This window comes from Terrapene carolina, unplaced genomic scaffold (genome assembly GCF_002925995.2).
Source record: "Terrapene carolina triunguis isolate 2854851 unplaced genomic scaffold, T_m_triunguis-2.0 Scaffold66, whole genome shotgun sequence".
NCBI lineage: Eukaryota > Metazoa > Chordata > Testudines > Emydidae > Terrapene > Terrapene triunguis.
Window position 1 is genome coordinate 97,686,721 of NW_020664417.1, and position 68,746 is coordinate 97,755,466.

Genomic DNA, 68,746 nt, shown 5'->3' on the forward strand with positions numbered 1-68,746 from the left:
TTTTTGGTGACTCGAAGAACTGGAAAAAAATAATGTGGGGTCAAACAAAACCGTTTGATTCAGTTTTGTCAAAATGAAACCAAACAAAATGTTTGGTTTCTATTTTGACAATTTTTAAAGGTTTTTGACTATGTTAATAAAACGGAAGGACATTTTGAAAGGAAAAGAATAGAAAAATCAAAATGTTCCATTTCAAAAGTGTCAGAATTTGTTTCAGAATTTTTTTAAATTTTTTTAAATTTTTTATTTTTACACAAACAAATTTGGCGAAACTGACATGAATTCGCAAAATATTTTGGTGTCACTGAACCTGCATGTTTTGCTGAAAAATTTTCCCTCCAGCAACAGTGGGAAGGCTTAAAGTGTACAGGAACAAGTTCTGGGAGTGCTTTCCCATCTATGGGATTAACCCACCTGTCCTGTAAGTCTAGGGTCAGGCCTTTCATACCCCCTTTCCCCCTACCAGCCTTAAGCAGTAACAGAAAACAAAAAAAATAGATTAAACCAAAATGTGATGGAGCAAGGGGTAATGCTGTTCTACAGATACCAAGCAGCTTAATGAAACTGAAGGCAACAAATAAACTTTTATGGGTTAATTTTCACACCAGGGTGCCAAAATACCCATTTCAGGCACTCAAGCGTTAATTGCATGGAGTACTGACTTGGCTCACCTCTGGCTCTGACATAGGGGATGTAAAAAATCATTATTCTAATATTACAGCGGGGAAATGGAGACATAATTATGCCCACAAACGCATATGGAGACACTGTCAGAGCCAGGAATAGATCTCAGCCCTGTACGGGAGCCACAACACCCAATAAGCTTAAATACCTCTATCAATTTCCCTTTGACTCTTCCTTCCCAGCTAAATTTCCCTGGTTTGACATCCTTAAAAAATATCCTGTGCCTGGAAATGGCTTTGCAATAGACTGTACATGGGTGATTCTAGCCCACCTTTGCTCTTCTGGTACCAGCGGGAACCTTCAGTGCTGTGGCTTGCAGCTCCAAACCATCAAATACAGAGTCACTCTACTTACAACACACAGGCTCTGAAGGAAGGTGAGGCAGAGTAAATATTTCCTTTGAACAGGAGTTTCTATATTTCCCTCACAGACTCCACTGGACCGCCATCTGCACAAATGAAGATGGACTGTGACCGTGGAAAGTCGTCCAAACCCCAGGGGGTCAAAGTGAGCAAATCAATTTCCACCATTTGCTCTTCCTCAAGTAATGCCAACTGCCATGAAAGCCACCCCATCCAAGGCCCTGCGAGGCGAGCTCAGGGTAGGAACCACAGTGAAAAACTGGCCCCGTCCCCAGATATCATGTCAGCTGCTGCTAGAGAGAGTCAAATGTCAGACTTCTATAATGGCAATGTGGCCATGGGGTGCCCCTCTGATGCCTCAGAGAAGCTCCACCAAAGGGCAGCCAAGGAGAGCCGGCGGAATGGGGAGACCACTCCGAAGGAAATCGTGGCAACAAAGAGCATAGCCAATGCCCCCAAGGATTCCCCCATCAAGCGTACTTTCCTGTTTGGGGCAAAAAGAATTGACAATGGCAGCAAGGTGACCCTGAAGAAATCTACCATCCATAAGCCGCCTGAGAAGGGTTGTTCTCCACTAGCTGTTTCCAGAGAAGGGATGGATGGCTTGAGAGGAGAGAGGCAGGCATGGTCCAGCGTGACCCAGAGAAAGAAAAGGCGAGACCTTTTCCCAGACTCAAAGGTTTTCAGCCACATAGACGCTCATGTTCTGCGTGTGAGCGAGCAGGTAGGTACTGTAGGCACAAGCTTCCTCCAAGGTCTACATAGATATTGTGAATGAGAAACCAGCCTTTTAATGCTTTGGCTAATAATGAGCCTGCTTTTTGCCTTATGAGTCGAGACAAAAATCACAGCGGGAGGCTGCTGTGGGCATGAACAAATGGCTTTCCTCTCCAGCAAAATTAAAACAAGGGCCAAGGTGTGTAGCCTTGGATCAGCCTAAGATGCAAACGTCCTGATTGCTAATAACAGGTTCTTTTACTGAGGTGGCTACATAAGAAATTGTATTGAGTCGGTGAAGTATGCACAAATGTATGAGCTTTGGTTAGTACAGACAAGCATAATTGAAATTGTAAGCAAAGATTACACAAAGAGTAGAATAAATATAACCCCCTGGATCATACATATATACAGATAAACATTCCCCCCACCCAAGTTGTTATACTTACAGCCATGTGCATACTTACAACTTTATGGTGGCCATTAGAGACAAAGATGAAAAAAATAGTAAATGGAGATCACCACCAGAGAGCTTGTTCGTATTCCGCCATTCGATTGTCCCTGGTGTCCCAAGTAGGGGTTGGTCTGACCATCTTTTTCATACACATTTTCCTTATATCCCTCCCACATCTGGGCTACTATTTGATTTAGGTCTCAGCCCTCTGTCCATGTTTAGTATTACGGGGGACCGTAATCAGGGGTACGGCTCATTTGTGTCACTTCATTTCCTACAGTTTGGATACGTGAATGTGGTTTCTCTGTGGTTACATGTACCAAAAAAAAAAAAAAAAAAAAAATCAATCCCCTAGAAGTGTTATTTCAAGCTTAAGCTGCCCTTTTGTGGTTTACTTGTTTCTCACAAGATGCATATTGCCAACTGTTATAACCCTAGGTCACGCACTTCGGGCTAACTAGCTAGGCCTCATGCTTTGCAAAGCCTTTAACAAATCTTTTTACATTTGCTTTCCATGTTAAAATGTGTTAAGATAGTAAAATTAGTAGAGCTGTAATTTAATATGCATTAACACAGGCTATAATTTAAGTTTGCACCCTAAAATCAGGTTGGGCTTACAGGTCAACAGGTGCCCAACCTGAGACGCCTCAGAGGGGCCTGAAAACACCGAGTACTCTAAAAACCAGGTCCCTTTTAAGGTGTCAGGTAAGGCACCCAAAACCAGCCACATCTAGAAATCTTGGTCCCAGTTGGCTTGAGCCAAGAAGAGTCTCCATGAGAGACTTGTAGTCAGGCTCATACTGTATTTAGCAGTTCATGACAATGACTTAAGTCTGGGCCAGAGCTTAAGGAGATCCTATGTGATAAAATGAGGCAGCAAAAAGTTGTGCTTAAGTAGTTTGGGCTAGAAGGCCAGTGTCTTTCTTGTTCAGAAAAGAGAGAGCGAGAGAGAGCACCAGAGACAACCACAGGGTCTGTCTGTGTCCGGCCAGGGCCGTCGCAAGGAAGTTTCGCGCCCTAGGCGAAATTTCCACCTCGCGCCCCCCCCCCCCCCCCCCCGCCCCCCCCCCCCCCCCCCCCCCCCCGTGGCAGCTTCCCCCATCGGGGAGCCATGCGGCAGCTCCCCACCTCAGCTCACCTCTGCTCCGCCTCCTCCCCGAGCACGCCGCCCCCGCTCTAATTCTCCTCCCCTCCCAGGCTTGCGGCGCCAAACAGCTGATTGGCGCTGCAAGCCTGGGAGGCAGGAGAAGTGGAGCGGCGACCGCGCGCTCGGGGAGGGGGCGTAGGAACACTTAAAAAAATTGGGGGCACCGCTTTTTGGCGCCCCCAAACCTTGGCGCCCTAGGCAACCGCCTAGTTTGCCTTAACGGTAGCACCGGCCCTGTGTCCAGCAGCTGCAATAAAGAATCCCTTTTTTATCCAATACACCTGAGTCCTGCTCATTCTCAACCATGAGGCATTCTACTGGGTCCTCTTTCCAGGCCAACCACTGAACAGACAATCAGAAGCCAATAAACGCTAAACTGGGTGTAAGATTCAAGCCAGCTCCCTGGCACATCTCACCACATGAGGTTTAGAGAGTGGTGCTCTATAAGGTCTAAAGTTTAACTGCAGTTGTGCAATGATACATGTTTGACTGCATAAGAGGTCCAGGGATTGGCACACAAACAAATTATAATGACGCACTATTACCTACACTAAACACCACCAGGTTAGCCTCAAGACCACCACAATGTGTCAAAGATCCAACAGTTTAATTGACGACCTTTTGTTACTTACGCACCAAAGGTTAAGTAGAGAGAAGGCAAAAGTTCAGTTATTTACTCGGTGCTGAAAGTAATTGCTTTCCCTGTTCTGTAGAAATCTGTCATTCATACCCAGCCCCAGGCTAACATCGCTTGGGATTTGGAGGCAATTAATTTTGTCTCCATGCAAGCTTGGCTTCAGGACCATGGAGATTACCTCATATGCTAAAACGGAGCTTGGGAGAGGTGGAGGCAACAGTAACAAAAACAATAAAGGCACCCCTGGGAATAGAGAGCTGTACAAACCACCCACCTGCTTATTTAAAACACTGAATGTACTGCAATCTGGTGCACTTTGTCATTTTCCCCTCTCCGGAATTATTATTGTGAATGCCGACAATATAATAATAATAATTAATGGAGATATCCCATCTCCTAGAACTGGAAGGGACCTTGAAAGGTCATCGAGTCCAGCCCTCTGCCTTCACTAGCAGGACCAAGTACTGATTTTGCCCCAGATCCCCAAGTGGCCCCCTCAAGGATTGAACTCACAACCCTGGATTTAGCAGGCCAATGCTCATACCACTGAGCTATCCCTCCCCTCAACAAGAAGGCAACCATCTACATTGCAGATGTGCATGGGTCCAGTACGTTCTGCCTGTGGGGATCACCACTGTTCAATGGCACAGGTCTTCCCTGGGGTCAGGAACTGCCTCCACCTCTCCCCACATGCCAGCCTCGCTGACAGCTCCCCAGAACGAGTTTCTCTCCGCAAGAGACCCAACAGGGAGCCCTTCAACTTTAGACTCAAAGCCAAATCAGGCCTTAAGCCAGCTGGGAGCAGTGCCGTTGACCTCAGTGGGGCTATTTACACACATAAGGGTTTCTCCTGTGACTAAAGCTTTGGGGGGGTTTGGGAGGAGGGAACCCAGTCACTCAATCCAGAGTGGTCAAGTGGAGCCACTGGCCCCGTTTACCTAGCACCTAGAAACCGTGGCCCAAATTCTCAGCTGGGCCCAGTATCCACAGGCATGATCAGGAGCAGGGACTGCCGAGGACCTGCTTGCAGATGCCCATTTCTGGGATCTGTTCCTAGCCAGGTCTGGCCCAAGTGTAGTTGAGAGCAACCTTGGGGCTGCTCCATGCCATGTGGTGACTCACTCATGCTGTGTGAATCCCCAGCTAGCAAGTTCTAGCCATATTTTGACCCTTTCACACCACGGGAGGATGCAAAGGGACCAGTACTTACAAGTGAGTCTGGCCCTACCGTGAGCACCATACAAAATGACAGATAGACATTAACGTATCTCGTGATACACATTCAACTTGCTCACATAAACTCCTGTCCTCACCAGATAAAATCAAAGCCGGCTTTGCTGTCAGTCCAGACCATCGTTCAGCTGATTACTGACAAGGCCCGAGGCAAGCTGGAGACCGTGCGAGCAATATGGATGTGGCTGTGTCACAATATCCGTGAGTACGTTTTTCATTCAGCTCGGCTCATAGTAGGGTGATTTGTCTAGATTGAGGAGGATGGTCATTAGGAACTAGCCTAGGCCTCGGGAGCCCCAGGCTTGATTCCCCTCCTTCACCAGAAAATTTGCTAGTGGTACCCGCAATTTACACCAGCTGAGGGTCTGTCCCCAAGGTTTTACCAATTCTTCTTTCATTTGGGGAGTGGCCAAAGCCTCTGGATAATGGTTGTGGTTTCATTTCCTCCTCTTAGGATATGATGTGGATGGCTTCTTAGGGTTCTCTCAGAAGATCCATACCCCAGAACAGGTCCTGCAGACTGGAAGAGGCGTGTGCTCCGGTTATGCCCATTTATGCCAAGAAATGTGCAGGTATAAATTAACCTAGGTATTACCTTCCCACCAACACTGTGAGAATGGCTGGCACTGCTGGACAAAACATGTTATGTGATTACTTCTGTGCTACGTTGTGTCCGTTCACAGGGTGCCCTGCTCTCTCCTGGAGACTTGACTTTTGTTCTTTCTTGTTTTTGTCACTCTTATTCCAAAATAAAAGCCATTCTGTCTGAACGAACCGTGACCTAGGCAAAGAACAAATAAAGAATTGGGAAGGTCATTGCTGATCTTCACAGCCAGCAAGCTCCACTAAGGGGCTATTAAAGCAATGGAGGTGCCCTGAGCTCAACAGCAAGAACATAACCATAAACATCCTGGAACGGAGATTACAGAAGTCTGAGCTATCACGTCATCTGAGTGGCCAGCAGTTAATTAAGCACCAACTCTGAGGGGTTTCCAGCCTAATGTGTGTTTTCCTACCATGAATGTTTCCATCCTTACAGGGAGGCAGGTTTGAGCTGCATTGAAGTGTCGGGCTATGGGAGAGGTACTGGATACCAACAAGGGCAAAACTGCCAACAAAAGAAATCCAACCACATGTGGAACGCAGTTCAGCTGGAAGGGCAGTGGTACCTGCTGGATGCATGCTGGGGTGCAGGCACTGTGGACACGGAGAAGAGATTGTTTATACCCAGGTGAGACACTGACCCCGTCACAACCTCTCGTTTCTCATTTCCAAACATAAAGAAATCCACTTATTTCTGATGTGACTAAATTAGCCGTTCTCGGCCTTTCCGTACCGTGACTCCATGTTACAACAGAAAAAAGGTCCAGGGTCCCCACCCTCCCCCTCTCATCTAGTCCTCAAGAAAGGGTTAGTAACTGCGAATCCCTGAAACCTGAACACAGACCTCACCCCCAGGGATCACCAGGCCCCCATGGTTGAGACCCCATGGCCTAGAACACTGGAGAGACACTTTTATTTAATACATGTAAATCAGTAACTCCAATACATCAGCCACCTTGGCTCATTCTATGGTGATCTGTGAGTTACAGCAGGAAATTGGGAATCAGTATTTCTGGTTGCTATCCCTGCCCATATAACTTCCCACACCATTCTGCAAAGAGAATCATGAGCTAGATCCCACAGCATTCAAAACAATGAATGTTTTGCAACTGATCTGAACGGAAGGAGAATCAAACCCTATATGGGGACAGTCAGGGATGGCATATAGAGGTGGATTCATTTTGGAATCCATCTCTAAGCGACTAAAGTAGATCAACCCAGTTTCCTCTGTCCACCCACAAATAGCTCTCCTAAAACAGATGTTGCATGCATGGATTCGCACCCCATGGTTGGAGTGCCTCATGGACCTAAATACTTAGAGATTTGATCCAAAGCCTATTGAAATCAAAGGGAGTTGCCACATTGACTTCAATGAGATTTGGATCAAGCCAGAGGTGGGAGCCTAAAAATAAATTATATAAATTATAAACACACACCTCTACCCTGATATAACGCGATCCGATATAACACGAATTCGGATATAACGCGGTAAAGCAGCACTCCAGGGGGCGGGGCTGCGCGCTCCGGCGGATCAAAGCAAGTTCAATATAACGCAGTTTCACCTATAACGCGGTAAGATTTTTTGGCTCCCGAGAACAGCATTCTATCAGGATAGAGGGGGGTGTGTGTGTGTGTGTGTGTGTGTGTGTGTGTATATATACACACACACACACACACACACACACACACACACACACACACACCACATTTTGTAACACAATTGGGCATCTGACAGGGGAAAATCTGAAGAGTTAGCACCAGAATGCATGTTTTTATTGAAAATGCAGTTTTAAAAGTCATGTATTTTGTAAATACAGATTTTTAAAGAATAGTCAAATACTACCTTTTCTCCCACCATTAGTTTTTGATTAAAAATGTGTCAGCATTTAAGTAATTAATCTCCAGTTCCACAGCCATTTTATTATTATGAGGCTCTAGACAGAATTGCTGGAGGTTTCTCAGCCCATTCTAAGTAAATAATGATTGAGTCAAAATTATTTATCAAATTTAAAAATATTCCATGAGATGTTAGAAACTTGACTTTTTTTTTTTTACTCTAATGCTGCATAATGAAGGCATTGTGCCATTACTAATTGGCAATTCTTTTACTTGGAACAACTTTTTTAAAGTATCAGCTTGTTTGGGTTGTTTTTGAAGAGTGGAGAGGGAAAGAGTGGAATAGACAGCCATTGTCTCAGGGAACAAGCAAATAACTGCTTCCTCTGGGTCCAGTCCAAAGCTCACTGAAAGTAGTAGGCATTGGTCCAGTTGGTTAAGTCCTGATGAACCTATCCTGTCTGGTGATGAGTGCCCTCAGCTCATGTCGAAGTCAATGGAAGTAGAGGGCCCTCAGCAAATCACAGGATCAGACCCTAACCTGAGCACTAAGCCCGCTCTGCTCTTTAATACTGATTCCCAATCTCCTGCTGTGACTCACAGGTCACAGTAGAATGAGTCAAGGTGGCTGATGTACAGGCGTTATTTGTTAATCTGGTTCTGCTTCTACAAAAGCATAACCCGATCCAATGGCCATCTAGCGTCAGCTTCCAAATTCAAACCAGAAATCAGGTGCACATTTTTAACAGCGAGAACGATCAACTGTTGGAGTGATTTATAACCAAGATGGGATGTCTTACTAAAATATCTGATCAAGCGTGGTTGAGTGACAACAATTCATCATCATCATCATCATGTTCCTATTATGCCTCTGGCGTTTAGGGCAGTGACAAGTTCCCTCCACTCCTGTCTGTTTCTGCCAAGTCTTTCCATGGTTCCCCAGCTGTGCCCCAGGTTTTTCAGCTCTGCTTCCACAGCTGTTCACCATGTTGTTTTCGGGCGGCCTCGTTTCCCTGGCCTTCAGGTGTCCATCTTGTTGCTACTTTGGTGATGGAATCAGTTTCTATCCGAAGCACATGACTGATCCATCTCCAAGGCCTCCTGGCAATTATGGTGCTCAGATCCCCTTGGCTGCACTGTGTCAATAGATCTTGGTTTGAGATTGTTCTGGGCCAAAAGATACGGAGAGTTTTTCTGAGGCAGGTTGTATGGAATGAAGACAATTTGGACATGTCATACTTTCTCATTCCCCAGCATTCTGCACTATAAAGTAACATTGAAAGTACGCAGCTCTGATAAATCTTGAGTTTGGTTTTGGTGTTATATTTTGATGATTTCCAGATTGTATTTAAGCTCTTGAAGGTGTTCCTGGCTTTACTGATTTTGTTCCGGATGTCCTGGCTTGTTCCACCATCCTGGCTGATGGTGCTGCCCAAGTATGTGAATGTTTCTACACTGGAGTACACCAGTACTCTATCTGTACTGGTGATGGTGAGGCAATATTAAAGATCGTGATATCTGTTTCATTGCGTTTGATTTTCAGTCCAATTTGCTCGCTGAATGCATTGAGTCGAGTTGTTTTTTCTTTTCAATTAAGCAGAAGGATTAAGATAGCCGCTTTAATACTTGAAGGGTGATAAAACCCTAAATGGAGAGGAATTGTTTAGGGTAGTTCAAGGAAATATGGGAAAAAACTTCCGGACAGTGAGATCTTATGGACTGTGGAAGAAAATATCACAGGAGCCCCCACAGTCCCTACCGTACTGTCCAAGGGAACTGAACAAGATGACTTCATGAGCCCATAGGTGACTCTCACATGGATGATTCCACGGTATTATACTAAGCCAAAGTAAAATAAAGATTTTATTAGGCCTGCAAAGATTTTTCCAGAGTTAACGTACCAGATGGGTGTGAAAGGCAATCTGTAGCTGAGGCCGAAGGTCACAAATTCTAGTGGGGCCTCTGGAGAGAGCTTCTGGAGGAACTGGGTTCAGAATGAGGAGGAGATGAAAGGCCAAAGCCCTGGATTCTGAATTTAAGCCCAGGAAGCAGCATGATCCTGCACACGTTCCAAATGACGTTACATGTCTGTGCGCTAAACCGGAGGCCGCATTCACCCCTTGTTTAAGCAGATCCAACTCTGCTGAAGTCCATGGTGCTGTATCCTCAGACTTCGGTGCTGAAGGAGGGGGCTGGGATACGAACGTGTGCAGTGTCCTCATGTTGTGGCCTGGTTTCCCCACTCTTGCAGGTATGACGACTTCTTCTTTCTACCCGACCCTGAGGATTTCATTGAGACCCACTGGCCTGATGAGCCGGAATGGCAGCTTGTGCAGCCGCGTGTCTCGCTGGAAGACTTTGAACAGAGAGTTTTTAAAACGTCGGAGTTTTTCAAACTGCAGCTCTCCCTTCTCTCTCCAAACCGCTCCCTTCTCAAAACAGGTAAATGCAAAGCAAGGACCTCCGTTTACAGCCACTGACTCCTGGATCCTGATTATAAGGCGATATCTTTTTGCAGATATGGGCCCCAATTCAGGAACGGGGCACAAGCATGTGCTTAACTTTAAGCACATGCATATGTCACATTGAAGCCAATGGGTCTTAAGCAAGCGCTTAAGTGCTTTCCCGAATCAGAGCCATTGTGTGGTACAGTGACTGGAGAACCAGGAGTGAAGATGCCTGAATTGTACTTAATCTGGGCATGTCACTTAATCCCTTCTGTGCCTTAGTTTCCCCATCTCTAAAGTAGGTACAATACTACTTCCCTATCTCACAGTACAAATAAGTTCTACTTAACTGTTTGTAGATAACTGTAAGATCCCTGAAACATCATTTCAGTGTTCACAAAGCACTCTGCTATAGGCAGCAGCATAACAAAAAAGTGGGACATGAGTTTTCTTTCTTCTAACATTGCTGGTGCAGCGAGATTACAATATAAAGCATGATTGAAACATTCCTGTCCTATTTCTTGAGGAAGAAGGGTTTTTCCCCAATCAGTGGTAGTTTTATAGCTTTCTGGGTCAGATACAATATGACCTTTACCTGCCTGAGAATCCTTTGTGTAGCTAGTTAGCTTTCCCAGTGTCCATCGTCCTTGGCAGTCAGTCAGGTTTTTCTGCCATTTATTTTATCAGCCGGGAAGGCTTCTAGGGAAAAGTAATCTTAGAAATTATTACAAGGCTTAAGAAACCGTTCTGAAGAATCAGTGGATTGCTAACAAAGCACAGCGTAAAGCTTTTGATCAAGAGGAGTCATTTACCCGGAAATCCAAGTCACGCCATATTTCAGGAGGTCTGGGCTTTGCTGAAAGTGTTGGGCATATACCTTGAATCAACGATGGAAGATATAGCCCTCCTCCCCCTGATCCCCACAGCGCTTTACAAGTAATGAAGCCTCACAACAGCCCCGTGGGGTAGACATGTGTTACTACCCCCCATAAGTGTTTGGCCAAGGCCAAACAGTGACAAAGATGGGACCGGAACCCAGAATTTGTGTGTTTCAGTCTCCTGCTCAAACCACCAGACAGGCTCCCTTCCCTACTTGAGTGATGTACTGTTCAAATACAAAATTAACCTATGCATAGATATGTATTATACATATGCATACAGAACCCAAGCATGAGTTATCCATTCTTTCCATTGTAAGTATTTAGATTATATAATTTCATAATCATGGACTAACTCGTCTGATTAACAGTTGGGTTCAATTCAATTCAATTCTGCCACCTCTGCTCATGTTAAGTAATTCATTACCATGCAACCAGGCCCAGCATGCATAGGAATAGGCATTCTGAGGCACTTTGAAGACGTCCTTGTGTTAATACAAATCGATGTGTACAGTGGACCGCCAAGTTAACGCTAGTTAAGGTTTATATAAAGTCAGGAAGAAAATCATGGTTACAAAACTCTCCCAGATATTTCACCATGCAGCGTATAATTTACAGAGCTAGTCAAAATTTCTCTACTGAAACATTTTCCTGCTGAAAAATGGAGTTTCACCGAAAACAAAGTTTTTCACAGGATAACATTGTTTTTGATTAAATTTTGTTAGTTTTCACTGGGGAAATGTCAAAATGTCAAAACAAAAATGAAAGGAAAAAGTTTTATTTTATATCAAATTGAAATTTTTGTTTGGTTTGGTTTTTGAAAAAAATATTTTCAAATTGGAAAATTGCAACCTTTTGATTTTTCCTTTCTCCCAACTTTACCACCACTGAATGCAACAGAATGAAGGAGGTTAAGTAAAAATCCCCAGGGGGAAAAAAAACCTATTTCCTTTTTTTGTGGTCCCCCGCCCTTTTCCCACTCTAACTTTTGAAAAGGTCTACATTGTTGAAAAAGTTAGAAAAATTAAATGCTAACTTTGCTAATCGGCAACTTTTCAAAAGTTGAGTGCGTTGTTAAAGGTTGCAGAGTGGCAGAGTTTCATTTTTCCCTTTTCTGCTTTGTAACTTCTCCAAAGTTAGATAAATTTGGAAAAATTAGAGTGGAAAATGAAAAAGTGTGTGTGGGGTGGAAACGGGATGGGAAGAGCTCCTAAATATCATTCTATTGGCTTCAGTGAGAGAAAAGAAAGAGAAAGGGGGAAACGCAAAAATGTCAAAATCCTTTTAGCATTCAAAAATTTGAGCTGAAATCAAAACTTCATTTTGAAGTAGAAATTTCATTTTTTTTTTTATTTCACATTTTCCCCATTAAACCTCAGAACATTTTAAACATTTTTTTTAATAAGGATACAAATGGGGTGAGTGACCAACTCTAGTAATTTAAGTACTAAAATTATGCTCAGCAACCAGCCCTGTATCATGAATACGCTTAAAAGCCAAATTGTGAGCTACACCTTAAATAGGTCTCCATTTTATGCATGTGCAAAGTTAAAAGTATAAAAAAATGGAGGCTAGTGTCTGAAAATTTATTCTTAAGAGTCTAAAATGTCAGTGCAAATGCGTGTGAGGCGTCTACTACAAAAGCTGCCCATTTCTCCCTATTAGTTTCAACACCAATGGCCAATATTGTCACATGTCACTATTAGTTTTTCTCCATATTTGGGTACTCAGCTTGAGATGCCTCAAAGGGACCTGACGCTCAGAAAATACTGAGCATCCACCCTTTACATATCATGCCCTTTTAATGCCTAGTGTTATTTTGCACCAGGAGTAACAGAACAGAATTTGGCCCTGTGAATTTAACCTTTTCCTGTACTAAGTCAGTTAAGTGGCAGATGCCTTAGATACAATAGCAGAGAAAGAGTTTTTTTAAACAACATTTTTAGAAATTAAAAACGTGCCTGCACTTTATGGGGAGTGTTTTCCTGAGCAATCCAACACACACCCTGAACATCTGTAGTGTTACCCTGGGTTTTGCTGAACCCAAATCTCTTGGTAACTTTACTCTTTGTGAGTAGGGTTGCCAGCTGTCTAATTGCACAAACCCAAATACCCTTGTCCCGGCCCCTGCCCCACCCCCCACTCACTCCAGCCCCCTTCCCTCCGTCGCTCGCTCTCCCCCCAACCTCACTCACTTTCACCGGGTTGGGGCAGAGGATTGGAGCCAAGGGGTTCGGAGTGTGGGAGAGGGCTCCAGGCTGAGCCTGGGACAGGGGGTTGGGGTGCAGGCTCCGGGAGGGAGTTTGGGTGTGGGAAGGTGCTCAGGGTTGGGGCAGGTGGCTCGGGGTGTGGGCTCTGGGAGGGAGTTCGAGTGTGGGAGTGGGTTCCCACCTGGAGCAGGGGGTTCGGGGTGTGAGCTCTGGGAGGGAGTTTGGGTGCGGGAGGGGGGTCAGGGCTGCAGCAGGGGGTTCAGGGTGTAGGCTCTGGCCAGGCAGTGCTTATCTCAGGTAGCTCTTGAAAGCAGCAGCATGTCTGGTATCGGCTCCTAGGCTCACGGGCGGTCAGGTGGCTCTTCGCATTGCCCCTGCCTGCAAGCACCACCCCCGCAGCTCCCATTGGCCACGGCTCCCCGTTCCCAGCCAATGAGAGCTGTGGAGTCAGCGCTCAGGGCGGGGGCAGCACACAGACCCCCCCCCGGCTGCGCCTCCTCCTAGGAGCTGCTGCTGGATGTGGCGCTGCTTCCAGGAGCGGCACGGAGCCAGGGCAGGTAGGGAGCCTGCCTTAGCCCCGCTATGCCACCGCACTTTTAGTGGCCTAAAATCTCCCGGATTGGCTTCAGTAGCCTCCAGGAGATCGAGCCCTATTCTGGGAGGCTCACGGCCAATCCGGGAGTGTTGGCAACCCTGTTTGTGAGGCGGAGGCAGGAAATCAATCAATCGGGACACGGCCCGTCTGGCCGATAGTTGATGCAAGCAGGCAAACAAACGTGCGTTCACTCTAAATAAAACAGAAGCTTTGTCTCCAGGACTTACACACGTCGCAACAGGTTAGTAGAGCACCCCACATTAACCCCAGATTAATATTTACCCGAGGACTTGAGGAGGTCTTGGGTGGATGTCTGTAGACTTCCAATGGCCAGCCTTCCGTCTGCAGGGGAACTTGAGAGGTGTCCAAGAAACGGTCAAGGTTTTCCAAGTGTTCGTGTATCCACCGACCTCAGATCTCTTCCTCCTTTAATACCCCAACTGTTAGTATTACATAGGTTAGTCATCAGAAAAACTGCTGAGCAGAAACTACGTTAAGTGTGGAGTTTTCCAGCCTGTCAGGCAGAGAATTTTCTATCAGTTAACCAGCTGTATTTCACATAGCAAGAGTTACTGTTGGCCGACTTTCCATCGTGCGCTACTGTATTCTTCAGCAAAAAGCTCGAGTCAGGAGGGTACAGGGTCATGTTTACACCTCACGGTCACTCACTTCCCTCTCTGTGTGTTAGTTATGCTAACGTTACACAAACGGCCTTTCTAACTGCTTTTAGCAATGAGTAGAACAACTGGTATTCCGGCTGCGGGCAGTGGTCCAGGCATGTTACTAGACTCTGGCCTATCAAAAGAATTCCCCCCTCCTATGGTAGGATTGGGAATTAAAATACATATATGCAGAAACTGCATTGGAGCTCATCTGTGGTTTCACCTGCCTTCTCCTATATAAAGGAATCTTCAGAACACCAATGGAATAAATTCAGTATTCCCCAGATATGTTTCAAATGTATCCTTTAATTATCTTTTAGAGTTTCCCTCCCAAAGCAGAATGTGTTGTTCTCTATATCTCACCATCTTTGGCTTGGTTGAATACAATGTGCTTTTCTTTCTGTCTGTTTAAAAATCCTAATATGATTCCGCCAACCAGGGCAGCAGCTTAGGAAACGGACGTTGGCCGAATTTAATAACAAGCAAAACTGCAGTTAATAAATTCTGTCATCAGTAAGGTCTCCGATGGAGACTTGCCAGAGGATTATTGTTTGTACTTACTGCATGAGCCAAGTCACAACTTTAACAAATCAAGGCAAAAAAACAAAAAACAAAACCCAGCCACTTCACACTTTTCACACGTATGTTGGGTATTTGACAATACCAAAACTCCGGATTTGCACTAAAAATGTCCATTCATTATTTTGATAACAAAAAGCTTCTTCTTATATGAAAAGCTTTTGAACCTAGGGCAGATCTCCTATACTATGATATATTTATATTGTTTGAATGCTTTGAACATCAACAATTTCTTACTTACGTTTCACTAACTTAAAAGATGTAGTAAATTCTGATGGGGGCAGCACAGCTGCCCTGAGGCAGCTGCATTTAACAGTGGGTTGAATAATCCAGGTGTATGCGGGACCGCATTCAGCAAAGCCCTTCAGCATCTGCTTAACTTTATTCACATGCTTAAATCCCTTTGAGGCCTATGGAACATACGCATGTGTTTCAGCACCTGGCTGAACCAAGGTCACAGGCTGTATAGCACTTTGATAGCCTTCAGGAGTTAAAGGGACTTTATAGCTTTGATTCTCTACAGCCTTTCATCGTCTCATATTTTACACCTATGCAGAGAGGGGGGCGCAAAATGCGATTAAACGAGGATGTTAATGTTTAACTGCACAGGGGTAAATAACTGCTGATGGAGTGAGGTGACTTGCGAGTTGCTGGAAGGACTCTGAGAAGTATGTTATGTCAGCAAATTCAAAAGAGTGCAGCTTGAATTAACTTATGGAACCCTCAAACTTCTAAACATCAGGGACATCCAGACCCCATCATCCCATACTTCCAAACCAAGAAAACGGATCCTCTTATCCTACAGCAATGGCCAAAATGTTAAAGGCCTTTATTGTTTTAGTTTTCACCAAAAAGGTTAGCAGTGATCAGACAACTTACATCAAATGTAAATGGGGTAAGCTCTGCGGCTGAAATAGGGAAAGAACATGTTGAGAATTACTTAGACAAGTTAGATATCTTCAAGTCAGCTGGACCTGACAAAATACATTTTAGAATACTTAAGGAATGCTCTGTAGAGATCTCTGAGCTATTACCTTTAAGAACTCACGGAGGATGGGAGAGATCCCAGAGGACTGGAAAAGGGCAAATAGAGTGCCAGCCTATAAAAAGAGGAATAAGGACAACCCAGGGAATTATAGAATCATAGACTTTAAGATCAGAAGGGACCATTATGATCATCTAGTCTGACCTCCTGCACAACGCATGCCACAGAATCTCACCCACCCACTCCTGTATCAAACCTGTGTCTGAGCCACTGAAGTCCTCAAATCATGGTTTAAAGACTTCAAGGTACAGAGAATCTTCCAGCAAGTGATCTGTGCCCCACGCTGCAGAGGAAGGTGAAAAACCTCCAGGGCCTCTGCCAATCTGCCCTGGAGGAAAATTCCTTCCCGACCTCAAATATGGCGATCAGCTAAACCATGAGCATGTGGGCAAGATTCACCAGCCAGCACCCAGGAAAGGGGGGAGGGATAGCTCAGTGGTTTGAGTGTTGGCCTGCTAAACCCAGGGTTGTGAGCTCAATCCTTGAGGGGGCCACTTAGGGATCTCGGGCAAAACCAGTACTTGGTCCTGCTAGTGAAGGCAGGGGGCTGGACTCTATGACCTTTCAAGGTCCCTTCCAGTTCTAGGAGATAGAATATCTCCATTAATTTAATTTAAAATTTAATTCTCTGTAGTAACTCAGATCCCACCCCATCTAACATCCCATCACAAGCCATTGGGCATATTTACCGCTAATAGTCAAAGACCAATCTTATTATACCATCCCCTCCATAAGCTTATCAAGCTTTGTCTTGAAGCTAGATATGTCTTTTGTCCACACTACACCCCTTGGAAGGCTGTTCCAGAACTTCACTCCTCTGATGGTTAGAAACCTTCATCTAATTTCAAGTCTAAACTTCTTGATGGCCAATTTATATCCATTTGTTCTTGTGTCCACATTGGTACTGAGCTTAAATAATCCCTCTCCTTCCCTGGTATTTATTCCTCTGATATATTTGTAGAGAGTAATCATATCTCCCCTCAGTCTTCTTTTGGTTAGGCTAAACAAGCCAAACTCTTTGAGTCTCCTTTCATAAGACAGGTTTTCCATTCCTCGGATCATCCTAGTAGCCCTTCTCTGTACCTGTTCCAGTTTGAATTCATCCTTCTCAAACATGGGAGACCAGAACTGCACACAGTATTCCAGATGAGGTCTCACCAGTGCCTTGTATAACGGTACTAACACCTCCTTAACTCTACTGGAAATACCTTGCCTGATGCATCCCAAGACCGCATTAGCTTTTTGCACGGCCATATCACATTGGCGGCTCATAGTCATCCTGTGCCTGGTCAGCTTAACATTGGTTCTCAGAAAGATAATGGAGCAAATAATAAGTTTGTAAGCACTAGAAGATACGGTGATAAGTAACAGTCAACATGGATTTGTCAAGAACAAATCATGTCAAACCAACCTAATATCCTTCTTTCACAGCGAAACAAACGTTGTGGTTGGGGGGTGGGGAGCAGTAGATGTGATATAACTCAACTTTATTAAGGCTTTTGATAGAGTCTCACATGAACTTCTCATAAGCAAACTAGGGAAATATAGCTTAGATGAACCTGCTATAGGGTGGGTGCATATCTGGTTGGAAAACCATTCCCAGAGAGTAATTATCAGTGGCTCACAAACAAGTTGGAAGGGCACTGAGTAGGGCCCTGCTGGAATCTGTCCTGGGTCTGGTTCTGTTCAATAAATGGTTTGGATAGTAGCATAGAGAGTACACGTATAAAGTTTGAGGATGATACCAAGCTAGGAGGGGTTGCAAGCAATTTGGAGGACAGGCTTAGAATTCACAATGATCTTAAACGGGCAAAATGGTCTGAAATAAATAGGATGAAATTCAATAAACACAAATGCAAAGTACTACACTTAGGAAGGAATAATCAACAGAACAAATACAGAATGGGAAATGACCGGCTAGAAAGGACTGCTGTTGTAGCCATGTTGGTCCTAAGATAGAGACAAGGTGGGTGAGGTAATGTCTTTTATTGGACCAACTTCTCTTGGTGAAAGGAGACAAGCTTTCAAGCTTACACAGAGCTCTTCTTCTGGTCTGGGAATTGTACTCAGAGTGTCACAGCTAAACAAAAGGTGGAACAGACTGTTTAGCATAAGTAGTTAACATGTATTCTAAGGGACCATTCAAGGCGATGTGGCCCATTAACAGCCCTGCAGTCATGGAGCAAAAAAAGGGGGGTTAATGGGTTACAGATTGTGATAATAAGCTATAAATCTAGTGTCTTTATTAAGCCCAGGATAATTTTAATGTCTAGCAAAGTTATGAATTTAAATTCCCAGGCTCATCCTTTGAAAGGACCGTGCAGGTTTCCTTTGAGAACGAGGACTGAGAGGTCAGATATGGAGTGATCACTTTGTGGCAAGTGTTTGCCCACAGGTGATGTGGGCTTTTTGTTTTTTTATCATTTTTCTATGAGAGTTCATTTGAGCGCATAGTGATTGACTGGTTTCACCCACACAGTTGTTATTGGGGCATTTACTGCATGGATAAGGTACACTGCTGTTGTGATAGGCATGTGTAGGATCCAGGGGTCTTGAACGGTGTCCTGGGTAGCTATAATTATATGTTTGTATTGCAATAGTGCCTTGGAGCCCCAGCATGGACCAGTAGTCCACGGCACTAGGTGCTGTACAAACACACACACTATCCATCCTCCTAAAGATCTCTCATTAATAATGTTTTCTTTTAAAAGATATTCTGCCTCTGCCTTAAAATACAAGATATGCACATGTATCTGTGTCAAAAGAAAGTTAAAAAGCCAAACAAGAAAGACTCAGAAAAGGAAAAGTAAGGGACGCAGAGGTGTAAATTGCCTCAGGCAATCTAATAAGTTTGCACAACTCCTCTGTGCTGTGTAGCTGAGCTCTAAGCTGTATAATCAGAACAAACCTTACCCAGGTCATTCGTCAGGTACGCTCTGTGAAACTCCTGCATTTCCCCTCCTGCTGGTTTAGAGCTGCCTCCCAGACAACAGCGCACTGAATTTTTCTATTTAAGGTGACACCCCCCCCCCCCAAAAAAGGGTGGGAACTTGTCTGATTACAGTCTGGCTGACTGCTGTGGGATTTTCTCCCAGCTGTGCTGCAATCCTCTGAGCTTCCCAGCTGCTATGATAGCAGCACGTCAGATCTGCACCTCCGATTCCTGCATCCAGTTGGAGAGCTACTGTAAAAGTAATGCTCTGGCTGGGACACGGGGTTTGTCACGTAAGTCTAAAGTTCAGGGAACGGCTCCCATTAACAATGGGCACTCTGGAAAGCGACCTAATAATAACGCTAAAAGCACTTTCCATGTGTAGACCTTGAAGTGCTTTACAAGGGCGAGGCGGTTTCTTCACTCCCATCTAACTGGTGTGGAAACAGGGGGCACTAAGAGGAGAAGTGACTCACCTGCTCAGTAAGGGCTGGGTGTAGAACCCAGATTTCCTGATGTTACTAAAGAGAGAGGCTTTGGGCTGAGAATTAAGTTTACTATGATGCTCACACTGAACTATGATCTTAAGTGTTTCACCCCTTCCCCTTCCTACAGAACACGGAGAAGCAACAGTCTCTCTGAGGAGCACATATCCAGCAGAATTTAGCTACCATCTCTCCAAGCTCTGTGGCGACGTTAGCAAAGAAGTGTTAGGCACGACTCACGGGATGCTGACGGTGTCTGAGAAGAGCATGACTCTCAAAGTTTTCCCCCCTATGGAGGGCTTGTTCGAGCTGATGGTCTTTGCGCGCCCGTCGGATGCTCAGAACCCTTATAGCTGGGTGTGTTCCTATCAGATCAAGTGCCTAGAGTCACATAAGAAAGAACTGCCTGAAAACCCCTTTCATTTCTGGGGCCTCCATCCGAAGGGGAAAGACTTTGGGATTGAGGAATGCAACTGCGGAGAGGACCTGATTGTTGTTGCAACAGGAACTTTGCTGTTGACGCTACAGACATCTAGACCCTTGCTGGCCACGTACCAGCTGGTGAATAAAGATCTAGACACCTCCCTGAGCACAAAGTGCCTGGCCTCTCAAGCAGAGGAGGACAAGCTGAGTTGTCACGTGCTGTGTCCTTTTCTTGGTTACTACAGGCTCTCGGTGTTTGTGAAAGATTTAGAAGGTGACCTCTTCAAAAACGCAGCCAACTTCCTCATTTGTTGCTCTGGTCCCATCAACCAGAACGAGCTCTTCCCCTCTGGCCTCAGCATGCACTGTGGGACAGGGATCAGCACCGGCTGTAGGGGCTTTTCTAACCCCAGCCACCCTGCCGCCATCATCAACACCAACCAGGGTAAGTGCAACATCACGTTCCACACCAGGGCGGACACCGAAGTGACCGCCATCCTGAGTAAGGACAAAGTCACCAACACCAAGTACCCCATGGAGAGATACATCCTGCTCACCCATCTGGGAAACAAGGTCAGCATCTGTATCCTGCTTCCTGAATCGGGCCTCTACAAAGTGGGGCTCTTCAGCAGGAACCAGGACCACAAGGACTTTGCTCACGTCTGCGACTACGTCGTCCGCTGCTTTTCCGAGCCACGGTGGCTTCCGTTCCCCCGAGTGTACAGCACGTGGAGGAGAGGCTGCATCTTGCTACAGCCCAGGACGGGAGTGCTCCAGGAACGAAGCTGGATCAGGTTCAGAGTCAAGCTGCCAAAAGCCTACAGAGCTCTCGTGGTCGGGCAATCCAGGACTGAACTGCAGCCAACTCGCAGCAAGATCTGGGAGGGGGAGGTGTACACCGGGCTCGCTGGGACTGTGCTCAAGCTGGCGGTGAAGTTCAGTCAGCATTCCACCAGCATGGATGTCATCCTGTTGTTCGATGTGGAAGGCAGCTCCCCCAGTTCAGAGGGGGCTTCAGGGTAAATGATCCAGAGATACGGGGAAGCTGGAAATGATCAGGAGAGTGATGGAGGCAAGCAAGAAGCTCTCAAAATTGAGGGGCTCTGATAAGACACAGAAATAAGTCCAAAGTACCTGCACGTCAGGTGGAGTTGCAGAATTGTACATTGCACATCACTTCCCGCAAGATATGCTTAGATGCTTAGAGATGATGCAGCAATTTAATTAGAACCAGAACACTGAAGACTCCTAATAGTCTACATGTTTCGGGGGAAACCATTGTTCGACGCCTCTCCAGGAAGATTGTTTCACTGCTTATTACCAGATTGAATAATGGTTCGGCATGTTTTATTTGACATTTCTTCAAGATCTTGGGAATTAACAGGGTTTTCTTCCTCTTAAGAGCAAAACAAAACAAACACCTGGAGCCAAAAGCATCAGGTGGTAGCAATATTTTTAAAAACATAAATATGTATATAAAGGAAGTTAAGCATTTCCTGATGGAGTCCATGCTATCAAGGGAGAATGTGTGTCATTTTTAACTGCTGCTTTAAAATTTCTTCCAGGAGCTGAAGAACGGAGTCTACCAGTCCTTCACTAGCCCGCATGATGTGTAAGTGTCCTGTACATGTGTGTGCTGAGGATTTGGAATGAGAGCTGGGAGTGGGTACAGCAGTCAGGAAAGCAGTGCCTTGGCCTAGATACATCATATAAATAATTAAAAAGTCAGAGAAGCAATTCTAATCTGACATGCCAACAGACACCCTTGTAGCAGAGCTAAGAAGACTGCACTGGCAGCTTGCTACATATAACAGAATGGATTCTACTAGTCTCATATTCTTCCAGAACATGTGTATCATTTATAAACACAGAGTAACTACATCACCAGCCACCAAAACGCAGCCACCTCTGGGGTGGTGCTAGACAATTTAACGTTGCACAACAATATTATGTGACAGTTTTGGATAGGAAGAGCTGGCAACTGTATCCAGCTGCACCTCCAGAAGGAATCTTTAAAGCAGAGTTTAGCTCGGCATTTCCACCTTGTTTGGAACATAGGAACTGACCCTCTTTTAGAAGCTTCTGTCATTGCTGGGGGACTAGAGAGCGCAAGAGCGATGCAGTGGGTCTCTGCACAACATCTAGTGAAACCATCTCCACACCCACGCTGCACTGATGTTTTAAATGGAAATTCGGGCTGCAATACCTTCGCATGAGTTCTAGGGTTATTTCGGGATGCTTTTAAAGAAACAGACAGGGGGCACATTAAGCTTTTACTTAATTTCAGTCGGCTTTTCCAGGGCATGGAAAATAATCAAACAGCTGAGCTGGTACATTGGTGAAAGCCAAGGGCCCCATTTTACAGGAGCTGAAGAACTAAATGGGAAAGCACAAAAGTCCTGGAATAATAGGGAGAAAATCCTGCCAAGGAACATGATACAAGGATAATTATGAACCGAGATGGATCTGCCTAGGCAGCGTACACACTGCCAACAGGCTAGAGGCACAGAGCACCTGGCAAGGAAGGAGGTGTAGTTGTGATGACAAGTATCTGTCAAAAAAGTACGTCTCCCAAGATGCACATGGGCACTCGTTTCACATTTAGGTTTCTTTTTCAAAAAGATGAGGCTCAAGGACAGACGCTGCTCACACTTACGCACAATCCCACTGACTCTCAGTTCAGTGGGGTTGTAAGGACAGATCGAGAACAGAATTGGGTCCAGGGTGCTAAAGATATAGTTCAAGGAAAGTAGGAAACCACGTACCCCAAAAGGGAGAACAGTCAGAGTACCACAGATACAGGACAGCCTATAAATAATTGGGTAGGGGAGGGAATCGCCACTGGAGATGGGAATGTTTGAGACCCTGATGGTTTCTCAACAGGTGCATCGTATAAAGAGGATCTTCCTTTTCCTTTTGTTTTGAAACAATGGGCTGGATTCTCAGCTGGCATAAATGCATTGAAGTCCAAACCGGGCAGTACCTCCTAGTGGCAATACTCTGGGCTGTGTCACACAGCGGCGAGAGTCAATGACTGGGAGTAGGGGAACCTGGGCCCTTCCTGCTCCACAGGGTTCCAAGCCAGGGCCCAGTAAATAGTAGTTCAAAATATGATTCCAAAATATGGCCACCCCAATGCCTGATCCCGGCCGCATGGGGCCTCAGTGGCTTCTTGGCAGGCGCCTGCACTACACAACTACTCTCCTGCTCCATCCACCTAGACTGAGATGAACTGCTCCCTTTTGAGCTCAGCCTCCACTGTGAGCATGCGCAGCAGGGGCAGCTGGGCAGGGCTTTCTGGGCCCACAGCTGCTCCTTAACCCTTCGCAGTACACCTTGATTAAACTGAACAGGATGGTGCCACTTTATACTAGCTGTGGATCAGGCCGAATATTTCCCCTCTTCCCCCCCCAAAATCAATTGAAGAAGAGGGAAATGAGCTGCCCAAGCAGGCCAGACAAGGTGATCATAACGGTCCCTTCCGGCCTTAAAAACCTATGAGTCGCCAAGGACATTTGATGTGTGTCATGTTCATACTCTCCTCTGTATAAAGGAGATCTGTCTCCTTTGTGCACCAAACCTGCATGGTATTACCCTTCACATGTAAGGCTTTCCCTTCCGCTCAGATCCCTTGTTGTGGGAGTCACTTGGCTGAAATGTCACCATTTATTCTACCTGTCTCTCTCACAAAGATTATTTAAAAGCGCTAAAGCGCTTAAAATTGGATGGTTAGAGAGGAGTACAGAACTGGACCAAAAGAGCAACAGAAAAAAGGGGTATCTAGTCAGAAAAAGAAATGATCTCACAGGCTCCAATCCTGCAAGCAGATCTACACAGGCAGAGAGGCTCAGGAGACAACATAGCCTAGAGCTCAGAGTGCCGCCTGTGAGTCAAGCAGGCTGGATTCTCGTTCCAGCTCTCCCATTTAACTGGTGCGTGACCTGGGGCAAGTTCCTTCATCTCCCTGTGCCTCTGTTTTCCCTCCCCCTTTTGTCTTGTCAATTTTGTAGACTTTAAGGCCAGAAGGGACCATTAGATCATTTAACCTGACCTCCTGTAGAGCACAGGCCATTCCATTTCACCCAGGCAGCTCAGCGTTGAGCTCAGTAACTGGTAGGTTTGATTAAAGCACGTCTTGGGGTTGGGCTAAAGTGCATCTTCCAGAAAGGCATCCAGTCGCCATAGATGGAGAATTCATCACTTCCTGTCGTAGTCCGTTTCAGTGGCGATTCACCCACACTGTTAAAAAGCAACAGAGGGTCCTGTGGCACCTTTAAGACTAACAGAAGTATTGGGAGCATAAGCTTTCGTGGGTAAGAACCTCACTTCTTCAGATGCAAGTCTGTTAAAAAGGTGTGCCTAATTTCTAGTTTGAATTTGTCTGGCTTCAACTTCCAGCCATTAGTTCTTGTGCTGCCTTTCTCTGCTTGACTAGAGAGCTCTTTCGTCCCTGGTATTTTCTCCCTGTGAAGGTACTTTGACACTGTAATCAAGCCATTTCTCAAGCTTCTTTTTGATAAACCAAACACACTGAGCACAAAGTGTCTCATCAAAAGGCATTTTCTCTAACCCTCCGGTCATTTTTGTGGATCTTTTCTGTATCTTCTCCAATTTTTCAATGTCCTCTTTAAAACGTGGACACCAGAACTGTACACAGTATTTGTGATGCTGCCAGACCAGGTGCCTGCTCATGCCAAGGCCCCTTGGCCTCTGAACACTGACAAAAGCACAGCTGGAATCCAGATGGGCTCACCCATGTGTTAGTGTTGTTAAAATGGTATTCGATTTATAAAAAATGTGTTTAGACTTTATGAAATGCTTGTAAGCTGCTGCATGCATTAATCTCATTTATAGTCTTTGTACCCCATGTTATAAGGTACTATTTAAATGTTTTCTCTAGAACTATAAAAGTGTTTGCAATGAAACTGGAAAACCCCTGCAGTCATTAGTTTACCACAAGAGATGTCATCTCCTGCCCAACAAAAGGAGGACTATAGACATCAGATAAGCCATTGTGGACCATCAGTGGACAAAAGACTATGTTGATTGCTCCCTCCACATCCATGAAGAGGAGATGTGCACAAACGCTCATCCCATCGGCTTGAGCTCTGGGGAAAGGGAATAAAAATTCCAGTAAAGAAGAAATTATTATCCTTGTGCTGCTTGGACTTCAGGGAGAGGGCAAGACTTCTAAGCATAAGCAAGGGATCCCTGGCTGTTTAGCTTGCGTTAACCCTAAAGGACTCACACAGCTTGCACATTACAGCAGCTTCTATCGCTTTTTGGAATCTAAGGCCTTGTCTCCACTGCAGAGTTTTGTCTCCAAAAGGCAGCTTTGGACACACCGCAATGCCACTTTGGGTGACAAAACTCTTCAGTTTCAGCGACAAAATAAAACCACCTTGACGAGAGGCATAAAGTCTTTTGCAGCAAAGTTAAAACAACAAAGTATCAATGTAGACACTCCTGTTCATTATGCCACCAGAACTGGCCTCCCCCAGTATCCCATAATGCCTGCCATGACCGTTCTGCGCACTGATTTGAACTCAGCTGCCCTGCAGGCCTGCGCCCCTCCCCTTTCAAAGCTCCATTCTGACAGCCGAGCCTGCTGCTCGGCTCCAAGCAACCAGGAGCAAACCATTAACATGGAACGCTCCTGTTCTCTCCCACGCTACGAACACAGAGGCAGGCAGGGACAGAGGAGTGTGTGTGTGTGTGTGTGTGAGAATGCTGTGCAGAGCCAGGGGCTGATGTCAGGGGTGCCCCTCTCCCCCAGGACTGGTTGCTTCCGGCAGCTGTCTGAATTTACAAGACAGCATGTCGACACACTCACTCTCTTACAACACACATTCCCCCAACACACACATGGTCTCTCTCACACACTGCCCCAACACACAGTCGCCCCTGCACACACACACACACACACACACACACACTCCCTGTCTCACACACTCCTCCCCACCCCTCACACTTCAGTTTAAAAGCGGCTGGCAATCTAGTAGGATACCCATGGAACAATGGAATTGAAAAACTTGCATCATGTGACGCTGTACCTGCCCCATGAGGCATTGCAAACCCTTCCCAAAGCACCCTGCGGCCAGTTGCACAGTGCACCGCTCTATAATAATATATGGAGATATCCTATCTCCTAGAACTGGAAGGGACCCTGAATGGTCATTGAGTCCAGCCCCCTGCCTTCACTAGCAGGACCAAGTACTGATTTTGCCCCAGATCCCTAAGTGGCCCCCTCAAGGATTGAACTCACAACCCTGGGTTTAGCAGGCCAATGCTCAAACCACTGAGCTATCTCTCCCCCCACAGCTCGCTGTGTTGATGCAAGAGCTCCTAGTGTGGACATGCTCCGCTGGCACAAGGAGTATAGTGTGGACTTGCAACAGTGCTTTAATTAAAATGGCATAACTTTTGGCGACAAATCTCTGCAGTGTAGACATAGCCTAAGACTGTAACATTTGTGTGTGTATGTTGACCTGCTTTAACCTTGTAAATAACTCATTTATTTTTCCTAGTTAATAAACCTTTAGTTCGTTTATTATAGGATTGGCTACAAGCGTTGTCTTTGGTGTGAGTTCTAAGGTACAATTGACCTGGGTTAAGTGACTGGTCCTTTGGGATTGGGAGTAACCTGAATATTGTTGTGATTTTTTTGGTGTAAGGGACCATCTATCACAAAGGCAGGCTTGTCGGAGTGGCAAGAAAGGTGCCCAGTGGGACTGACTGACTCCACATTAAGGTTGTTCCAGTGCTTGAGGAGTTCACATTTGATACTTTGGGCTGGTCTACACTGGGGAGGGGGGGGAAGGGTGTCGATGTAAGATACGCAACTTCAGCTACGAGAATAGCGTAGCTGAAGTCGACGTATCTTATTTCAACTTACCTCCCATCCTCATGGCACGGGATCGATGGCCGTGGCTCCCCCGTCGACTCCGCTTCCGCCTCTCGCCCTGGTGGAGTTCCGGAGTCGACGGGGAGCGCAGCGGGGATCGATTTATCACGTCTAGATGAGATGCGATAAATCGATCCCCAATAGATCGATTGCTACCCGCCGATCCGGCGGGTAGTGTGGACCTACCCTTAATTGATTAAATCTAACCATAGAACCCACATCCAGTTTGGGGTTTGTGCCCTGGTTTGTAACAGTCTACCCCTGAGATTGGCATTCACAGTCAGGAGCCACTCCAGACAGTGGGACAGCCACTCCAGAACTGGTCTCACCAATGCCATGTACAGAATACTCCTATTCCTGTTTATACAGCCAAGAACCTCATTGGCCCTTTCTGCCACAGCATTGTCCTGGGATCTCACGTTTCATGGCTTGTCCACTATAACCCCTAAATCCTTTCAGAGTCGCTGATTTCCAGGAGACAGCTCCCCCATTCTGTAGGTTTAAGCAAAATTGCTCAAAGGCGGACTTATTCTGGAATAAAAGTGTCCACACGGGGCATGATAGCAGTATAACTATGGCAGTTTAATTAGACTTTCAGGCCAGACAAGCCTTAAGTGATTTGCTATTATCCCCATTACACAGGTTGGGAGCGGAGGCACAAAGAGAATAAAAGGGCAGATTTTTAAAGCTATCTAGGCACCTAAAGATACAGACAGACATCTAGTGGGGTTTTCAGAAAGCATATATGCACCCAACTCCCATGGACAGCAATGGGACCATACTGCCTCTCTACGTAGATGTAGGCATTACATACACCTAGTCTTCATTTTGTTTTTATTTAGATTTAGACACCTCAAAAGCACTGGCCCAAGGCTCTAGGTGCTTTGACAAAGCTTATAAACACTACGTGCCCAAAAATAACAAAGAGCAAATTCCACTCCAGATGAAAAAATAAAACCCCGTCAGTGAGAGATCAAATCCTCACCTCTACAGCGGTCCCCACCCCCGCACTAGGATCAAGTTACGTAACTATAAATTACAGTATGTACTTGCAGTTAAGCAACACGTATTGTTCTCTGCCGTTTCTATTCAATATTTTCGTTAATGACTGGGATAAGGGAGTGGAGCGCACTCTTACAACACTTGAAGGCAACGCCAAGCTGGAAGGGGTTGCAAGAACTTTGAAGACAGGATTAGAATTCAAAACAATCTTGACAAATTGGAGAATCGGTCTGAAATCAACAAGACGAAATTCAATAAAGACAAGTACAAAGCACTCTACTTCGGAAGGAAAAATATCAAACGCACAACTACAAAAAGGAGAATAACTGGCGAGGCAGTAGTACTGCTGAAAAGGATCTGGGGTCAGGGTAGATCACAAATTGAATGTGTCTCAGCAATGTGATGCAGTTGTGAAAAAGATTAATGTCATTCTGGGGTTTATTAATAGGAGTGTCGTACGTAAGACACAAGAGATAATTGTCCTGCTCTTCTTGGCACTAATGAGGCCTCAGCTGGGGTACTAAGTCCAGTTACGGGTGCTACACTTTAAGGAAGATGTGGACAAATTGGAGAAGCACAAAGGAGAGCAACAAAAATGCTAAAGGGTTAGAAAACCTGGCCTCTGAGGAAAGGTTAAAAAAAAATGGGCATGTTTAGTCTTGAGAAAAGAAGACTGACGGTCTTCAAATATGTTTAGGGCTGTTATCAAGAGGATGGTGATCAATTGTTCTCCTTGTCCCCGGAATGTAGGACGAGAACTAATGGGCTTAAACTGCAGCAAGGGAGGTTTAGGTTAGATATTAGGAAAAACTTTCTAACTCTAAGAATAGTTAAGGGCTGAAATAACGGAGGTTGTGGAATCCCCGTCATTGGAGGTTTTTAAGAACTGGTTAGGCAAGCACCTGTCAGGGATGGTGTAGGTGTACTTGGTCCTGCCCCAGTGAAGGGGACTGGCCTCTCAAAGTCCTTTCCAGCACTACATTTCTATGATTTTAGTTCAAGGAGTCCCTAGCAAGATTCCATATGCACATGAGTGAGCCAAATTAGTCAAAGGGGTGTCCAAAAGAAGCAATCTTATAATAAGTATGATGGGGCAAGACAACTATATTATCCCCAGCTCCAGGCTTGTCACGGTACCATCTTAGACGTGCCCCTCTTTTTGATTCAAAGTCCAAACTTTGGGGCACTAGCAGGAATTGAACCCAGGACTTTCAGTGCTAAAAAGAAAGGGGGTGTAAGCTAAAGGAGTAACTCCATTAGCTGGTAACAGTATTAAGGGCTTATCCTCCTATGTAGAGCAGCCAGCAGAGGGGTACGTGGACTGAAGTGGTATAGAGAATCTTCTTTCTAGATGTCTGGGCTGATGTGCATTGCTCATATGCTCAGCATCAAACTGATAGCCAGGTTGGGGTTGGGGAGGAATCTCCCCACATCAAAATGGCAGGGAACTTGGCGGTTTACCTTCTTTTGCAGCATGGGTGTGGTTCACCTGTTGCAATTTTTCATAGAATATCAGGGTTGGAAGGGACCTCAGGAGGTCATCTAGTCCAACCCCCTGCTCAAAGGGGGACCAATCCCCACCTAAATCCCCAAATCGCCCCCTCAAGGATTGAACTCACAACCCTGGGTTTAGCAGGCCAACGCGCGCTTATCTGGGCATGTCTCACTTAGTCAGTTCCCTGCCATTGGTAGCACCTCGACCTCCCCTGTTCTCTGCCTGGGGCGCACAACAGTTCACTCCTGAGGACTGAAATGCTTTGGTCTAACCCAAGTTGCTGGGCTCAGTATAGAGTGTGACTGGGTGAAACTTAGTGGCCACTGATATCCAGGCAATCAGAGTAGATGATCTAACAATCCCTTATGGCTTTAAACTCTATGAATTTATGAAACACCCATTGAATCAGAGATCCCCTAATATCTTTGGGGCAGGCACTATATATGAGTACTGTAGCAATGAGCATGTTGAGCAGGATTTGACTGTATTCTTTTGGGGAACAAAATACCTTCAAATAACCTCTCCAAGTTTATCATCAGACACAAGCTCCACACAGACCAGGACACACCAACTCAAAGTGGCCCCGGACCCTCCCAGAACAGATGCAAAACCTGTAGCATATCTCCCCTACTATGATGATCAACACCCCTCACAACACCCCTTTTCAAGATCTGTGGGTCCTACACATGCCTATCACAACATACCTCATCCAGTGCATTAAATGCCCCAATAACAACTGTGTGGGTGAGACCAGACAATCACTGCACTCTCCAATGAACTCTCACAGAAAAGTGATAAAACACAAAAATACTACATCACCGGTGGGCGAACACTCAAAGCAATCACTCCACATCTAACCCCTCAGTCCTCATCCTCAAAGCAACCCTGCACAAACCTTCAAAAGATGAGCCTAGGAGCTTAAATTCGTAACTTTGCTAGACACTAAATATCCTGGGCTTAATAAAGACACTGAATTTATGGCTCATTATAACAATCTGTAACCCGCTAACCCCTTATTTTTGTCTTATGACTACAGGGATGTTAACTGGCCACTTCCCCTTGAATGGTTTCTTAGAACGTGTTAACTCCTTATGCTAAACTATCTATTCCACCTTGTCCTTAGCTGTGACACTCTGGTTACCTTTCCCAGACCCGAAGAAGAGCTCTGTGTAGCTCAAAACCTTGTCTCTTTTACCAACAGAAACTGGTCCAATAAAAATATTACCTTGCCCACCTTGTCTCTCTAATATCCTGGGAACCAACACAGCTACAACAACATTGCACACATTCAAATATGCATGTCATAGGTTTGAAATGCAGATTGAGGAGGTGTGAAGGAGACGTCTATGAGATTCTGGGTGCTTTCACTGGCTTCTATTTACTTCTTTATTTAAACACGAATACAACCCGAAACACTGAATCGCTCTGATCCGAGTTTTTGGCAGATGTAATTTAATCTATTTCCCTCAGAATGATTGTGTTAACGAGCTGCAGGGGAGAAAATATGGAGCAAGAGTCTGTGGATTGGCTCTCTCAGAATGACTCACAGTCCAAAAGTGCAACCCTGTCCAGCGACGTGGCTTTCTATGCCATGAGATCATGCTGGGAGCATGAGACGTAAGGTGACCGCACAAATAAAATAAAGCTCCCAGGCTGACAGTTCTTCCCATGATTGACAGTTTAAGGGATGGATACACACTGCTGAGAAATCTTTGCTGCTTTCAATTGCTGGAGTTTTTTTCTTTTTCTTTTCCACTTCAACATAGCGTAACACATTATTATATATTATTTACCATAGCACCTAGAGCCCCTCACCTGAGATCGGGGCTTCACTGTTCTAGACAGCATGCACACACATTATCTCTATTGCACCTAGGAGCACCAGTCATGGAGCAGGACCCATTGGTCTAGGCGCTGTACGAAACACGGAACAAAAAGTCCCTGCCCCCAAAAGTTTATAATCCATGTACAAGACAACAGCTGGATACAGACCGATCGACAAGGAAACACCAGGAAATAACGTGACAATATTGGTCAGCATGACAAGCCGCCGTCCCAGCACACGAAGCGGCCTGACCATTAGAATTAGCGGCGAGAGCTCCTACCCCATGGACAGTACAAAGCAAATAGACAAGGCAGACAGAGGAAGTACTACTACCCCAGTGGTACAGGTAGGGAACTGAGGCACAGAGAGATTAAGAGCATGTCTACACTGCAATTAAAAACCCATGGCTGGCCAGTGCCAGCTGTGTAATTGCAATGTAGATGTTCAGCTCGGGCTGGAGCCCAGACTCGGGAACCCTGCAAGGTGGGATGATCCCAGAGTTCAAGCTGCAGCACGAAGCCTTGTCTACACCACAGTTAAACAGCCCCTTAGCCCGAGCCCAAGGCAGCTGGCACAGGTGTCTAGTTGCAGTGTAGACATACCCAGTGTGACTTGCCCCAAATTACACACTGCAGCAGAGCCAGGAACTGATCCCAGAGCTCCCGAGTCCCATCTGAATGTCTTAAACACAAGACCATTCTTCATCTCCAGTGACAACCCTCTGGGCCTCCACAACAAAGATTTGCAGATACCCATGAAGCAGATATTTTGGAATTTAGAGTTACCTGGTGTCCAAATACTACTAAAAGAATGACTATTTACTGGTCAACCAGATAAGGAAATATCCCCCCCTTTATCACTCCCTCCCCCCCAAAAAATCCATGGGTTGTCAAAAAATTTTAAAAACATGGAAAGAGAAATGGGGAAATATCTGGCACTTGCAACGGATATTTCAAAACTTACCCCATTTATAATAGCCCCGATGTTGTCCTTTATTTCACAAAAGACTGGTGGAGAAAAACTAACAGGATTAAAATATGTAAGAAATGTTATCTGTTCAAACAGAGCTAAACTCTTGCACATACTGCGAGAGCCACATCAATCTGAAAAAGAGGAATTTTATTTGGCGTTTCCATGGGAGATCTTTTGGATGGAGGTGTTTGGAGAAGTTCTCTGGTCTGTGTTGTGCAGGAGGTCAGACTAGACCAGGAAGTTCTCAAACTTCATTGCACCACGACCCCCTTCTGACAACAAACGTGTATTACATGACCCCAGGAGGAAGGACTGAAGCCTGACCCTGCCCGAGCCCCCTCTGCCCTGGGTGGGGGGGCACCAAAGCCAAAGCTCAAGAGCTTCAGCCCCAGGCAGGGGCCCTGTAACCTGAGCCCCAGGGGCCAGGGCTGAAGTCCTTGGGCTTCCGCTTCAGCCCCAGGCGGTGGGGCTCGGGCTTCAGCCCCAGGCCGCAGCAAGTCTAAGCCAGCCCTGGCAACCCCATTAAAACAGGGTCCCAACCCAGAGTTTGAGAACCGCTGGACTAGACAATCAAAATGGTCCCTTCTGGCCTTGGAATCTATGAATCCCTAGGAAGTGACTATGTAAGGAAATATCAACATAATCAAATCTCTGGTAAAAACAAACCAGAGACACTCCCCTCCCCCGACTCCCACCCCAGACTGTATGGCAATGCTGACGACGTGAGGCGAAGTGGAAAAGATGATTCAGAAAATCTCTGCAGAGGACTGGGTGGATATAATGCCAGCTGCTGCTACAAGCGGTGGAAGTTCACTCCCTTGTGAAGAGAATACCGGGGGAGAATGATGATCAGGTATTTTTGCACATAAACTCTGCAAAACCAGGGACACAAAATTCACAGCCAAATGCTTGAGGGAGTGCCATGATATACGGAACAATCCCCTGGGATGAGAACAAGTAGTTATCACTGGCATAATGGTAGAGAGCAGAGACCCGATTGAGATCAGGTTCCCATTAAGGTAAGCATTATGCAAATATGTCTCCCAAATTCCAGTGACTATGATGTAAGATAATAACCCAATTTGCAAAATTAACCAAACACAGACGCCTCTTTAGCATTCTCACAACAGCAGCCAACGCATGTGTTTCATCACTATGGCTACAAAACCAAATAGCTACAGAAAGGTGGTTGACGAGAAGAAGAAAGAAATGGAAGAACTTCCAGACTGCGTTAAACTAAGAGCTGAACTATTTGATGTGAGATGGGCGAAACGGGCTGAGAAGCCCAGGCAGCAGAAACTGGCTTTTGATTCAGCCTCATTGTCATGGGCTGTGTGGAGTTAGCACAAGGCCTTAGTCCTGTTTCCCCCCCACCACCCTCCCTCATCCCCCCCCCATCGCATTTACTTTTCCTGCTATTTGGGAAACTGGAGACATAAGAAGTCAGTGGCACAGAAATAACTCTGTCCTCTCACTCGTCTGCTGGCGAGATGAGCTGCCTCCACCAGCGTCTGGGAAGGGCTTTATCGACGGATAAAATCATTAAACCCAGCCTCAGCTTGCAATAGCATCGGTGCCTGTGGTCTAGTCTCAGAGCCCTCCAAACACAAGGTACAATGTTATCAGTAACTGCTGCCTGCCCAGCCAATAACCCCCTATGGAACGCTTCCCGCGTCTGATTTGATTTTCCTACCTCGGCTGAACCAGTCATTTTACAATATACCCTCCAGCCCTCCTCCCACAGAGCAGGGCCCTGTGCATTTTCCATCAATGCCACCAAAGACCCAAGCTCTTTAAAGCTGTAAACCGCTCTCCACATTGCATTTGGCAAACATCTGGGCGACAGGTGAGAAAGCCCTGCTCTGGGCACCACTGCCTGATTGGGATGCTCACCCCATGCCTCAGCCCTCAAGTTGTTATGGATGGTATGGACTGTACAGCGCCCAGCACTGTGGGCAATAAACACACGGAGGGGCAGTCCCTGCCCCAATGGGCTACGGTCTAAATCGTTACGACAAAGGAAGGATGATTCCGGTTTTAAAGAGGCACAGAAAAACGTCATGACTTGCCCAAGGACACACAGGCAGGCTGTGGCAGAGTCAGACGCTGAACCGGGTCGCCCGAGTCCCAGTCCAGGGTTGTAACCACAAGACCCTGTAAGGCGGTGGGCTCTCTCACCAGCCCAACGAGGAACCAGTGCCATGCCAGAGTCTGTTTCGGGCCCATGCCTCAGGGCATAATTTACTGGTTAGACAGAAAACAAATGAGTAATCCCCAAACAGCAATTCCCCAGCCCAGTGCAGGCTGCCGGCCCCAGGGGCTTTACCCTTGCCTCTCTCAGACCCCTTCTTGTCTCTAGCTCCCTCCCTGCCCACAGGACGTCCTCTATATCCCAACCGGCCTGGCTCTGAGCCGCAGTCTTCTACCCTGTGACCCCAGGACCTGTTTCCATCACCTGAGACAGGCACAGGGTTCAGCTGGGCCCCAGCCCTCTTAAAGGGCCAGCTCATCCTGTGACACCCTCCTTCCTGCCTAGCAAACCGGAGTGAGTGACAAAAAACCCAAGTGTCCCGTGGACTCCGTTCGCTTGCTGGCCGAAGTCACCAGCGAGGGATCAAGGGCGCCGTGTGGCTGCAGGTTTGTCTGCTACATTGCGCAGGGCTCAGTGACGTCGAGCAGACGCTGATGGAGGTGGAAGGGAGTCAGAACGTGGCCTGAACAAAGCCCAGGCTGTACGTGGAATTCCTTCGGGCCTCCAAGGGAAGGATCCAGCAGGGGACGGACATGCTGTATACAAACTGTAGGGCTGAAGCAAGCTGGGGCAACGGCTGCCTGCATTTATGGCTTGCTCATCCCCACGCAGGCGGCCACAGTTAAATAAATACTTACATCCGCACCAATACTAGCTCATCTGTCAGCTGCCTTCAGCACTGCCAACTACTACGGCAATGCCTCCCTGGCTTTCCCAAACCGTTTCCCTGCATGACCCCATTTTCAGATGCATTGCTTCCCATGACCCCCGACGGCCTGGAGGACGCCATTTAAAAATGCTTTACAAAATGGCACCCCCCGCGTAGTGTGACCTCGCAGACGTGTGCTGCATGCGAGGTCATGCTGCATGGAGGATGGCATTTGTGGTATCCTCCACGCAGTCGGGATTGCCACCACCCCACTTGGAGTTGCGACTTGCAGTTTGGGAACCGCTGCTGTGGGGGTGAGGGCGTTGCACTAAGCTGCCTTTGTTCATTCCTTTTGGATTGATCCCGTAGGCTCATGGTGGACAGCGGCTGCTGCTCCTCGTCCTTCCGGAGCTCTTTGAAATGACAACTATTATGTTTCAGGTCACACACACAGAGAAGTTAGGTACAAACATAAAATTCTCTTGCTGGAAGGTTACACTATAACACTTCCTTAATTTTTAAGCATTCAGAACGATAACACAAAAAAGCCCAAAAACAGGGAGAGAGAAAAGCAGGCTGCTCCCTAAAAGAGAGAGACAATTCACCCTACACCTTGCTGCAGGCTGGCTTTCTGCAGACTGGCTGCCCTAAAGCCAAGAGTACCCTAGCCTGTAAGCAGGACGAGGAAACCCCTTCCTCTTAAAGTGATAGCTTTAACGCACCTTTAGTACACCACGACAGTTTACAATATCCAAATTCTAGTACAGCTTGTATTGTAAAATAAGGGGGGAAATCTTCTTTCCTAGTCAAAGCACGACTGCTCAAAGAGGGTTTTAGGATCTTGCCAAATGACTAAATACAAAGAGGACGTAACTATTCCCCCACACACACACACTTGTCCAAGTCAAACGCTCCCCTGAAAACGTTATCTTACTAAAATGACATGCTGAGCAGCGGTTTGAGAACAGCTGCTGTCCCGAAAACCACTATGGGAGATGGGGCTCCACGGGCACCCGTTTTCCAGCTATTTAAAGGCAGCTTCTAATGCAGCCTGGCAAAGATGTGGGTCTCCACCAACAGAGATGTGGGTCTCTGCCAAGAGAGGTGACTGCTGAGGAATCAGGAGGCTAGACTGGGTGCCCCGAGTGGATCACAGAGGGGGAATATAGGTGCAATTGCCCTGAACTATGACAGGGGCGTTCTGCCTCCATTCCACCCCTGGCCTCGGGGCCCCACTGCGAAATGACGTGGCTGCTTCCAGACAGTGCCGACTGGAAATTCCCTCCACTACTGAAAGGAGGGTTCAGCCGCTAGGGATCTCAAAGCGCCATTCCAGCATGAGCCATATGGGCTCAGCAGTACCCTTCGAGTTCCCGGCAGGACGCAGGCAGCGAAATCCGTGCTTTTGGAACGGAATTGGGGTCTGGAGGGTTTGATATCATTTGATGTTCTGGTACAGCCTCGACAAAGACAAGAGATGATGTCAAAGGAACGTGTACAGTATTAAGCAGCCTTGAGCTACACAACTGACAAAAGTTATTAATAGGAAACTAGAAATCCACCTTCAGTGCTGGGCTTACACTACAGCAATGGTGCTTAGGTACTACTGGGATGGGTGCCATGCAGGTGAGGGGACAGACAGATACCAGGCTGACAAATGCCTTCGACAGCAATCCAGCATCTGTTGTGCACAGAATCAGCGGCATGCATTTTGCTTTTCTGTTTCTTTAAAAGGAGACCATTTGAACTCTCTTTTCTTTTATAAAAGCCAAGAGGAAACCAACGGCAATTTGGACTAATTACAATGTTTAATTAATGGGAAGGCTCTGACTTAAAGGACACAAAAGCAAAACAAATTTAATTAAAAAAAACAACCCAGCCAGAAAGACGGCCCAGCACTCTAGCACGACAGTGTTTGCCTCAGGCCAGAGGGTCAGGCTGGATTTCAGCCTGGAACATGCCCCCCCCCCCCCCCCGGCCCAGATTTTGTGAGCTGAAATCTGTCGCTGTTGTTGCTTAACCCTTTGAGTGCTGACCATAAACAAGACTGGCGTTAAGTTGAAGTTGCTGCCACTGTGACAACCTCAAGCCTTAAAAGCAAAATTGAACAATTATGGTCATTCAGTGCGTCCCTGAAATAACATGACTTGTCCTGCCTATTTCGATAGGGATACAGACACGAGAGGGTTCAAGTTTGCAGAAAACTTCTCATTTGCCTTCAGAGTAAATATGGCAAATTTCCAGCAAAACTAATGTTCCAAGGCAGCAATATATGAGTGGAGAGGATAAGAAGTCAGAGATATTATAGAACCTGGACACAACATGCCTTGGGTTAGGTCCCAGGTTCCTGGAATCTCCCTCAATCAATGCCAAGACGCAACAGTGAAGTAAGTCTGAGTTTTAAGGATCACATAGGCATTACATGGGTACCCGCCCAGCACTGAGAGCTTGTCTTGACTGCTGAGTTAATTCAGGTTCTAACCTGGGTGTTCCCCCCAGCCCCACTCCCATCTTCACACGAAAACCTCTCACCCAAGTGTGGTGGTGCTTTAAACTGAAGCTAGCTGGCCCGTCCTGGGTTGTAGGCTAAAGCCCAAGTGATACTTACACTTGAGTTGCCCAGGGCTTGTCTTCATGTACACCAGTGCAGCTGTAGCCCTTTAGTGAAGACACTACAATGCCAATGGGAGAGCGTCTCCCATCAGCGTAGTTAATTCACCTCCCCAAGAGGCAGAAGCTAGGTTGACGGGAGAAGCCCTTCTGTCAACATAGCGCTGTCTACACATGGGGTTAGGTCAGTATAACGACATCACTCGGGTGTATGAAAAATCCACACCCGAGCGACCTAATTATACCGATATAGGTCTGTAATGTAGACCTGGCCTAACATGACCAATCGACAGTGTGGATGCATGGCTAAGCCACTTAGGCCTGGTCTACACTAACACCCCAATTCGATCTAAGGTACGCAACTTCAGCTACGTGAATAACGTAGCTGAAGTCGACATACCTTAGTTCGAATTTACCGCGGTTCAGACGCGGTCCACACGGGGCAGGCAGGCTCCCCCGTCGACTCCGCGGTACTCCTCTCGCTGAGGTGGAGTACCGCAGTCGACGGCGAGCACTTCCTGGTTCGAATTATCGCGTCCAGACCAGACGCGATAAATCGAACCCGGAAGTTCGATTGCCAGCCGTCGAACTACCGCGGTAGTGTAGACAAGCCCTTAGTGCTGGCAAGCCTTCAGTGCCTTCCCACAATCCCTCCTGGTCTGTGTTTTCTTGTCACCTACCTAATTCCAGACTGGAAGTCACCTACCAGTGACTAAAAGCAGGGGTGCTGGAATGCGGGGGGGCATGGGCCTCCCACTTTTTACTGGCCATAAGGACAAGCAATGGGGGGAGGGGGTGGAGAGGAGTGAGCGGGGGGAGGGTCTTGTGGGGGGAAGCAGTGTCGAGTTGGGGCCTCGGAGGAAGAGGCAGCATGAGGGCATGGCCATGGTTCAGGTGCCAATGCCCCCCCCCCCACACACGCACTTTTAGGGAGCATCCACCGCTACTGACTAAAAGTCTAGTGAAGATACAGCTTGTCTGTGCAGGAGACAGAGCTTTGTTATGGACCAGTCCAAGGCTGTGGAACAAACTCTCCCAAGATCCAGGGACCATCACAAACCTTCCCACCTTCCACTGCAAGTGTAAGGGGCGTGTGATGGGTTGGACTCCCCTTTTTGAGGTGCCACCGGATGTGCTGGGGTCCCACTGGGCCCGCCTGTCCCACCGGCCTGGGTCTCCCTCACACCGTGTTGCTGTGACCAGCTTCTTTCCAGCACACACACAAGTAGGGACACACCCAACTGTCGAATGACTTCCTTCCCAGCCTTAAGTAGGATTTACATAAGGCAGGAATCCTTTGTTTCCAGTGGAAAAGTACCAGCAGTGTCCAAGATGGTACTCCCTACCAGGTGACATGATCACATGACCCTGCCATGTCAAAGCAGCATCCCAGGAAGCGTCTCAGGAAGGTGGGGGATAAATTGGGGGGGAGATAGCTCAGTGGTTTGAGCATTGGTCTGCTAAACCCAGGGTTGTGAGTTCAATCCTTGAGGGGGCCACTTAGGGATCTGGGGCAAAATCAGTACTTGGTCCTGCTAGTGAAGGCAGGGGGCTGGACTAGATGACCCTTCAGGGTCCCTTCTAGTTCTAGGAGATAGGATATCTCCATTAAAAAAAAAAAAAAAAAAATCTTCAAAGCTCTATTGTCCTTCTTAAATGGCCCACTGAGGTGGATTGTCTACTGTCTGGTGGGCGTTCCCCCAAGTACACACACTGTTGTAATTGTTACATAGTCAATATTCTAAACTTCAAATACAGAAATGATACATGCCTACAAATTGGAGAAACACATTCAGTAGATCATAACCTTTTCAATACCTCACATGATCCATCTTGCATAAAACATTTTTATGCCCTACTCATATCATAACTATATTTCTATGAAGAATATGGGGTACAACATCACAGGGTGCTTCTTTGATCTGCCTTCTCTAAACACACACAGAACAGCATGTGCATATTAAAAATAAACCCTACCAAACCAAGACACACATGACGCTGCACACAATTTTCTCTGGGGAGAGGAGCAGCCACTTTTGACCATTAGAGACACAAGGAGGGTGAGGTCATATCTTTTATTGGACAGTGTCTGTTGGTGAGAGGGGCACAAGCTTTCAAACTACACAGAGCTCTGGGAAATGGAGTGTCACAACTAAATACAAGGTGGAACACATTGATTAGCATAAGTGGTTCACATTGAACTCTCTCTTACCGTATGTGTTAAGTGGCCCATTAACACCTCTGCGGTCATAGGACAAAAAGGGGGGTTAGTGGGTTACAGGTTGCTGTAATAAGCCATACATCCAGTGTCTTTATTAAGACCATGATTTTTAGTGTCTAGCAAAGTTATGAATTTAAGCTCCCAGGCTCGTCTTTTGAAGGTGCTGGGCAGGTTCCCTTTGAGCATGAGGACTGAGAGGGCAGATATGGAGCGAATGCTTTGTGAAAAGTGTTCAGCCGCGGGTGACAAGGTCTTTTTGTCCTTTTTTCTGTGAGAGTTCATTCAATGGCCTGGTTTCACCTCTAGAGTTGTCATTGGGGAATGTAGGGCACTGGATGAGGTACAGCAAAGAACAAAATTGCATCATAGAATGAGCCACCCAAATACTCTGAGAAAACCTCCTACAATACAGAAAAACAACCCTCTGACTGCACACTCGTACTTGTCACCTACAACCCTCCCACTCTGTTGATCTCCCGTATGGGTTCCAAAGAATTATAATGGGGACCACATCCTGAAAGAAATCTTTCCCGAACACCCTCTTCTGGCGTTCAAACAACCCCCCAACCTCATCATCAGAAGCAAGCTCCCCACAGGCCGCGACAAACCAACTCAAAACAGCAGATGCAAAACCTGCAGCCATATCCCCACTGCTACAATGATCAATATCCCCCACAACACACCTGCCAGGATCCATGGGTCCTACACATGCCTATCATAAAACTGTGGTGTACCTCATCATGCCTGGAAAACAACTCTCTGGGTGCAACCAGACAATGACTACACTCTCAAATGAACTCACACAGAAAAATGATAAAAGACAAACACCCTATCACTCATGGGCGAACATTTTTCACAAAGCGATCACTTCATATCTGACCTCTCAGTCCTCATCCTCAAAGGAAACCTGCACAGTACCTTCAAAAGGCGAGCCTGGGAGTTTAAATTCATAACTTTGCTAAACACTAAGGGTATGTCTACACCCAGCCGCTAGTTCGGCGGCTGGGAATCGAAGTTCTGGGTTCGACTTATCGCATCTTGTCTGGACGCGATAAGTCGAACCAGGAAGTGCTCGCCGTCGACTGCGGTACTCCAGCTAGACGAGAGGAGTACCGCGGAGTCGATGGGGGAGCCTGCCTGCCGCGTGTGGACCGAGGTAAGTTCGAACTAAGGTACTTCGAACTTCAGCTACGTTATTCACGTAGCTGAAGTTGCGTACCTTAGTTCGATTTGGGGGTTTAGTGTAGACCAAGCCTAAAAAACATTGGTTTTAATAAAGACACTGGATTTGTAGTTTATTTACACTTGGTAACCCACTAACTCCCTCCTCCCCCTTTGTTTGTCCTATGACTGGAGAGGTGTTAATGAGCCACTTCACATTGAATGGTCTCTCCTCTGTTCCATCTCGCATTCAGCTGAGACTTTTGAGTACCTTTCCCAGAGCTGAAGAGGAGGCTCTATGTAGCTTGAAAGCTTGTCTCTTCCATAAACAGGCGTTGGTCCAATGAAATATATGACCACACCCACCTTGTCTCTCTAATATCCTGGGACCAACATGGCTACAACACTACAAACAACTCTTGACCCTGTTAGTTATGCTGCTTAATCAGTGTCTTTCAGTAAGGATGATACTACAGTGATTTGTGTGGGCTAACAGCCTGTTTAGAACAGAACAGGACCCAAAGTCCTTTCCCAGCATACACTGGGCTCAAGAGGTTGTTGGGAAGAGGCCAGTCATCACTTGGTTATTCCAGAGTCTCCTAGTCAGGAATATGGAGAAAGTATCCCTAGCAATGCATACATCTCTTCCCTCTCTCCCCCCACCACCCCCCACCTCTACAACCTCCAACTGCATCCCCATTCATAGAATCAGAGGACTGGAAGGGACTTCGAGAGGTCATCTAGTCCAGTTCCCTGCACTCAAGGCAGGACTTATTATCTAGACTATGCCTGGCAGGTGTTTGTCTAACCTGCTCTTAAAAATCTCCAATGATGGAGATTCCACAACCTCCCTAGGCAATTTATTCCAGTGCTTAACCATCCTGACAGGAAGTTTTTCCTAATGTCCAACCTAAACCTCCCTTGCTGCAATTTAAGTCCATTGCTTCTTGTCCTATCCTCAGAGATTAAATAGAAATTTTTTTCTCCCTCTTCCTTGTAACAGCCTTTTATGTACTTGAAAACTGTTGTGTCCCCTCTCAGTCTTCTCTTTTCCAGACTAAACAAACCCGATTTTTTCAATCTTCCCTCATAGGTCATGTTTTTAGACCTGTAATAATTTTTGTTGCTCTTTTCTGGACCTTTCTCCACATCTTTCCTGAAATGTGGCGCCCAGAACTGGACACAATACTCCAGTTGAGGCCTAATCAGCGCAGAGTAGAGCAGAATTACTACTTCTCGTGTCTTGCTTACAATATTCCTGCTAATACATCCCAGAATGATGTTTGCTTTATTTGCAGCAGTGTTACAGTGTTGACTCATATTTAGCTTGTGATCCACTATGACCCCCAGATCCCTTTCTGCAGTACTTCGTCCTAGGCAGTCATTTCCCATTTTGTATGGGTGCAACTGATTGTTCCTTCCTAAGTGGAGTACTTTGCATTTGTCCGTATTGAATTTCATCCTATTTGCTTCAGACCATTTCTCCAGTTTGTCCAGATCATTTTGAATTTAGTCCTAGCCTTCAAAGCAGGGGCTCTCAACCTTTTCCTTTCTGAGCCCCCCCCCCCCCCCCAACAAGCTATAAAACTCCCAGCCCACCTGTGCCACAACAACTGTTTTTCTGCATATAAAAGCCCAGGCTAGCATTAGGGGGTAGCAAGCAAGGCAATTGTCCGGTGCCACACAAAACCAAGGTGCTTGGGCTTCGTCTTCAGCTCCGGGTGGCGGGGCTCAGGGCCCTGGGCTTCAGCCTTGCGGGGCAGGGCTTTGGCTTTCCACCCTGAGCCCCAGTGAGTGTAACACCGGCCCTGCTTGGCAGACTCCCTGAAAGCTGCTTGTCCCCCAGGAGGCCCCAGACCCCTGGTTGAGAACTGCTGCTCCAAAGCACTTACAGCCCCTCCCAGGTTGGTATCATCCACAAACGTTATTAGTGTCCTCTCTGTGCCATTATCTCAATCATTGATGAAGATATTGAACAGAACTGGACCCAGAACTGATCCCTGCGGGACCCCACTCGATATGCCCTTCCGCTGGGCAGTGAAGCGCCGATAGCTACTCTCTGCGAACAGTTTTCCAATCAGTTATGCACCCACCTTATAGTAGCTCCACCTGGGTTTTTATTTACACACATATATACACACACACAGAGCGCTCCCTAATCTGCGGCCTTCCCTTTTCAATTCCTTTTAAAAAAAAATTAGAAACGTAAGGATTATTTATTTAAAGGCAGAAAGAAGCCACTTCTACAACTGTACTAGCGGGGGGAGGCAAAACTGCCAGAATCACTTGAAAACCATCAGAGGCATTGCCTAATAAACATAGCATTACCGCTCCAGACCAGTCATTGTGCCAAAGCATGGACGTGGTTTTCTGGAGAACGCCAAAAATCCTGCTCAGAAATGATCTCATTGTGTTGGTATGGAGCCCATACCCACCGAACACCATCTCGAGAGCCACGGAGGGGGGGACTGTTTACATTGGTTGGAAAAGACACTAACTTTTAAATAGACGATTGATTTCTCCTCAGTGTTTTGCATGCAAAGTGCTAGTACAGATTAACGGCCTAGCTAATGATTTAAAAAGTCTACAGGAGAGGCCCGGGCAGCAGCAGTTTCAAAGGACTGCCTGGGGATTTAGGCACCCAGCTACCAATGCCCTGACTCAGGCCCCAGACAGCTCTTTAACAGGGTTAGCATTGTGCTCAAATGTCAGGACACAGTTCACGCAGCGGAGCTGTGGTGTCGGTCCCAGGATATTAAAGAGAAGGCGGGGGAGGTAATATCTTTTATAGGACCAGCTTCTGTTGGGGGGGAAAGAGAGAAGCTTTCAAGCCACACAAAACTCTTCTCCAAGGAGAAGCCAAAGAGCTCCGTGTGGCTCGAAAGCTTGTCTCTCTCTCACCAACAGAAGTTGGCTCAATAAAAGATATTACCTCCCCCACCTTGTCACTCTAAGCTTCGCCATGGCAGACTGGCTGCAGATAATTGCAACATCCTCCCTGAACAAACAGCTGACAGAGCGGGGCAACGGCTTTCAAGCATGTACTGTGCTGGGGGGCGGGACTCAGGTATGCCACTTGCCAGAGAATCGACTGATTTCTGCACAATCAAAACGTTCTTTAAAAACAACTGAAGTTCTAGCCATTATGGATAGAAAGGAAATGGCAGATGAATGAACTGAGCATGGTCTGCAGGGTGACAAACCAAAACTGGGAGAGGTGTGAACTGATTCGTCTCAATGGGACTGACAACTCTGGAGCTTAATGACGACAGTTTGACGTATCATGAGTTAGTGGCAGCCTTCAGCTTCTCCTGCATTGCTGGCTGGCATAGCGGCTAGTTGGGTGAGTTTCTGGCTGCTGTCAAGGTTTACAAAGGTGGGAACTAGCAGTTCAAGTCCCTCGGCAAGGCGGGGGGGGGACCTAGTTGTTCTGCCCACATGGAGGAAGGAAACAGATCTGTCCCTTTCTCCAAGGGCAAAAGCCTCAAGCGCTTCCCAGCTGTCTATACCCTGGCTTCTCAGCCCACCCCGCCAAGGCAGTTATGCATTTCCAGTGCACAGCTCGGCAGCATTGAGCTGGAACCCCACGGCGGGAGAAGGCCATGCTGCTTTTACCAGCCAGCGACTCCTAGCACCTTCTCTCCAGCCGCCCGCTAGGTATCCACATGTGGCTCTTAGGATTTGCAAAGTCTCAGCCTTCCTGGGGAATGGAGCACAGAGAGGAAGTGAGGGCTCAGTTTTCCTCCCCTGCTGCTAGTGGTGGGGGGGAAGAGGGAGCAGAAACACAGAGCAAGCTGGCTCGTTAGTAACAAACAGGGCACGACCTTAATGTCTGCTCATAAGGCAGGCAGGGGAGCAGCTCTCAGAGCTGTGGGGAAGGCAGTCGGAGACCCTGAATAGAATCTGGAAGGAGAACGGTCTAGTGAGCCATCACCACGGTGGTGGCCCTGGGAGTGTCCCGTTCACATGCAATAGGGTAGCACATCAATAGGGCTTCTGCAGCAACTGTGTCTATAGTCACATTGGTTCAGCAGGCTAATGGGGTACACCGTGTGCGCAGGATGGCGGGGTATGGCGGCAGCTACTGGCTAGCTGGCAGTCTTGCACAGGGAATGGCTACAGAGCTCTGAGCAAGGTGCACACCAGATGCGTTTGCTGTAAGATCCTTTAATGCTCTGCCAGGTATGGCTGAGGTTAGCTTAAAGAAGGTATTTTGCACATAGCGCCACCTTGTGGCCGAACAATACAATAGCTTCTCGGCTCCTCAGAGCGAAGATCAAGCATAAGTCGTCTTTCGGCCTATCAAAGGCTGTGATCAGTGTCTTGATGGTTTTGGTCTTTTGGCCCCGAGATGAAAACCTTGTCTGTGTCTCTTGGACCGTGAAGTACAAACATTTAATTTACACACAAATGTAGTGCTACAAGAACACCCTGGGCCTAGCAGAGTTACTATGCTGACCTACTTTTCACAACTGTCATCTTAAGCAAGCCGCTCACATCACAAGGGAATGACAGTCTCTTATTCCCGCTAGAAAGGAGAGCCAGTAGGGAAAGATGCCACGGAAATGGACACTCAAATACCACAGCAATTGGGGCGGTAGAAGAGCTAGAATAGGAAAGTTACATGGCAAGAATCTAGGGATCCGGGGTGAAATCCTGGCTCAGTGAAGTCGATGGCAAATCTCCCATTGATTTCAATGAAGCAAGATTTCACCTGTGGGGTCTAATTCATGGGCTCTGCCATTCACACCCTGTGGCCCCAAGCACATCATTTACTTGCTGCGTGCCTCAGTCGGTCTCTTTAAATTGGAGATTGTGGTTCCCCAGGAGGGGGGGGGGGGATCTACCTATGTTACAAACTACCTCACAGGAGTGTTGTAACGAGGGCTTACTAATTGTCAGATGCTCTGAGATCCTGCAGTGGAAGGTGCTAGAGAAGGGGAAAATATTCGGCTGTGTTATCGTTCATTGTGGTGTTTTTGCAATGATAGCTTTTTGGTTTGGTTTAGTTTAGTTTTTAGTCCTTGAGTTTAAAACTAACTCAGCCACACCTTCCTGCCACAATCACAGCTCTCTGGCGAGCGTAGCCCCCTGCCAGCTTAAAGTAAAAAAAAAAAAAATCTTATAATTTTTCATTTAATTCAACGTATTTATCAAGGGGCAGGTCACACCCTATTGGATGCCCAGTCACTGCCCCCTTCCTTCCTGCCTTTTGAGGCCTTTTTACGTGCTAGGTTCATTTCAAGTGGAATATTTACAGGGTTTCTTGCAGCCCCATTCTGCCTCTGGTTGTCCCGAACCCGGGTGCTATGCGAAATTATAGCCTTTGCCGCTGCTACATGCACAGCTGATCCTGCGCTTCGCCCCTTTTATCCCCCACAAATAAGACCCTGATCCCACAAGCGCGCGCGCACGCACACACACACACACTGCACTTACATGGGCAGTCCCAATAGAATCAAGGGAGTCTCACCGGGGAGTTTAATAACTAATGAGACTCATTACTTGGCAATGACGGCACTTTCCAGAAAATGAGGCGTAGAAGTTATGTGGCGTGCCAAGGATCAAACACCTAGTCCATGCCAGAGCTGGGCATGGAACCAGTTTTCCCAAGACCCATCCCTATGCCCCACCCCAATCTGTTTCTGTGGGAGCAGGATCACGCGCGTACCCACCCATTCATTACCCTCCCATTGTCCCTGTTTCACACCCACACAAAATCAACTCGCTCTGGGAACGGTGGATCAGAGCCTGGAAGATTCAAAGTGCTGGACAGAGCCTTTAGCAGAGACTGGGGTCAGATCCCAGCAATGGCTACTGTCAGCTATTGCTTCACCTGGTGCTGTCCCCTGGAGCTCATTCCCTCCTCTTTCCCCTCACAGCCGCCCTGGGATCCTGCAACACAAACGCTGAGCCTGACGAGCTCTCCCATGAGCAGGAGCGAATGAAGCCACCCTCCCGCTCCTGCAGGGCACTCTTCAAAGCCAACGCCCCACTTATTTGGGGCCAGCTTAGGTGACAGGCCCAGTCCATTGGGGTGTGTGAGGCGGCCCAGCCGGTGGCTCCTGCGGGTCCCAACAAAACCTGTGCTGGGTGAGAATCTCCTCTCGTCTTTTGAAAGAAAAACCTGCCTGAGGACAAAATTTGCCTCAGAAGGGCAGAAAAGGAGCAAAAAGAAAACAGAGGACTCTCGAGTAGGAGCAGAGAGGTTATTTTACCTCCATATCTGGCGCTGGTGCGGCCGCTGCTTGAATACTGGGCCCAGTTCTGGTGCCCACAGGTCACGAGGGTTCGGAGAAGACTCATGAGAAGGATTAGGAACCTGCCTTATAGTGACAGACTCAAGGAGCTCCATCTATTTAGCTTAACAAAGAGCAGGTTAAGAGGTGACTTGATGACAGTCTAAGTTCTGTGACAGAGCCTCCTTCTCCATCTCAGTGGGTTCCCACTGAGGACACTGCGTGAGAACCGAGCTTGCAGAACGTTCAGTGGTTAGAAAGGAACTGAGGGGTGGTTAGGACCAGCCCCGCTTTTATTCCCAAGGAATAGGAAGACCAGATGTTCCATTTTTAAAGGGACAGTCCTGTTTTTGGGGATTTTTTCTTATATAGGTGCCTATTACCCCCCACCCCGTCCTGTTTTTTCACAGTTGCTATCTGGTCACCCTATCAAGGAACCCTCCAGACTTGAGGAGAAGAGAGGGGGCAAGTGGATCCAATTGCTTTCCAGAAGGTTCTGGAAACTCATGGCCCACGCATTTTGATCGCACCCACGGGAACATGCAGAGCGCACTTGAAGGAGGACAGGCATAAAAAGAGAGAGCACATTCACACAAACATTTTAAAAGGCTACTGTTTGCGTATACTGGCTAATCAAGCATCAACACAAACTTCCTGCAGCGTCTACCGTTCTCTCTCATTCAAACACAACACCCGCATGCTCGACAACGTTAAGGGTTTGTTTTAAATCCACACACGCTAGGGACCTCACAGATAAGGCTTTTATTTTGCAGCCACAGAACTTAACAAAATAAAGCACCGTGGAGGAGACACCCGTCCCTTTCAGATAGAGCTTATTTTTTGTTCTTACCACACTGAAGATTTTGAACGGCAGGGCTCCAGCCAGAATAAATGGTCACGCACAGCAGGGAATAAGGATTGTGAATAGAAATGCCAAGAGACCCTGTTACATAGTTACAGGCATGCCTAGCTACCACAACAGCCCCTACCAAGAACACCCACCTGCAGCTAGTCACATCAATACAACTTTTGTCCAGTACTTTTTTTATTGTTTTTGCGAAGGGGAGTGGGGTAGGGAGCACCACCTCAAGCTGTTTCAGGGCTTGTCTACACAGAACATTAGTGCATGGCAAGCCAAGGTGTGAACCTACAGAGCGCTAGCTTGCTGCACAGTCATGTCCTGTGTGGTCCCTGCTACTGTGCGCTAGAAGTTCCGTAGCCTGGTTTGGCGTTTGAAACAGAGTGCTTCAAAGCACACCGTAGCAGGCTCCACATGACACGTTAGCACTCCGTGGATTCACACCTTGGCTAGCCACTTGCTAACTTGCTGTGCGGACAAACCCTTAATGAGATTTCCCCCCTTTTTGGTTCTCCATTCTTGCATAATGGAGTGCAGCAAGCTACCTCCAGCCCCTGCAAAGCCCCCTTCTAGAACTGCTCATCAGCCCTTACCACTCCACCCTACAGCCAGAGAGCAAGTGACCTCTAGGGAACCAGTTGCTTCCCAAGGAGATAGCACAAGTAGGCAGTCTTCTTTTATGTTTAATGGGAAAACTAAGGGCAGACATTCAGGAAGTCAAGCCTGCTATTTGGTATCGGGGAAATGGGTCAGGATGGACCTCCCGCGTGAAGCAGCAGTGTTGCTAACTCTCACAACACCTGATGTTTTACGTGGAGCCCCTGCTCCTGGAGCCACCCAATCACATGATAACCTCAGCTGTCATTAGAAAACCTTATTTAATCTCAGCTTCCATTTAAAATTTTTTCTAGTCTTTGCAGTTGAAGGGAAAACATGGGAATGTGACCTGAAGGCTCAAAACCAGAAGACAAAAGCAAAGAATCTAAAATGTATATCTAAAAAAAACATTGGAGTGGGGAATGTTGAGCAAGTCTTGTCCCACCTGTATCCATCCAGCGTTGTAAAAGCCTAACTCAGCTATATCCCATTCCTGCCACCAACTTCCACCACGAAAAAACAACCCCTTCATTGGGCATGTGCAAACAGTCTCGTCTCTTACTAGAAAGCAGCGATGGTTTTGTGGTTAAGGCAGTGAGCTAGCACTCAGGATGACTGTGTTCGGTTCCTGGCTCCGCCACATGCTTCCCACATGACCCTCAGCAAATCATTTAAATCTCACTGCAATCCAATTCCCCCGCTGCAAAATGTGGGTAAACTGAAGGATGTTGGGGAAGGTCCTTCACTGGCTTATCTGTCTTGGTTGGTTTAGACCAGTGGCTCTCAACGTTTGCAGACTACTGTACCCCTTTCAGGAGTCTGATTTGTCTTGTGTACACCCAAATTTCACCTTACTTAAAAACTACTGGCTTACAAAATCAGACATCAAAATATGAAAAAAAAAAAATGTCCCAGCTCACTAGTACTGGAAAACTGCGGACACTCATTTTTACCATATAATTATATAATAAATCAATTGGAATATAAATATTGTATATACATTTCAGTGTATCGTAGATAGATAGAGCAGTATAAACAACTCATTGTCTGAATGAAATTTTAGTTTGTACTGATTTCACTAGTGCTTTTTATGTAGCCTATTGGAAAACCAGGCAAATATCTACACGAGTTGATGTATCCCCTGGAAAACCTCTTGGTACCCCCAGGGGTACACGTACCCCTGGTTGAGAACCACTGGTTTAGATACAACTTCGGCATGTTGGCAGGGGGCTAGACTAGATAATCCTGCTGGTTCTTTCTAACCCTCTGGTTCTATATTAAAACCTCCTTTGTGTGCTCAGACTGGAGGCTCTGTAGGATGAGCACTTGGTTACTCTGTATAGTGCTCAGCACAAACGGGCCCCGTATCTCACACGGGGACTTCAGGCGCAACTGTAACAACAAAAGTTTGCATCAATTCAGCCAACAGAAGAGTTCGAGTCCCTGCTTTCAGTTGGGCTCAGGGTGACACTGAGGGAGCAGGGCCATCACACCTGTGCCAATCATCTAACCCAGATTTAAAAGAGGGCAGCTGGGCTTGGGGAAGGGGGAAGCGATTTCGTGAGTCAGAAATAGGAATCAGGAGCAGCCCGACTGGCAGAGTCCCCTGGGAGGGGAGGCAGTGAGACCCTGAGACATAATGGGGGAAATCCACTGGGAGTAACAGCCCAGGCTGAGCGGAGGAACTAGGTTTGTTTGTTTTGCTTAAGTTTGGGACCATAAAACGGATGAAAAGAGAGCCATGGGCAGGACAGTGAGTTCTTTGTGGGCTGGGGAGAAAGCCTGCCTGGTTATGCCCACCAAAGGAGTAGATAACTTCCTGCATTAGGGGAGCCTGAGGGTACGTCTACACTACCGGCCAGATTGGTTTATCCCCGATCGCTCTGCCGTCGACCCTGGAACTCCAGCGCGGCGAGAGTGCATGAGAGGTGCCATATGTAGAAATAATGGTTAATAAATCTCCATTCAGTTTCTGTTGCATGGCAACAAATGCCGAGAAGACCGACCTAGGGAGGAGCAGGTCTGATAGATCCAGGGTTCTCAACCTTTTCCTTTCTGAGGCCCCCCTGCCCCCACAACATGCTATAAAAACTCCACGGCCCACTTGTGCCACAAGTACTGGTTTTCTGCATATAAAAGCCAGTGCCGGCATTAGGGAGTAGCAAGCAGGCAATTGCCTGGGGCCTCATGCCACAGGAGCTACATGGCTCAGGCTTCGGCTTCAGCTCCAGGTGGCGGGGCTCAGGGCCCCGGGCTTCAGCCCCATGCAGTGGGACTTCAGCTTTCTACCCTAGGCCGCAGCGAGTCTAATGCTGGCCCTGCTCGGAGGTTCCCCTGAAACCTGCTCACGGCCCCCAAGGGGGCCTTGGACCCCTGGTTGAGAACCACTGTGTTCGATCACCTCTGAATTTAATCACCTCTCACGTGAAAAAACCTAAGCCCACGATTTTGTACCGGTGCATAGGGACCGCTAACGGCTGTACACTGCAAAAAGTAGAGATCCAAATAAATACCTCACTGATTTTTTTTTTTTTTTTGCTGTTGATGTGTTTGCTCTTTGCCCTCAGGGACCATTGTGAAATATTCCCAGGGAGCCCCCGCGAAGAGCTCAGGGCAGGGTTCAAACTTGAATAAGATGGAAAAACTGGCAAACCAGGAACCTAAATAAGTAAAATGTTTGATTGTAGATAGAGCAGAGCAGGAAACGGTCTGCTTGGCCTGCAAAAAAAGGTTGAGATTTCAAAAAAAATGTCCCATTGTGTATCAGGACAAACCCAAGCCCTTTCAAAAATCTTCCCAGGCAGTGGCCTTCACCCTCAGGTGCCAGAGACCCAGGTTCTAGTCCCTGCTCTTCCTGATTCAGGCCGGAGCCTTGAACTTGAGTTTCCCACCTCCCGGATGAGTGCCGTGACTACCAGGCTGTTGGCCTGGTGAAGGTTGGGGGGTTTCTCTCTCTCTCTCTCATGTTGACCAGAAATTCCAACATGGACTGAGAAAGCTTCCCGTCAAAACGGATACATTCCCACGAAATGTTTCCATTTGCACAAATTGGCATTTTCTGATTTAAAAAGGTTGTGTCAAAAAATTCCCAACTGGCTTTATTTGCAAATGCATCTTTCAGGAGTCTCAGACCCCCAGGGCTGCACCTGGACCCTCCTGGGCAGACCCTCCTGCCCAGGCAGAGCCTCTGAAGTCAATGGGGCTACCCAGGGTTTGCCCAAGTGACTCCAGTGGCAGGAGCAGGAGGTTAAAACTTGAGCAGTGTCTGGGAAAAGGAAGGGCATTTTTAACTATTTTAGTGCTGGGGTATATGCTAACACAATGGCAGGTCTCCAGTTGTATATGGAATTCCCTTCCCTCTCCTGAGCAATCAGGAAAAACAGTAGACTGCTCAGAATTGCCTGTCAGGGAACCCCCACTCCCAGAAGTCCTGGCAGGTCTGCCATCCCATGTTCTCCATACGGCCATAGGTCAGATGGTGGGACCAGCATGGATGCTAGGCACAGGGGGTCTGGGTGGAGAAACTGATTTCCAGAGCTGCTTGCCTTTGCCTGTGGAGGCTGGGTAAGGGAACCAGCTCCCCGTGCAATCCTAGATCACAGCGAATCTATCCCCAGAAAGGTGGGTTTGTACACAGAAGGTCTGATTTTCCATTGCACTGCACCTTTGTGCAGTTATTTATACCCGTGTAAAGGGAAGTGTAGAGTGCTACCTAACAGAGAGGTAGTGTTATACACCCACTAATTGCGCCTGTCCTTCATTCCAACCTGAACTCTGCCACTGACTCCCGGGGGCCTTGGGTACATCACTTCACCTCGGACTCAGTTTTCCCCGTTGTAAAATGGGAATAATATAGAAGGACCTCACAGGGCCATTCTGAGGGAAGCTGTAACGATGGCAGTGCTGGGGTAGACAGACCGTTTGAAGGCTGTCTCGCCAGACTGTGTGGACTAGAACTGTGTGATGTGCACAGAAAGGACTATCCAATGAAAGGCTAAACAAATCGTTCATACCTTTATTTAGACAGCAAGCTCTTTGGCACAGAGACCATCTTTTTGTTCCATGTTTGTGCCATACCTAGCACAGTGGGTTCCTGGTCCATGAAGGGGGCTACTCCTAGGCACAATACACATGCACGAAGAACACCACAGTGCAACGAATATGGAAAACATTAAGGATTGGGTCATCTTTTGCAAAATTCTACTTGCCTGGGGCAAGTTTTGTTTCGTTTTTCTAGATGAGCAAGTCATTAGTTTCCCCCCACCCCATCATCCTGCTGAGTGGGGCTGGGCTGACGCATTTGGGTGACAATTCTGCAAGGCTGTGTTATGTGCAGTGAAGCAAGTGACGCCTTCACAAGGCACAGCAGACACTAATCACAGTGCATCTGCCTTTGCTTTTCAAACATCCTTTTATTGGTCAATCTCTTGAATTCAAAGAAAACCAAACCTGCTATGACTTGATCCACGTCGTGTAGGGTCGGTGCCAGGCTCCGCAGAGATAGGGAAGCAGGGCAGGCAGATAAGCTCCCAAATGACTGATTATTTAGAAGCCAACAAGGCAGGAGGGGGAAAAGTGACACATTGACTCCCACTCCATTGAAAGGCCCAGCTTTCAAGTTGACAAGATAAAGAGTTAAAGCGGGTGGAGCAAAATCTTACAAAGCAAAATGATTCTGTAATCAATCAGATAATAGAAGGCAGGAAGGTGCACTCCGTGGAAGGAGTCAAAGTCCGGAACAGGATGTATATAAAACAAATATTGAGCTAACTTTGATAACACAGAAAAATGGGAGATTTGTGGAGGGGTTAACCGAAGGCTCAATTTTAACCATTATAAATTTCCTGTTTTACTTGAGCTGGGGGCTTTCGCAGAGATCTATATAATACATTGTGTGCCTAATGATTTCCTAGTCATGAATGGGTAACTCAGATGAACAGTCCAGGCCTTTTTGTCTGTACCAGAGAAATAATGCTATTGAAATCTCCTGGGCCTTGCTGTTGGGAGTTTTCTTTCCTACCTAGGCAGCCAACTAGTATGAAGGTTTATTTTAAGCAATTCAATAGGGCTATCTCATGAGCACCTCTCAGAAGGCGCACAATGGGAGCACAGGGCGATTCATTTAAACAAGCGTTCCATTTTCATACAGTTCCTGTTGTGAATGTGTCATTTCAATTCCACTAGTAATTCAAGCAGCTAATAAACAGCACTGTTTGTATGTAGACGTGCAGGCTAAGAAATTCCAAATCGAGGTTCTTTGGCAGGCGTAATGTTTTACTGATGGCTAAGCAGTGTTGGGAACCTCTGCAAATATTACCAGACTCCCTAGAAGATCGGGAGGTACCAAGGCAAGTACGTTGCTAGAAATTTAATTTCAAAAGGATATGTTCAAGTTTATTAAGAAGATTCTAAATGACATTCACTGTTAAGGTTCGAATACTAACCATCCCCACCCACCATCTGCAGTATGGAAGCTCTCACCATTCACCACATGAACAACTAAAACCTCTGCCCTGTTGAGTATATTCATAGATTGCAAGGCCAGAAGAGACCAGTCTGACTTCCTACATAACAGGCCATAGAATTCACCCACCAATTCCTCTATCTAGCTCAAGCGCAAGTTGTCAAACTAGAGCATTATCTTGTAGAGAGAAATCCAGTCTTAATTTAAAGATGCCAAGTCATGGCAGGTCAGGCAGCTCCCTCAGTAGCCTATACCAATGGCTAACTGCTCTCTCAAATCTGCACCTTGCAGACTTCAACGGCTAGCTTTTGGATGCTTTGCCTTTACTGTAGCACACAAAGAGCCCATTACTATCAGGTATCTTCTCCTTAGGTAAATAATTACAGGGCATAGAATCATAGAATATCAGGGTTAGAAGGGACCTCAGGAGATCATCTAGTCCAACCCCCTGCTCAAAGCAGGACAAATCCCCAGACAGTTTTTATTTTTTTAATATACACACCCCAGTTCCCTAAATGGCCCCCTCAAGGATTGAACTCACAACCCTGGGTTTAGCAGGCCAATGCTCAAACCACTAAGCTATCCCGGCATGATCAAGCCACCTTCTAACCTTCTCTTCAGTAAGCTAGATAGCTCCAGCTTTCTAAGGCTACGTCCACACTGCACCTGGGAATGTGCTTCCCAGCAGGGGTAGACAGACATGCTAACTCTGAGCTAGTATATGAAAATATCAGTATGGCCAAGCGAAGCATGGGGAGTGGCTCGGGCTAGCCGCCTGAGTGCAAATCCGCTCTGACCCTCCCGGTACGTACTCACTGGCTACCCTGAGCTGCCAGCCACGCTACTCCCATCTCTACTGCTATTTTTAGCATGATCAGAGCTAGTGCATCGGTCTACCCATGCTGGGAAGCATGCTTCCAAGCTACAGTGTAGACCTATCCTTTGACTCTCACCGTAAGGGATGTTTTCCTCATCACAAATCATGCTTGTAGCTCCTCACTGCATCCTCTCCAATTACTCATCCTCCTTTTTTGAGCATGGACATCATCACTAGACATGGTATTATTCCAGTGCAGGTCTCACCGAGGCTGTATGCAGAGGTAATACCACCTCCCTCCACCTGCTCAGTACCACCCTGTTAACACAGCCAAGTCCATGCCCAGCCCTTTAGGCAACAGCATCACACTGGGAACTCATGCTCAGCTGAATGCTAACAGTTCACATTTAGATGCATGGCATAACCTGCATCCATTTTTCTGGCCTGTCTGCTACGAAGGAGAAAGGAGGGATTCCCTGCATAGGGACCCTCCTAAGATGCATCAGATGTCTCCCCTATGCCAGAAAGGGACCTCACCTCACCAGAGCTGGCTGCTGCTAGTGCAGTGCATAGGACCCAGATGGAGCAACAAAAAGGTGCACGAGATGCACCAATACACTCAGACACCAGGAAGCTGTCAAACTGCACTACACGCAGGTTGGGTCCCTCTCCCGTTCAGGGGCAGAGAGGAAGAAATAAAGCTGCCAGGTGAATGGAGACCACAGCCAGTATATGCAGATAGGAAGGGGGTGAAGATGGCTCTCTGGACAGTAGGGGACGCGTGGGATCTTTGAACCTTATCAGGAGTGTAAACAAAGTTTCCATTTGGACCAAGGGGATAGGCATAGAAAGTTGGGCTCTCCAGCCCACAGTAGGAGTGGGATGAGGCACGGTGTTGTCACGAGACCACACGTGAAGGGTAAGATGGAATATCATTGTAGCCTGTCACCCAGAGATGGCCTGGAGCAGGAGGAATAGTTGTCATGGGTTGTCCACCTGTGTATGTAGGCCCTGATTTTCAAGAGTGTTTAGCTATTCTGGGTGCCTCTGTTTTTTTGAGGGGCATCATGGTGGCCAAAGGGCCTGATTTTCAGAACATGCTAAGCACCCAACCTGGCAACCAGGCCTCTTTGAGGTATCCTGGAGTGGGGCTCCCAAAAACCTTAGCCAAAGTAGGTGGGGAGAGCTGTGGAACATGGCCCGTGATGGAAAGGCTAAGGAGGCCTGAGAAAGCATCAAGAGTGGGTGAGGACGCAGGGACAGAATTAAGCTGGAGGTTGCACATTTCCTGAGTTGCTGTGGTTTTGAGTTGTTTCTTTTAATGAGAGTGTCTCAGGACTGTTTGAAAAGGGCTCTATATCCTCCCCCCCAAGAATTTTCTACATGGAAGTTTCCTGAGGTTATATTAATTATTATTTTAAATAAAGAAAATGATCACTTATTTGCCTACTCATACAACACTAAACCAGAACAAACAACAGGCAGCTCTCAGTGAAGTCACCAGCTCTGCTCCTGAGAACTACAAACCATGGAGGCTGTATGGCAAAAACTTTTCACAAAACCTGAAAATGCGCCAGGGCCACGTTAATGGGGGTTTCCAAGTTTGACTCCAACATGAGACCTCATGGAAACCTTAGTGGCCCCCCACATATCCTCTGCCCTTTGTGACCACCACATTTCAGGCCTCCTTTAAGATATAAGCTTCAGTAGAACGCTTCCAAAAAGCTCTGCTGCGATGGCAGGTTTAGGCTTAATTGTCTAGCAGAGTCCAGCATTTACGGTGACAAATATTTCATATGCTACGGAACCTTATCCCCTTTGGTTGAGCCAGTGTAAATGCTCCCCCCCCCCCAGCCCCTTTTTTTTATTCAATGTAGTGTCTCCAAAAGGTTACAGGTAACCCCCCAAGCTCCCCTGGGGTACATAGATAAATGGTTTCCCTTGGAGCTATGATTATTTTTTCAATGGAAAATAGTTCAATACAACAGATCTCCACCCTCTTTAGACTACTCAGTGGAGAGAAAGCTGCATATATGGCTCAAGGGGAAAGGAAGCGGAAGTTGCTGGACCAAAACTGGACAGCTACCAAGGCATATACACAAAACGGCAACATTTTTTGTAGAGATTTTTTTTTTTAAAAGAGTGGGAAGGATAACATTTTAGTGTATTAACTTCTAAACCCTGATTGGTCGAAATATCCGTCTACATCAACTTAAAACAAGAAATCATATCTAGTCACCTGCTACCAAGAAAAAAAAAAGCCACATAAAAACTGAGGCAGGGGACTAGCTTGACATTTACAGAAACAGCCAGAGAAACTGGAGTTTAAGACTATCAATTTATTGTGGGCAGAAAAAAGTACTCCAGCATACTGGATTACTCACCAGGCCTTTGGTTATTACTCGGGTAGCAGACAGGTCTCTTTTCCTTGGAGCACCTAAAATCAAAATATTTAAAAGGAAAATGCGTTCCCTTTGAAAGGAAAACGTGACACAAACGTTGGGTTGCAGCCTTTCTAGAAATCTTCCAGATGGCTTGACAGTTGCCAGAGTTTACATCCTTTTATACATTCAGGCTTCCAAGCCTTTAAAGATTAAGCTTGAACAAGGATTTTTGAACTGTTAACCCCTTGATGCCAGGGATCCAGAAATCCAGCACAATCCCAAAAGCATCTTGTAAATCACGCACCAGCACATTCTGGATTAAAACAATTTTCTGTAGTTTCTCAATAAAGCATTTCTCCTATATAGGATTTTCCTTGCAATCAGGTTAAAACGATTTCACATTTCATCTACAGCCACCTACAGTTTAGCTCAGTGGTTTGAGCATTGGCCTTCTAAACCCAGGGTTATGAGCTCAATCCTTGAGGGGGCCATTTAGGGATCTGGGGCAAAAATCTGTCAGGGAAGGTACTTGGTCCTGCTGTGAAGGCAGGGGACTGGACTCCATGACCTTTCAAGGTCCCTTCCAGTTCTATGAGATAGGTATATCTCCATATGATTAAAGCATACAAGCTAAACAGAAATGTTGGGTAAATCCAAGCAGCAAAAACTAAGTGGAGCAGAAAGGAGGCAAGTGGGACAATGAAGTCTGCTAATGGAGGGCTAAAATGTAATTGATTAAAGCGCACAGCATCAAAACACTGTCTAAATAGACATTCAAAAGAGGACTCTGCAAGGCCTAAACAAACTTAATGAATGAAATGACCTTTAATTTATCCTCCTTTATGAATGGCTTAAGCTGGCTATTCAAATCCAATTAAGAAGTGACTACATGGCAAGATAAAAATCATACTGAGCGTTAACTTACCAGCATTTTCTATCTAAAGGCCTGGTCCCTGGTGGAAAACCTCCTATTGACTTAACTTATACTAGATCTAGCACAAAGGTCCCAACTTTAAACACGTCCCTTAGCGTTTGTCAGATCAGGGACTAAGTTCTTTATGGCATTTCTGAAAATAACAGCACAATTTCTGGATACTGAGGTAGGGTTACCATATTTCCACAATCAAAAAAGAGGACACGGGGGGAAGCCCCGCCCTAGCCCCGCCCCCATCCACTCCCTCCCACTTCCCACCCCCTGACTGCCCCCCTCAGAACCCCAACCCCCTGCTTCTTGTCCCCTGACTGCCCCGACCCTTATCCACTCGCATGGGTGGCAGGGTTGTAGAAATTTTGGTGGTGCCCAGAACCCCCCCACCCATCTGCCTAAGGCTCTGGGAGGGGGGTTGGGTGGGGGGAGGTGGTCTGGGGTGCGGGTCCTGGGCTGGGGATTAGGGTGTAGGAGGGGTGCAGGTTCTGGGATAGAGTTTGGGTGCTGGGTGCAGGCTCCTGGCTGGGGCAGGGGGTGGGTGTGCAGGAGGGAGTGAGGGGTGCAGGCTCTGGGATGGAGTTTGGGGGTGGGAGGCGGTGCAAAGGGAGGAGGTGCAGGCTTTGGGAGGGAGTTTGAGGGCAGGAGGGGGTGTGTGGGAAGGGGGAGGGGGTTTGGGAGGGAGTTTGGGGATAGGAGGGGATGCAGGGGTGAGGGCTGTGGGTCTGAGGATGAGGGGTTCATGATGCAGGAGGGGGCTCAGGGATGGAGCAGAGGATTAGGGTGTGGGGGGCTGAGGGGTTTGGGATGTTGGAGAGGCTCAGGGCTAGGGTGGAAGGATTTATACGATCTGAAGAGAAAGAGCAGCCTGTCTTCCCATTAGTAGACGGGGGACACTAGGACCCGGGGGCAGCAGACAAGGGAGAGGCAGGCGGGGCGGGGCCCACGGGGGGGACGGGGACGCGAGGAGGGGGGGTGGCAGGTGGAGGCCAGGGACCCATCCAACACTCCCCCGCTCCCTGACTGCCCCCCCCCCCCAGGACTCCCCTTACCATTCTGGCTCCACGTGTTTGCAAAATACTCTGCCCGGTGGGTCGGTTTGGGTGTTACACAGGGCTGCAGACAGAGGGAGGGGGGAGCAGGGGAGGGCTCTGGCTGCTGGAGGCCAATGGGAGTGGGTCAGTTGGCCCAGCCGCCCAATCAGCAGCCGCACTCTGCATGGAAGGGAGGGAGGGAGGCGAGGGAGAAAAAAACCCCGGACCTTTTAACCTTGTAACCAATTCCTCCCGGACGGCTATTTAGAGACGCAAAAGCCGGACATGTCCGGGGAAATACGGACGGATGGTAACCCTAACTGAGGTCTAATATTTAAAAGGTAATGGTCAGGCTGTTTGGTGGATTCTGGCTAAACTCTTGATCTGGCTGGTAGAAACTAAGGGGCAAAAATTGCCCATTATACAAAAAAGCTAATGAAAACTTCCCCTCCACCCCCTTCTTGATTTTAGTACAGCACAGCAAGGCCAACTGCACATACCCAGCAGCACTGTAAAATGGGCTCAAAAAGGGTACACTTAAAAAGAGAAATTACTACTGTGCTTTCAAATGTGACCTGTTTAGCTGGGGAAAATTCCTGATTATCATCAATTTTAATGCTATATTTTGAGTGGTATTGAGGAAGCATTTGACATTGGGCACCGGAAACTTACCTTTGACTTGAAATTAAGGGATGAGGACAGGCAGATTGCTACATCACCTCAAGGCAGATTGCTCAAGGGGGAAACAATCCATCTTGCTTTAAAAATCAACTGAAATTTCACTTGATAGCAGGTGGTGAGCTAAGACTACTGTCTACTATGCAAAACATGCTCCTTTTACTGGTATTTTGGTCTTTCCCAACCCCTGCCTACCTCCTCCCCCTGCTCCCATTTCATTCATTTATTGTTTTGTTATAGATCTCTGGGGCAGGGACTTTCTTGCTTGCATAAATTACTATCAGTGAGTTGATTTGAATGGATAAAAGACAGTTACCTTTTCCGTAACTGGTGTTCGAGATGTGTTGCTCGTGTCTATTCCACAGTAGGTGGGCGTGCTCACCACGTGCACCAGTGTCAGAAGTTTTTCCCCTAGCAGTACCCGTAGGGGAGCACCCCAGTGACCCCTGGAGTGGCGCTTCCATAGCACGGTATAAGGGGCGCTGTGCACTCCCCCAACCCTCAGTTCCTTCTTGCCAGACAACTCCGACAGATGGGAACGAGGGCGGGATGTGGAATAGACATGAGCAACATCTTGAAGAACACCAGGTACAGAAAAGGTAACTGTCTTTTCTTCGAGTGATTGCTCATGTGTATTCCACAATAGGTGATTCCAAGCTATATCTGTTGGACGTGGGAAGGAGTTCACAAACTCTCGGGACAGAGCACGGCCCTGCCGAACCCGGCGTTTTCCCTGGTCTGGGAGACGATCGCATAATGCGAGGCTTGAATGACTTGCAAATCTTGCAGCGATCGCTGAGATGGGTTTCACCCAAACAACGTAAACAGTCCATGTGCGGATCACTCACTGGCATCGGTCACCTACAAGTGTCACACTACTTAAAACCCAGGGCACGGGGCATGCCCTGACCTGGGCACACTAACTAAAAACTAAACTAAACTAATCAAACTACAGGTACCATACACTGAACGGATAAGAGTTCTGGGGAAGAACTGCAGCAAAGCTGGAACAGAGCAGTTCCCACGCACCTTCACTGGCTGCAAGAAGGAACTGGGGGGGGGGGGGGGGAAGAGTTCCCCTACAGGTACTGATAGGGGAAATTCTTCCGACACCGGTGCACATGGCGAGCACGCGCACACCTACTGTGGAATACACGAGTAATCACTCGAAGAATGTAACATGCTGTACATGCACCAGGGATCAGAGTTCATTTTAAAGAGGTGGACATGAAAGATTTTAGTAAAAAATTTAAAAAAAAAATTAGGTTAAGAAAATGACAAATGAAGAATATCATTTGGTAAGGAAGCAATACTGTAATCCAGCCGGTCAATGGCTAATGGGATAATTATTTTTAAAGAATGAGCAGCTGGTTTTCATTTAAAAACACTGGCTTTTCCCAGTCTAATTGGTTTGAGATGTGTCTCTCTTCTCTAGTGTTCCTACAGTGCGTGCATGCGTGTGTGTAGCATGGCTGTAACCCTAGCAATAGACAGGGCAGAGACTAGGTATCCAGAGCTGAGGTGAGGAAGCTACCTGTTTTCAGTCTAATACTGTTGGACACGCATATGTTGGTTTTTTTTTTTTCATTGTTTACAAAGAGGTGTACCCAAAACACACTTCTTTGGTAAAAGCTTTTTCACATACGGCTCACAATTTCCCCCAAATGGGATGGGGTGTTCAGATATTCAGGCTCAGCTTCTCTTTCTATGTAGTAGTTCAGCATGATGTATAAAAAGCGGGGAAAGAAAAGGCATAAATCTTTTAAATACAGGCGGGGAGAGGAAGGGAGGGCAGCTTTTCTTTCTCTTAAGAGGGAGAAAGAGAGTGGTTTTCCAGTTCTGGAGGACTGGATGCAAAATGTAGTCTGTCTCTCTCAGGTTAACAATGAAAATGGATTTTTCTTTAGCTCTGTTGGTCATCTGAGGAGCCCATATAAAGAAGAGCAGGATGAGCATACTACAGGTCCAGATGGGAAGCACAGCTAACTGTTCAAAAGCACACCCCTATAGCTAGTGCTATCAATACCTCGTAGATTCCCAGGCTAGAAGGGACCACTACTATCATTAGTCAAACCTTCTGCATAACAGACCAGAACTTCCCCAAAATAATTCCTAAAGCATGATGAATCATAAGCATCAAATTAACGCAATTAAAAAAATACTGCATAAAGTTAATGATTTATATCAAATATGAAATAAAGTTGCTGGAAAAGATACTGAGCATATGGAATAAAGATATTGCTGAATATATAGAACAGTTTTGAACTTAAAGGAAATGTCAAATTCAATTTCTTTTACATAGGCTTGGAAGGATTAGATTTTTAATCAGTAGATGTCGATTTCATTACACACAGATGAAAAAATATTTCCATTGATAATCAAAGAAAGGCAAAAGAAAAATGCTGCTTGAGACATCATTAGAGTTTGATTTAAGGATACTTACTTTGTAATGTAATTTTAACATGTGATGTTGACAATTTGTGTTTGAAGAGTTGGAGCTATTGAATCCCAGTATCTACGGTCATAAAATAATTGTGTGAGCCCTCCCCAGTTTCCTGCAACTGTGAAAATTTACATAGATACAAATAGAAAAAAATACTAAAGAATAAACAATCACCGACATTATCCATCAAAATTATCAAAAACACGTTCTGACAAGCCTTCTTTTACATAAAATCTGTTGCTCAAAAAGTGGTCCTTCCTCTTACTTACAGGAATAAAAGGAACGGGATTTAGCCCTTATCCAGTGTGTGCATAAACATGTAAACACTTTCACTACAACTAAGTCCGCTATTAACATTCTGAGCTGAACGTTAAGTGAATTTGCTTCAAAAAACAGTAAAATCAATTTTGCTGTTGAGACTTGCAATAAATTTCTGGCTTTCAAAGAATAAACGGCCATAATTATTTTTACAAGTGTGCAACTGGTTAAAAGCAAGACTTGAGTAGGCACAATACAAAAAATCACTTGCATGAGTTTTACCCAACTAGTTAAGAGGCTTACTATATGGTCTGAAATTAAACCAGCAGCTTTATATTATTGTTTTGCTGGACAGAGATCACTCATTATGAAGATTTTAAGTGTACACGGGGAGCTTAGTTACAAGTGATCGTGTGGCATTTTGTTTCCTGTTTTAGTTAACTGTCTAATGCATAATTACATGTAGCCTCAGTTTAAAAAGTGACTGCTGAGAGCCTCAAAAAATACAGCTTAAATAACCATGAACTTGTTCAATTTGTCAAAGAATCAAATGAAAGACAACAAATGGATATACTTTATTGGTTCTTAGCATGACATCGGAATTACAGTTGTAACAAAAAAAATCACACAAACTGCAGGTATAAACATGTAAAACAATACAAAAATAAATGGAAAGGTAATTTTATATATTTACGGAATCAAGTTGTGTAATAAATACAATAAGCAAAAAAGCTTCAATCACACAATTCAGTTTAACTGAAGTTACAGTAGTGTTTGTAAATACAAGTTTTAACTTAACAAGTTGCAAATATTAAAGCATTGAAAACTAGTATAAAAGTGAATTTTGGCACATTGTAAAGTGAGATTTGTTATATTAGTATTTGACAATTGTGTAAAAATGAAGCAATTTCTCACTAGCCTTTTGAGGTACATTTTTAACAATCTAAAATTAGATTAACAACGTTGTTCTAACAACTCACAGTTTACGATTTACTATACTAGTTACAATTTTCCCTTTTAAGAATACCAAACAAGGTATTCCAGAGCTTATATCTGTGCAAATTCAGAAAAATCTCAATATAAAACTTATTAGGGAACTTTTAATTGCAACTTAAATCCTCCCTGCAATCATTTTTGCTAAATAATCATACAAATGTGTAAAAACTGGAATACCAAATTCCACAGCTTTACAAAGAAATAATCGTAGGTCACAGCTCAGTTCAAGTTGCAAGTGTTCCCTTGCTAAGTTTGTCACATTTTTCACCCCCCTATAACTTCAGCAACTTCTGACCAACACTCATTCTCTGTGAGAAAAAACACAAGCTGCTAACGTTAAGGTCAGCAAAGCATATAAACCCTTTGAGGACTCTTAGCACTTCAGCATAATACCAGAAATGCCTGGACACAAAGTTACTCTTATCCATTTTCATTATACAGTAAAAAGATAGTATAATGGCACTTTTTACTTATTTGAACATTTGCAGCTTATCGAGAGATGGTGCTTTTTTTGTTTTACAGTAGCTAAAAATTTCAAAAACTAGATATTTAGGATTAACCCAATTCTTATCTCAACTTCAAAAAATAAAAACCAGATTCCCCTGCAGTTAGGGTTCAGCATGGTATATACATCTCTGACAGGAATACAAAAATTACGATTTCCCCCCTTAAAAAAAGGGGGGGGCTGCTGACTGTTGGAAGTAAAATTAATCAGCAACTGCTATAAAACATCAGCAGCATCAAGTATTTATACATTTTAGTCCTCAAAGAGTTTTTTTAAAAAACGATTTAACCATATGTGCTAATATTCTTCACTAGGTTAATTTTAAGTCCTTTCACCAAAACCGTTTCTCCTTTAAAAAAAGGGTGCAAGCAATACAACCCATGACGTCCACTCCCATAATCCGCTTAGTGCATCAATGGCGCCATATGCAAGGCACTGCTATGTTTAAAGGATATCATTGTCACAGTTTCACTATTTCGGTAATTTTTTTAAAAATCACAGTTAAACATTAAAAGCTGAGGTAATCAAATTATTTCAATACCAAAATATATTAATTGAAATAGTACCAGTATGGTGAAAGGTCTTCATCATATTACACAGTTATTGTTACCACTCCGCATGCAGTACAGCATATAATATCTATACTATGCCTTTGTTGTGGTGAACTCTTCTGATTCAGGCTTTAAAAACAGCTTGATTTGTGCAGCAATAAACCCAATTTAATAAGTTTAGTATTTCCTGTTTTGGTCACAGGGCATCTCTGTTTTAATTAGCTTATTATACTAAACCTAGATGAAGCAGCCCATCAATATTTATTTTCAAGACCTGCACAAATTAGAATTCTTAAAGAGAGTTCAGCAGAGTATAAGCTACAGTATCTTCATCTATCAATTGCACTTAAAACCTACTCCGTTACTGATTTCCAAGTTGAGACAAAGTGTCAACCGAGTGCCATTTGTCTCAGCTCCTGGTATTTTATGTCTGACGTTACATAGTCATACAGCTATTCTAGATATATGGCTTTTGCGGATTAGACAATTTATGGTAAAAAGGAGCACACAGTGTTTACGCTAAGTTATATTGGCAAAGAATTATTCTATTGTCTAAATGCCCCTTTTGCAATATTACCTACAGAACTTTATATTTTCACAACCCTGTCTTAATACGCAGTTTCCATAGCCAATTTTACTTAGTTTCTAAACACTGACAACACCCCAGAAATCAACTGTTAGCTACGTTTACCTACCAGGCACTAAGTATATTAAAAGACTAAAGTGTAGCCATGCATAGATAATTCTCGAGCCTTATTATGATGCTCTATACCTGCAATATGGGTTGCCCCAGAAAGCATACAAAACTTGGAACTAAACTGCTGGCTTTCACTGTGCTTTATAAGGAAAACACTTCTATCCTATTCAAGTCCTGTGGTGTGCAAGATAATGCCTAAATTCTGAAAACTTTTAACATCTAGCATGAAAAAACGAAGCAGCCGCCTTACAAACATTTAAATCCTAATCTGCACCACCTGGAATTCAAAATCTGTACTCTCTTACGGAATCCGTATACCCTAATGATCACAGTACAGGCTAGTAGTGATGTATACTAAAATTTTATCTGAAGTGTTCCAATTTTTATTGTCTAATTGAAATTTCAGCCATTTAAGATTCCAAATTTAAAGAACTTCTTTCCTAACTAAGGCATCAAATTTCTATGTAGACTTGCACTTGACTGTAGGAGTTCAATCTAGTTTTCCTTTCTTAACAGAAGAGCTTATGAACACCAGTTATGCTTCATTATTATAAGCATACTATACGGAATTATTCCTTCAATAAATTCTTATTGCATCAAATACATCTGATCAACAGAAAGGTCACAGATGCACTAAAAGCTGATCCTTATCTGTTCCTGAGGGAAAGGAATATGCAAGTTAAAATGTTCAGCCATGGTTGGTTTCCACAAAACTAATTTCCAAATACACAGTGAGCTACAGTAATCTGTTTTTCAAGGTAACAAGCCCTACAATACTGTCGGTCAGTAGCCTGCAGGTTAGCCACCTCAGAGTCTTGGCCAGCGTTCTATGTAGTCATATTCAAAATAGTTCTTGTTTAATTTAGCGGACAAGGTGCCATCATTCTCACTATATCATCAGCTTGAAAAAACAAATCGGAACCAAAAAAAATCAAACCCAGTGTTTCAATTATGTGGAAGGCTATGGCACATAGATTCTCCTAAAAGCTTGACAGATAAAGTACTTCAAGTACTATTCTGTATTTCTCTACTGTTCTTTTTTACCTTTGAAAACATATTGAGTAGACGAATAACTCATCTCTTCAGCCAAAAGATACCTTGCTCATCCCCAGATGATTTGCTCAGATGTTGGGGCTACAGGAAAATGTACAAGATAACCCTTTTACTCTCCAGCAACGTCAGGTCATAGGTTACACCACTCTGCCTGTAATGCATTCTGCATGAGAACGATAGTATCACAGGAGAAAATGAGCCATTGAGAGCAGCAGCAAGATCAGGTGATCAGAGCTTTTCAAGTGTTCCCCCATTTCTCGCTTTAGGAACACACTCAAACTCTCATACTGAAATACTTCAGGGCGTAACAAGTGTTGGCCACTTTTTCATTTATGGACACCTGTGTACATTCTGTACAGGAAGTTTGATAGGACATTGAAAGAAATGAGCTCCAGGTTTTTGATTATCTGTACCACAGACCAATTTCACTGCTCATACACAGGGCTATTAGGACATAGTTTTGTTTTGAACATGTAATATTTCCACTGCTAATCAGAGAAATTCCAGGTGATGCTTTTTATGATCTGGAATTAAGATGAAGTGGATGTGAACCAGACTGTACAAACAACTAAGTAGTTACCAGATTAAAATGCCAGCTTTACAGGAATGAAGTTTCATTTTAAAACTGCTAAAAACTAACATTTTACTTTTCATTTTCTTGTTAACCAGCAAGGCTGTCAGCATTTTTTCGGTTACTGATAGATGACAGTTTAGAAATCCACAATGTTTATGTGCATTTAATACCACAAACATGCATGCTTATGTCTTCTGCTCAAAGAGGTCATGATATTCTTGTTCTTCTAGCTCTCTGTTGTACTTTTCGATTTCTCTGTTAGCTTCTTCCAAGTAGTCGTTCATGAATTGGTCCATTACTGATGTCGAAATACTAAGGAAAAGTATTCATTCAAATAAAAATGTGCACTAGAATCAGAACAGGTTGGACTAAGTAAGCAATTGAACTAGTTAGCTCTGCATATTAATTTTCCTCTGTGGGCAATAATACAATGTATTAGCATATCCCGGAGTCAGAACGGACTATCAGTACGCTTCCTCAAAGAGACTGTAAGCGTTACATAGGTAACTTTCTTAATCTCAATAGGAAAAAATAATCAGGGCTGTGTGAAACACCAGCAGGTCAGGTAAGTGACAGGATATCTCCAGGATATCCAGTCTCTGCCCCAACCGTTGCCTCTAAAATCATCCCAAGCTTCCATCTGATGTCCCTGGGTAAAGTTCTGTAAAAAAAAAAAAAAAAAAAAAAATCAGGATTCCTATCACCAGCTGCTTTTTCAATCTGGCTTTTAAATTTACTCAAAAAAAAAAATGTAGACCTGTCACACAGTATCTAGACCCTGGAAGTATGTTCCATTTGTACTGGATTGCATTTAGGAGGGGATAGTAAATGAGAAAGAGGGTATTATTCCTGTTATTAGACTGTCTTAATGGCTGTGAAAGGGTGGTTGATGCTGTGGTACATTATTTGGGATAGTCTCATCCATTATTTGGTCTTGCATACCAGAATTACACCTCTACCCCCATATAACGCGACCCGATATAACACAAATTTGGATATAACGCGGTAAAGCAAGTTCAATAGAACGTGGTTTCACCTATAACACGGTAAATTTTTTGGCTCCCCAGGACAGCGTTATATCGAGGTAGAGGTGTACATGAATTTGATTAAGTAGGTTTCAATAAGAAAAAAAAGTCACAAAATCCCACCAGCAGAAATATCAAGATTAATATTCATGAACAAGGTTTAGCATATGTGCTGCTTTGTTTTCCCTTAACTTTTCTACCAAAATGACCATGGTTAGGGAATTTATCCAAGAAGGGAAGAGAGGTCTGATGATTTAAGAATTAAAATTAAGTGCCACAGAAGTTGTGGAAGGACAAGTGGGCCCTCTTGCTCAAAGAAGAACTGAAGTATCCACCTGCAGCTTTCCAAGTAAATTACAATCAATCAGTTACTGAAGATCAATAAAAAACGAAATTGAGAACATAAAAGGAGACTTGAGGTAAGTTGTTTGTGACTGATGGTCTCTTTGTTCAGCACCTAATGCAAATGTTCCTAGGCACTACAATAATACAAATAAATAATAATAAATAATAGTTTAGAGAGAATCTTAGGACAAAAATATTAGAAAATGTGATAAACACATGAGGAATTGTACAGTGGGGGTCTGTTAATATGACTCTGGAGTTATTGCCAAATATTGAGAGAAAA

The 68,746-nt window shown here is 45.8% G+C and overlaps 2 protein-coding genes across 2 annotated transcripts in view; one reads left to right on the plus strand and one right to left on the minus strand.

Annotated features, from left to right (window-relative positions):
* Positions 1 to 1,140: 1,140 nt before the first annotated feature.
* Positions 1,141 to 20,952, plus strand: LOC112102477 (kyphoscoliosis peptidase-like). Its single transcript, XM_026647796.1, has 6 exons — positions 1,141 to 1,770; positions 5,318 to 5,435; positions 5,689 to 5,806; positions 6,274 to 6,465; positions 9,925 to 10,115; positions 19,637 to 20,952. Exons 1-6 carry the CDS (start codon positions 1,141 to 1,143, stop codon positions 20,950 to 20,952), a joined length of 2,565 nt encoding a protein of 854 aa, XP_026503581.1.
* Positions 20,953 to 63,273: 42,321 nt separating this feature from the next.
* Positions 63,274 to 68,746, minus strand: part of CUNH20orf194 (chromosome unknown C20orf194 homolog) — an 84,248-nt gene continuing 78,775 nt past the window's right edge. Inside the window, exon 34 of the mRNA XM_026648120.1 lies at positions 63,274 to 67,391. Coding sequence (XP_026503905.1) covers positions 67,279 to 67,391 — 113 coding nt within the window. The 3' untranslated portion in view covers positions 63,274 to 67,278. The remainder of the gene's footprint in view (positions 67,392 to 68,746) is intronic.

Coding starts and splice junctions, on each gene's coding strand:
- LOC112102477 (XM_026647796.1), top strand. CDS start 1,141: ATGAAGATGGACTGTGACCGTGGAAAGTCGTCCAAACCCCAGGGGGTC. Junction 5,807..6,273: donor TTATGCCAAGAAATGTGCAG/GTATAAATTAAC, acceptor CCATCCTTACAG/GGAGGCAGGTTTGAGCTGCA. Junction 10,116..19,636: donor CCGCTCCCTTCTCAAAACAG/GTAAATGCAAAG, acceptor CCCTTCCTACAG/AACACGGAGAAGCAACAGTC.